The sequence below is a fragment of the Phyllobates terribilis genome, unplaced genomic scaffold (assembly GCF_046119375.1).
Source record: "Phyllobates terribilis strain yellow unplaced genomic scaffold, ASM4611937v1 Scaffold_1659__1_contigs__length_235482, whole genome shotgun sequence".
NCBI lineage: Eukaryota > Metazoa > Chordata > Amphibia > Anura > Dendrobatidae > Phyllobates > Phyllobates terribilis.
In genome coordinates, this window is record NW_027364419.1 from 162,344 (window position 1) to 234,432 (window position 72,089).

At 43.9% G+C, this 72,089-nt stretch overlaps 1 long non-coding RNA gene across 1 annotated transcript; it reads left to right on the plus strand.

The window, feature by feature from the left end:
- Nucleotides 1–39,380: 39,380 nt before the first annotated feature.
- LOC141245021 (uncharacterized) lies at nucleotides 39,381–46,944 on the plus strand. Its single transcript, XR_012308898.1, has 4 exons — nucleotides 39,381–39,543; nucleotides 39,947–40,017; nucleotides 43,786–43,885; nucleotides 46,759–46,944. It is a non-coding gene; the product is annotated as an uncharacterized lncRNA (long non-coding RNA).
- The last annotated feature ends 25,145 nt before the right edge of the window (nucleotides 46,945–72,089 follow it).

Below are 72,089 nucleotides of genomic sequence, written 5' to 3' on the forward strand. Positions count from 1 at the left end.
TAACTCCCGGATGCATGAATTACTCTGGCAAGTAGTGGTGCCACGAAGAGACGCAGCCATGGTGATGGAGGCATACCACGACGGAGCTGGACACTTTGGGTGGAAAAAGCTGGAGTTCCTGCTGCGCGAGCGGTTCCACTGGGTAGGCATGAGGGGAACCATCGAGAAGTGGTGCAGAGATTGTGGCCCGTGCAACCTGAGAAGGAAGGACCGAGCCAGCCAGAAGACTCCCCTGCAGTCCATCGTCACCCGGCAACCGTTGGAACTGGTAGCCTTGGATCATGTAAAACTGACCCCAAGCAGAAGTGGCTACGTCTACGCGTTAACCATCGTGGATCATTACTCCCGGTTCTTGGTTGTCGTCCCCGTCAAGGACTTAACGGCTCAAACAGCAGCTAGAGCCTTCCAGCAGCACTTCTGCCGTCCACACGGGTACCCGGACCAAGTGCTGACGGACCAGGGACCTGCCTTTGAAGCGGAGGTCTTTCAGGAATTCTGCAATCTGTATGGCTGCCGGAAGATAAGGACGACACCCTACCATCCGCAGACTAATGGACTTTGTGAAAAAATGAACCAGGTGGTAATGGATCTTCTAAAAACGTTGCCCCTGGAAGAACGCAGTCTGTGGCCTGAAAAGTTGCCCGATCTGGTGGACCTATACAACCACATCCCGGTAGGTTCCACCAACTGTACCCCGGCTTACCTAATGAGGGCAAGACCTGGTAAGTTACCTGTTGACCTGGAAATGGGAGTCCTGACCCCCGAGGACACTTCACCAGAAACAGACTGGGACACAGAGAGGCAGCAGCAGTACCGGAGAGTACAGGAGAGCGTGGAGCGAAGTCTCTGTCAGGCTAGGGAAAGACAAGAGAAAACTTACAACCAGTATGCTCCCGCTGTTCCCCTGGTACCCGGAGAGCAGGTCTTGAAGAGGAAGAGACGGCTCCACAAGTTGGACGACCAGTGGGAGAAGGACCCGTACACCGTACTGCCTTCAAGCCACGAGAACCCGAAAGTCTGTACCATCAGTAAAGACGGAGGGGAAACCACAGCCATTGTATCCCGGGACCACCTGAAGAAGTGTCCCGAACAACTGAGGAACCCTGAAGAGGAACAAGAAGACCATCGACCCGTGGAAGAAAGGGAAGATATGGTTAGTACCGTGCTCGGGGACTTCCCTCAGTCTTGGACTCAAGTCAATGGTGCAGTTGTGGTACCCGTACTCACCTTCCTCCAACCATCATCCCAAGAACCTACGGAGCAACGGGTAGAGCTGGAAGAACAGCCGGTCCAGGAGGCAGAAGACTCCACACAAGCAGAACAGGAGAATCAACCCTCTGCTTATAGTGAGCCTGCCGTACCCCTAGTGAGACAAAGAGCCGGTAGACAGCTGCCCAGTTTACCCTTGACAGCTCCTACACCCTGTAGTTCAGGGCCAGACAGTCAGCTCCGTAGGTCCACTCGGGCCACTAGAGGCCAGTTACCCGCACGCTGGAGAATTTAAAGTGTATAAATTGTTTTATTTATGTTTTTCTGTGTCTTGTTGCTTGTGTATAATTTTATGTTTCTAGTTATTTTTAGGAATCCTTGGTGGATTTACCGGGAATCCTTGTACATAGTTGGAGCGTAACCCAGGATGGACTAGAGACTGTTAAGGACTCGGGGTAGGACAGACCCCTACCTGGTTACGTCTCCCTGTGTTGGTGAAATGGACACCTTGCTCTCTTCAGAGACTGCACCCGGTTGCGGACACGCCGTAACCATCTTTATATGTTTTCTTATTGTATTATTAATGTTTTTGCCTTGTTATGTTTTTCTAAATGTGTTTAGTCCCGGAGTACTAAATTTCACTAGGGGGGAATGTGGCACCCCAGGGGTCTGGTTTTCCACAGTAATGTAATGTTATGTCTGAGAGCAGGTGGGAGGTCCTTTGGTCAGGGATCCTGTGCATGCCACACCTCCTGCCCAGTCTTGGGAGGGGAAGAACTTCCCCTGTATAAACCCGGGGCTGAGGCAGGGTGAGTCAGACAAGTGGAGTAGAGACGAGAAGCAGCATAGGAAACAGCAGAGTTACAAGGAGTCAGGGGCTGGCAGCCGCAGAGCTCGCCCTGACTAAGAATACTTCTTTCCGGACCCGGAGTCCGAGGCTGTGGGTACTAACTCCTACCCAGCAGCAGAATCCGTCAGGCAGGGGATTTCAGGTCCTCTGGCCCAGAAGCCCGAAGGCACGGTCACACGCGTGGGACCAGCACCGCCATCGTGGAGCGGAAGCCATTAGAAGGCCCCGAGTCACCGGCCATACGGGTGAGCACCACACGGTACACTCAGGGACGTGGGCTACTTACATCAGCTTCTAGCAAGGTAGCCAGAAGAGTACAGTCAGTTTGGGAGGCCTACAACTACGCCTGGCCAGGGGAGATCCCATCTGCTCAAGGACTGACCAGGCCCCGTTCGCTAGCAAGTACTCCGGGAGGGTCTATCATTGTCACCAGTAAAGACCCTGAACTACACCGTACCGTCTCTGAGTGGTTCCTGCTACCCCCATCATCCACGTCGGCTGCCCTGAGACCATACCCCTCCCGTTGGGGGTTATACTATCACGCTGCATAATCCTACCATCGGCCTCAGCGGTCTGCCCTGCAGCAGCAGCTCCCTGGCTGCACTCAACGGGTGGCGTAGTCATCAACTATTTACTACTAGTAGACTGCCGTCCAGTTTGACTCCCTGGGCACGGACCGGGTCACCGCCACGAGACTACAACCCTCCACGGATCCGGCTCCGGGTAAGCTCCCGCGTGCGCACCGCAGCGCGACACAGGCCCAGGGGCGCGTCATAATCAATAGAGGAAAATGTAGCACTCACCAACTTCCTTTAAAAACAGTCTTTTAATGCAAATAGCGGCACATGGGAGCTTCGTGCAGTGGGTGCGGGGGATCAGAGGACGACGGCCGTTTCGCTTCTTAGCCGACATTTCCTGAGGGATGATGTATAACTGCTTCCTTTTTAGGGCTGTGCAAGAGTACACTTCAATACATATACATTGTAAAAAAAATAAGTTAAAATTCAGTTATAAAGATTAAATCACAGAAACACTGATAGAATAGACCTAATGGGCCCTGTGCTGATGCATTTATGATCCACTTAGCCTCTCTCCTTAATAGATATTTGTTATGGTCCTCACCTTGCGGTGGATGTCTTACTTGTTCAAGACCTGCGAATCACAATATTTTGGGATTTGCTCTATGACATTCCTGTATATGTTTGATCAAAGTAAGGGAGCCTTTTGTAGCATACCTGGCGGCGTTCTTGCATGGTGTTCCATCTCTCATCATGCAAGATCGCAAACTTCATCTCCCGCCCAGCTTCCTGGTCTGGCTTCTTTCCTTGTGCTCTGCTCTGCTCCACTTTGGCTGCATAGGGCGACGCCCGCTGAACTTCCTGTTTCTTGTACCTGCTGTGGACACGCCCCTGTTGCACCTTCAGCCTATTGCTGTCCATCTTTGGGTATTTATACCACCTTCTTCCTCAAGATGGCGCCTGAGCATTGTTTCTTGTCAGTTGGCTTTTTGTCTCTGACATGCCAGGTCCTATCCTGTTTTCCTGCCTGTTTTCCAGTTCTGTGTCTGAACTGTGGTCTGTTCTTGTGAACACGCCTCTTGCCTGTTCTTTCGCCTTCTAGGGGCCGTATTCCTAGATCTGCCTGTCTGTGCCTTGCGGTATCTGTTCCCGTCTGAACAGAGTCCTGTTTGTGTCTCTGCCTTGCGGTATCTGTTCCCGTCTGAACAGAGTCCTGTTTGTGTCCCTGCCTTGCGGTATCTGTTCCCGTCTGAACAGAGTCCTGTTTGTGTTCCTGCCTTGCGGTATCTGTTCCCGTCTGAACAGAGTCCTGTTTGTGTTCCTGCCTTGCTGTCTCTTTTCCCGTTCCTCTGTTCCCTGTTGTCTGTGCCTCGTTTCTACTTTAACCTTGTCTCCCTTTTCCCTCTATGTCTGTTTTCTGCGTCTTTCTGCAGAGTCTGAACCCGCTCCTAAATTCCTTCTCGTCGTCTCTGTACCTCTGTTGTGAATTTAGTGTACGCTCGCTACTTCTATGTAAGTACTGTGCGTGCTTCTGGTTCTGCCTTTCCTTCTCCGTCTGTTCTTTGTGAACAGAGTCCTATCCCCTTGCCTTGTTTACCGCTCTGCGGTGTCCGCTCTGCTCCTGCTTAGCTTGCCGCTCTTGCGGTTTCTGCTCTGCTCCTGCCTTGTTTACCGCTCTGCGGTGTCCGCTCTGCTCCTGCTTAGCTTGCCGCTCTTGCGGTTTCTGCTCTGCTCCTGCCTTGTTTACCGCTCTGCGGTGTCCGCTCTGCTCCTGCTTAGCTTGCCGCTCTTGCGGTTTCTGCTCTGCTCCTGCCTTGTTTACCGCTCTGCGGTGTCCGCTCTGCTCCTGCTTAGCTTGCCGCTCTTGCAGTTTCTGCTCTGCTCCTGCCTTGTTTACCGCTCTGCGGTGTCCGCTCTGCTCCTGCTTAGCTTGCCGCTCTTGCGGTTTCTACTCTGCTCCTGCCTTGTTTACCGCTCTGCGGTGTTCGCTCTGCTCCTGCTTAGCTTGCCGCTCTTGCGGTTTCTGCTCTGCTCCTGCCTTGTTTACCGCTCTGCGGTGTCCGCTCTGCTCCTGCTTAGCTTGCCGCTCTTGCGGTTTTCACTCTGCTCTTGCCTTGCTTGCCGCTCCTGCGGTTTCTGCTCTGCTCTTATCTTGCTTACTGCTTCTGCGGTTTCCGCCCTGCCCTGCTTCTGCCCGCTGCTCCGGCAGTCCTGTCCTGCCCTGCTTGTGCTCGCTGCTCCTGCAGCCCCGCCCTGCTCTGTTCTTGCCCACCGCTTCGGGCGTTCCCTCTCTGCTGTGGTTGTCTACCGCATCTGCGGTTCTGTGACCCAGTCTGTACTGGGTCTTAACCTCTCTGTGCTCCAGCCCGTCCTTTCGGCCAGTACCTCCCTGCCTGCATACTCGCCTGTATCCACCCATCTGCATACCTGCCGTGTTTGCTTACATCCACCAGTCTGTGCCAGCCTAACCTGCCTGTTCCAGTAATCCTAGTGTGGGTCAACCCCCGTGTCCGGAGTTTGACCTGGAGTAGCACCTGGTCCCTCTGCCCGGTTTCTCCCTGGTGCACTGGCGTCGTATGCCGTCGTGCCACCTTGGTCGGATCGGCCAGATACTTAGTCACGCCCCTCCAGGCACTCTCCGGTCCATGGTCCAGTGGAACCACAACACCCGCACACGCCAGTCAGTCCGGGCGTGTGCATAACACCTTTATTAGTATATATACAGTAAAGTGAAAATGTTCACGGATGCAGATAAACAAGCGTCGAATGGTTTTATCAATATAATAATGACAGGGACAGAAAATTACATAAATCACATTACTTTGCCAAATGTGGCAAAGAACAATGGCCACATTTAACATTGCCTCTTAAATTGTGCCTATCTAACCAGTTGCTATTATTTGCGGACATCCTATCTCTAACTAAAATGTCACCCAAATTATGACATCTCCTATAGTCATTTTTTTATTGCTATCCCCTTTAAATCCTTATCCGTTTCTATTATATGCCAATTCCTTTTGATTGCGGTGTGTATAATGTCATCCATAGAAGCGGGTTTAAATGTGAATACAAATCTGCGATTCTCTGTGTTAGGAGTTTTGAATTTGGGTTTTTTCCCTTGGAGTAATTCCTGTTCAGTGATGACATTCATTTTGTTAAGAGCTGAATTCACAGCTACAGAAGGATACTCTCTTCTTATAAATCGGTGTGTGAGCTCTTTAGCTTGTTTTTTAAAATTCCTTTGGTCATTATTTATCTTCCGCAGACGTAAATATTGGCTATATGGTAACCCTAATTTGGTGTGCTGTGGATGTATACTGTATGGTGTAACAGGGTATTTGTAGGTTTTTTATATGCATGTGCAGATTTTTTTTACTTGTAATTTTACGTTGAGGAATTCCAAAGAATCCCCGCCATACATTGATGTAAAACGCACGTTCTCAGAATTAGTGTCATTTAAGTAATCAACACAAGATAAAAAATCTTCTTTTTTACCAGCCAATACTATTAAAATATCATCCACATATCTTAAATACGTTTTTATGTATTACAATCGGGTTTACGATTGTGGTTATTTATTTGCTCTCATAATGGGCTAAAAATAAATTTGCAAAAATGTATGTTGTAGGCGTGCCCATCGCTGTACCTGTTTTTTGAACATACCATTTTTCCATCAACTTAAATGCATGACGTCAAGAGTTTCTGATATAAAATTAATATAGGTTTGGTTCGTATTGGTATTTTGAAGAATATTTTGAATTTCCTCTATAATTTTTGTGGGATTCTTGTATGCAAACTTTCAACATCGATAGAGTGCCATTCAATATCATTAATGGCTCTCAAGAATTCCACTGTTCCCCAGGCTACCCATAGTGTTTGGGGTAGGGTTGATCACAGAACCCCTCTTCAAATATTTGGATTGGCTCTTAAAACCTCTCTTTACCAAATATACCATCGTATATAAAGGATACAGGGTAGGTCTTGAGAGCCATTAATGATGCTGAATGGCAGGAGGACTTCACCCTCAACTCTATCGATGTTAAAATTTGTATACAAATATCCTCCAAAAATTGGGTATAGAGGTAATTCAAAATATTCTTAAAAATATGAATAAGAGCCAAACCTTTATTTATTTTATATCAGAAGCTCTTGACCTCATGCTTTCACACAATGCATTTAAGTTTATGGAAAAATGGTATGTTCAAAAACCAGGTACAGCGATGGGCACGCCTTCAGCATGCATTTTTGCAAATTTATTTTTAGCCCATTATGAGAGCAAATACATAAGCACAATCGAAACCCCTATTTGAAATACATAAAGGCAATTTAAGATATGTGGATGACATTTTTAATAGTATTGGCAGGTACAAAAGAGGATTTTTAGGTTTGTGGATTACTTAAATGACATTAATTCTGAGAATATGCGTTTTACATCAATGTATGGTGGGGATTCTTTGGAATTCCTTGACGTAAAATTACAAGTAGAAAATGGGCAAATCTGCACAGGGGCATATAAAAAACCTACAAGTACCCTGTTACACTATAACAGTGCACATCAGTAGCACATCAAATTAGGGTTACCATATAGCCAATATTTGCAGAAGATAAATAATGACAAAGGGAATTTTTAAAAACAAGCTAAAGAGCTCACACACCGATTTATAAGAAGAGGATATCCTTCTGTAGCTCTGAATCTGCTCTTCACAAAGTGAATGCCATCACTGAACAAGAATTACTCCAAGGGAAAAAACAAATTCAAAACACCTAACACAGATAATCGCAGATTTATATTCCCATTTAAACAGGGTTTTATGGATGACATTATACATACCGCAATCAAAAGGAATTGGCATATAATAGAGGAGGATAAGGATTAAAAGGAGACGGCAATAAGAAAACCACTATTCTCCTATAGGAGATGTCATAATTTGGGTGATATTTTAGTTAGACATAGGATGTCCGCAAATAATAACAACTGGCTGGATAGGCAAAATTTAAGAGGCAAAGTTAAATGTGGCCATTGTTCTTTTTGTCAATATCATGTAACTGAAAATCCGCTGAGAATAGGACCTATTACCCATAAAGCCATAAAGTATCTGATTTTATTTCCTGTACAACAAACAATGTAATTTATGTAATTTTCTGTCCCTGTCATTTTTATAATAATGGTAAAACCATTCGACTCTTGCTTATCTGCATCCGTGAACATTTTCGTTCTATATATACTAATAAAGACTCTCCTAATTTGATCAAACATATATAAAGGAATGCCATGGAGCAGATCCCAAAATATTGCGATTCGCAGGTCTTGAACAAGTAAGATATTCACCGCAAGGTGGGAACCATAACAAATATCTATTAAGGAGAGAGGCTAAATGGATCATAAATGCATCAGCCCAGGGCCTATTAGGTCTAAACGATAGAATAGATCTATCAGTGTTTCTGTGATTTAAATTTTAGAACTGAATTTTAATGTATTTTTTTACATTGTGTATGTATTGACATGTACTGTTGCACAGCCCTAAAAAGGAAGAAGTTACACAACATCCCTCACTCTGGACCCGTGGAAGTGTCAGCTAAGACACGAAACGGCCGTCGTCCTCTGATCCCCCGCACCCACTGCACGCCGCTCCTATGTCCTGCTATTTGCATTAAAAGGCTGTTCTTAAGGAAGTTGGTGAGCGCTACATTTTCTTCTTTTCTGCATATTGGATACTCAATTACTTTATAAAGCACTGCACCGCCTGAATCCTATTGCTTAATGGTTAGGTGCTGAAGACCACTTCTTATTTGATTAATTAAACTTATCCTTTCCTACCTATGTATATCCTTTTCTATCTATTTTTATCCTTTTTTAATTAATTTATCCTTTTTTTACCTATGCTTATACTAGCTTACCTATACTTATACTTTTTATCTTATTTTTAAATTTTTTTTGAATAATATACTTATAATTTCTTACCTATATTTAACCTATACTTAGCCTTATCTCAACAGATTGTTTATGAAGGAGCCAATCCTGGCCCTTGCTGTTCTCATCATCCTTCTTGATGGAATGTAGGGCCAGGCGCAGCAGGTTGTTTCCTCCCCCTCCTCCTCCTCCTCTGTAATTGTGCTGCTTTCTCCTGAGACAGGTTCTTCCTCTACCGTCGTAGTGACGTCTTCTGGTGGAATATGCTCTGTCTCTTGCTCCTATGAACACAATAAAGATAATAAATAACTAATAATAATAAACTAAATGCCTTTTTGGTGTCAAGTATGTCAGAATGGTGAACAAGATTCATGAATTTGGTATAAAGTTAAAAATGGGTTTTCTCTTTGTCTTGAACTTTTTTTTGTCACTTTTGGCGCTAAAAGTTGCAAAAATTGCACTCAATACTGGCTTACTTAAAATACAACAATGGTTGGACTGAAGTAAAGTTGTAGCAAATTTTGAAAAGGTTTCAATTGATGAATCAGGATAAAACATCTGGAATTACCAGACTCTCGCCACAAAGCGGAAAACAAAAACAGAGAAGCACATAAAAAATAGACTTCAAAAAAGGCTCAAAGAAAATAACGAATAATATGCAAAATAAAAAAGAAGCTAAACACACAAAAGTAGTCAAAAAACAGGCGCAAAGGCAATGATGAATCAGGGCCTGTGACCTGGAGCCGTTCTGTATGTGTAATAATCCGAGGGGCTAAGAAGTGCATCAGCTGAGAGATGGGGGAGATACTGATATATAACCAGCTGTGTGTAGGTATAAATACTACGTGTAGTGATGGGGATCTGTATATAACTACTATAACCAAATATAAGGGCATTTCCAGTTTTTTTCCTCTACATGATGCTAATGTAAATCATGTCCTTTCAGTTCAGTATGAAGATACACGCTGTATAATCACTTACGTCTTCCTCTGGGATCCTGATGCCTTGATCCAGCTTCATGTAGATAGGCTGCAATACAACAGGTAAGAATTAGTTTGTTTGCATTTATTGTTTTATACTGTAAAGGGCTTGTGTAGCCTTGGTGGAATTTTCATAAAGCATTGTATCCTAACACACTGTCAGGATTCAGCTACGCGTGCCGGATCAAGCAGTTGTCATGTGTCCAAAACTATGTGATTTGCATATAATTGGTCATGTCAGTAGAACATTACATACTGTTCGGATTCTGCATTCTGCTGAAAATTACACCTGGGCTTAACAACCCCTTTAATTTCAACCATTTTATTAATTCCTGATATTATTGCATACTAGGAGGTATAGCTTAGAGATGCCTGCAGGGTCATAGGTAAGGAAGCACTTGTGTAGACTATGGTGCCAATGGGGCTCTTACCCCATCATCGTCGTCATATCCTTCCGCATCCTGATCCTTATAGAAGAAAAGAATAAAATTAGAAATTGTATTGGGTGAATGTTTGGGCGCTCTCAGATCTGCACTATGATATTATTGGTGTTTTTCTCTGTGTATTTGTGATTTTTTTTATATTCTAGCTTTGATGCAGTTGGTTTATGCTTCATGTACCATAAATTGTAGACACACAAATATATATATATATAATGTTGTGCCCTTTCCATCAATTGCCTAATATGTTGCAATTTAGATTTTTCAGAACATTACTTTTTGTACATAACACAGAGCGGAGTGACCTAGGTGAATAATCTTTGATGCGGGGTCTGGTGCTGAGCCCGCATCTTTTCAGGCATATGATCGCTGATTTGATCATCTGTCAAGTGCTCCTAACAGCCACGGGTGGGATTACGATCAAACCGCGGCTGTTAATATGTTAAATGCCACTGTCAATCGCTGACAGCGGCATTTAACATGCCCGTGCCATAAGCGCCCATCAGCTCCACCCATCAGAGCCTCTGTCATATGACCACGGGGCGCCAATGGGTTGGCATGACACCCGGGGTCTGCAGGAGACCCTTGTGGTTGGTCATTGCCAGTGTGCTATGAGCGCAGCTCAGTGGCCGGCGCTCATAGCAGATGATCATTTTTGCTACACATAGCAGGGCTGCAGCTCTATTATGTGTAGCACAAGCAATCAGATGATCGCAGCTTCAAGTCTCCTAGGGAGTTTATAAAAGCAAATGAAAAGTAAAAAAAATGGTTTTAGAAATATTAAAAAAGTTTAAAAAAAGATAAAAGTTCAAATCACCCCCTTTAGCCCCATTCAAAATAATACAATAAAAAAATCAAAAATACACATATTTGGCATAGGCAGATGAAAGATGAATTTGATACATCTTACTCCAGCACTGGATCACGACTGGTGCGTAAACCACTCATTTTGATACATTTTCCCCTGTGTACTTATATCTCTGCTGTACAGTTGGAATACACTTTAATGATATGATTTGCTCATATCACTTACGTGGTGTTCGGTGATCCGTAATCCATAGTGTCTTATCTGTTGCAATGAGGAAATAAAAGCATAAATTACTAATAATCTGTTTTCTAGTAACAGATCTAAAAGAACTCGACTCATGTGGTTTCTGTTACAAACATTTTTATTAATAGCCAAATCGGGTCTCATTCTTTATATGTATCTGCCCCCCCACTGCACATTATACATTATCATATACAGTGGGGAAATAAGTATTTGATGCACTGCCGAATTTGCAAGTTTTCCCACTTACAAAGAATGGAGAGGTCTGTAATTTTTATCGTAGGTACACTTCACCTGTGAGAGACAGAATCTAAAATTAAAAACCAGAAAATCACATTGTATGATTTTCAAAAAACTGAATTGTATTTTATTGCATGAAAATAAGTATTTAATCACCTACCAACCAGCAAGAATTCTGGCTCTCACAGACCTGTTAGTTTTTCTTTAAGAAGCCCTCCTACTCTGCACTCATTACCTGTATTAATTGAACATTTTTGAACTTGTTACGTGTATAAAAGACACCTGTCCACACAATCAATCACACCCCAACCTCTCCACCATGGCCATGACCAAAGAGCTGGCTAAGGACACCAGGGACAAAATTAAATTTTAGACCTGCACAAGGCTGGGACGGGCTATAAGACAATAGGCAAGCAGCTTGTTGAGAAGGCAACAACTGTTGGCACAATTATTAGAAAATGGAAGAAACACAAGATGACTGTCAATCTTCCTCGGTCTAGGGCTCAATGCAAGATTTCGCCTTGTGGGATAAAGATGATTCTGAAAAAGGTCAGAAATCAGCCCAGAACTACAGGGGAGGACCTGGTAAATAACCTGAAGAGAGCTGGGACCACAGTCTCAAACATTACCGTTAGTAACACACTACACCGTCATGGATTAAAATCCTGCAGGGCACACAAGGTCCTCCTGCTCACGCCAGCACTTGTCTAGACTTGTTTGAAGTTCACCAATGACCATCTAGATGATCCAGAGGAGGCATGGGAGAAGGTCATGTGGTCAGATGAGACCAAAATAAAACTTTTTGATATCAACTCCACGCGCCGCTCTTAGAGGAGGAAGTATGATTATAACCCCAATAACACTGTCCCAATCATGAAGAATGGTGGAGGAAACATCATACTTTGGGACAGTTTTGCAAAGGGGATAGGACGCCTGCACCATATTGATGATTGAAGGGAGGACGGATGGGGTCATGTATCGCAAAATTTTGGACCACAACCTCCTTCCCTCAGTAAGAGCATCGAAGATGGGTCATTCCTGGATCTTCCACCATGACAATGACATGAAATACACAGCCCAGGCAACTAAACAGTGGCTCCGTAAGAAGCATTTCAAGGTCCTGGAGTGGCCTAGCCAGTCTCCAGGCCTGAACCCAATAGAAAATCTTTGTAGGGAGCTGAAACTCAATGTTATTCAGCGACAGAGCTAAAACCTGAAAGATCTGGAGAAGATCTGTATGGAGGAGTGGGCCAAAATCCCTGCTGCAGTGTCTGCAAACTTGGTCAAGAACTACAGGAAACGTCTGACCTTTGTAATTGCAAACAAAGGTTTCTGTACCAAATATTAAGTTCTGTTTTTCTATTTCATAAAATACTTATTTCATGCAATAAAATGCAAATTAATTATGTAAAAATCATAGAACGTGATTTTCTGGATTTTTTAAGATTCTGTCTCTCACAGTTGAAGTGTACCTACAATAAAAATTACAGACCTCTCCATTCTTTGTAGGTGGGAAACCTTACAAAATCAGCAGTGTATCAAATACTTATTTTCCCCTCTGTATCTGTGCCAAATTCCTCATCAAATATTGGTGGGATCTGGAAAATTACTGCTTTTGTTACTGAGGTTAAGGATTTCTTCAGATCTGCATCGTTTCTGCCAGCAAAAATAGCAGAGCGCTGTGACAAAACAGCCACAGCCCCTGAACGTCAGGCCGAGTCCACACAACTTTATTATCGGTCTGAGTGCTGTCCATGAAAAAACTGACGTCACACGGACGGCACGAGGACCAATGTGATTCCACTAGTTCATAGGAGCGTTTATTTTGTTTCATTGTTTTTTTCATGGACTGAATCTCCACTTGTAAAACATCTCAGCGTCCATTTGTTTCTTCCATAGGTCGAATGAGACTCGCCTATTCAAGTCTATGGCTGTGCAAAAAAATTGGATCCCATATGGGTCATCCATATAGCGTAAGATTTTTATGGATACAAACAATTCTTTAACATAAGAAACTGGATTTCATCTTGTAAATTTTCAAAACTGAAGTATAAATATCGATGCCGCACGGAAGAAAATTGAGATAAAAAGTATCTGCTTTTCAGGATGAAAATCGGACGATATTTTTGCATATTCTTGTGTGAACTTAGTCTTGCAAAACTAATAGCATACAGACAGCACAAGGACCAGTTCAAGTCTACGAGGTTGTTGACTCGAACATTTTTACTCACGGACTGATGGTCCCAGCATGCACTACTGTGATTGCTATTCTGGATCAGCCTCACCCATTATAGGGCAATGAGTGTAACAGATCGATCACATACGAGTTATCATCCTTATGTCATGTGATTTCACAGATATGTTACAATAATAAAGATAGGAAACTGTATTTGATCTTTATTATGTATTAAATTCCGCTTATGTGTGTGAGAATGAACTTATGGATTGCATATGGATGTGAATAAAAATGGACATATAGATGACAATACAGATGAAAAATCATCATATTTTTTTGGGTGTAACCGGATGATTTGCATACACTTCTGTGCACCCGACCTCAGTGTGAGCTGATGTTTCCCTGCTCCTGTGAGGAATGTCTTATCATGTAGATGTGAGGCTCTTACCTCCTCCAGGGTGATCTCTGTCCTGAACAGGTTCCTGAAGAGCTAGAAAGATCAGACATCACTTAGATGACATGAGCAATATATGCTGGGGTAGGAGAGGGGGCACTTCCACTTATTCTGGAGGTAGGTGAGGGGGCACTTCCACTTATTCTGGAGGTAGGTGAGGGGGCACTTCCACTTATTCTGGAGGTAGGAGAGGGGGCACTTCCACTTATTCTGGGGGGAGGAGAGGGGGCACTTCCACTTATTCTGGGGGTAGGTGAGGGGGCACTTCCACTTATTCTGGGGGGAGGAGAGGGGACACTTCCACCTATTCTGGGGTTAGGTGAGGGGCACTTCCACTTATTCTGGGGGTAGGAGAGGGGGCACTTCCACTTATTCTGGAGGTAGGTGAGGGGGCACTTCCACTTATTCTGGGGGTAGGAGAGGGGGCACTTCCACTTATTCTGGGGGTAGGAGAGGGGGCACTTCCACTTATTCTGGGGGTAGGAGAGGGGGCACTTCCACTTATTCTGGGGGTAGGTGAGGGGGCACTTCCACTTATTCTGGGGGTAGGTGAGGGGGCACTTCCACTTATTCTGGGGGTAGGTGAGGGGGCACTTCCACTTATTCTGGGGGGAGGAGAGGGGACACTTCCACCTATTCTGGGGTTAGGTGAGGGGTACTTCCACTTATTCTGGGGGTAAGTGAGGGGGCACTTCCACTTATTCTGGGGGTAGATGAGGGGGAACTTCCACTTATTCTGGGGGTAGGTGAGGGGGCACTTCCACTTATTCGGGGGGTAGGTGAGGGGGTACTTCCACTTATTCTGGGGGTATGAGAGGGGGCACTATCACTTATTCTGGTGGTAGATGAGGGGGCACTTCCATTTATTCTGGGAGTAGGAGAGGGGGCACTTCCACTTATTCTGGGGGTAGGAGAGGGGGCACTTCCACTTATTCTGGGGGTAGGTGAGGGGGCACTTCCACTTATTCTGGGGGTAGGTGAGGGGGCACTTCCACTTATTCTGGGGGTAGGTGAGGGGGCACTTCCACTTATTCTGGGGGGAGGAGAGGGGACACTTCCACCTATTCTGGGGTCAGGCTGGGGTTCTGGTTCTATATATGTTTGGTTTTGGTTCTGTGTAGATTAGTGATAATGCCAAATAAACTGATGCATGTTTTGTGCCTGATAAATATGGGCGTCTGGATTCGTAGATACGTCACGGTGTGTTATCTGTTACTGTCACTTACACGGTCCTCAGCGGTCCTCAGGATACGCTCCATAGTGTGGAGTGGTGGAGGCTACAGTATAACAGGAGATACTCATATTTTAGGACATTTCATAAAGAAATCAAGTTTATACATTACACAGCCAATTTAATGGATGAAAGAGCCTGGCACTGACAGTATTCTTGTAGCAGTCCAGCAATGCTGACGCCATCATGGTGGTCACGTTACTCCATCCATCTTCCTGTGGCTGGAGGTCCATCTCTAAATGGAAGGAGGTGGATCCCAGGTTCCTGGGAAGAGATAAAAATATGTTTAAATGTGTAAGAATATGTCATATTCCAGAGCCACCAGTATAAAGTGAAAATGTGAGACCATAACATAAGGTTAGAAATGTGCTGAGTAAATGGATATAATAGAGAGAATACAATATCTGATGCCCGATCACATAAGTACAAGATAAAGGATGACTGTACAAATCTATATTCCCCTGCGCCATGAAGTCAGAGGTGCGGACTTAGTTCACTTTCTGAACATGAAGTATTTATTACTCTTCTGATCCCAGCATTTTACACCAGTTATGGCCTTTATTCAGTCCAGTGGGTTTTCTGTTTAATACTTTATGAACAGGGCGAATTTTCATTTTTGCAATTATGTGTTTTCCTCATTTTCTTCCAAGATCCAAAAGATTTCTTTATTTTTCCACTGACATGGCCATCTGAGGTTGTATTTTTTGCAGGATGAGTTGTACTTTTGAATGACAGCCTTCATTTTACCTTGGGATGTACTGGAAAATTCAGCAATAGTGTTTTGGGTTTCGTTTTTATGGCATCCATTGTGCAGTAAAATGTCCTAGCAGTATGATTCTCCTGGTCAGTGCGATTACAACAAAACCAAACTTACATATTTTTTTATTTAATGAAATGAAATTTGGAAGTTGGAAAAAAAATATCAGAAAATGGGGGATTTGGTTTGTTGGAAATAGCGCTGCCAAGGATTTTTAAAACGCAATACCACTAAGGTAATGACTTTTTAAAAGTTTATTATTTGCTATGCGTTTCAGAGTTGTTCTAGCCCCTTCTTCAGGCAAATATTAAAGATTTTTGCCATTTCCTGACTATATCCCTGGATTCCCAGAGGGATCCAGTGGGTGGAGGAGCGGCCAACTGGAGTATACATGCTACCTGGCTCAGTGTTGTGCCTGAGATGAACTCATTCTGGTGAGTAATACCACCATTGAGTCTTTACTTGTCCTGTTTGATCTGCACAAGGTGCGCTTCTCTTTCTTCTTATGTTAAAAAAAAAATGTGATATTGCCATTTTCCAAGAGCTGTTTAGTTTAATTTTTCAGCGAATGGAGCGGTGTAAGGGATTGTTTTTTGCCTGGCGAGCTGACGTGTTTATTGATATTATTTTGGGGTAGATATCATGTTCTGTTCACTTATCGCATTTTTTACGAAGTTGCTGCAGCTGAAAAATCACAAATGTTTTTCAATTTCTACATTTTTTTTATAATTCTTTAAAAAAATTTAAATTTTTTTTTTACTTTATTTTTTTTTCTTTTTGAGGGACTTGGGGTCTGATTGTCTAGTGTTAATACTGTAATACAACTGTAAAATCAAGAGTTTTCACAAGCCTCCTTGATGAGGAAATGTTTAGAAAAATCGTGGCCCATCATCTTGGCAGATTGTGCTCTATCCAAATACTCACCTAATAAATCTAGTATCACCTTTCAGAGGAGTAAAAACCTCCGTGATAGTGTTGTACATACAGTTATATGAAAAAGTTTGGGCACCCCTATTAATCTTAAGCTTAATGTTTTATAAAAATTGGTGTTTTTGCAACAGCTATTTCAGTTTGATATATGTAATAACTGTTGGACACAGTAATGTTTCTGCCTTGAAATGAGGTTTATTGTGGTAATTAGAATTAGCAACTGTGCGCCTGCAAGAGGAGATGAGTGGTGATACAGCCCTTGTGTCTGCTCCTCAGGGTCCCCGTGTGCCTGCAGCAGACACTGGGGTGAAGAAGCAGGTACACATGGGGACTCAGAGGAAGCGGCAAGGAGCTGCTGCTGCTGGGGGTGTTTGTTTTCACTTGGTCAGTTATTTGGAGAGATTAGGGGATGACATGGTTGCCTGCTTGGCAGAGCTACTGGGTTCTAGCACACCCAGTTTAGCTCTGCTTGTAACTTGGGAAATATGCAAAACCACCAAAGATATTTTTTATGATGTTTCTGCTGACAAATCCTGTGAAAAAATGTATGTATGTGTATATATACAGTGTATATATATATATATATATATATATATATAAATATATATATACAGTACAGACCAACAGTTTGGACACACCTTCTCATTTAAAGATTTTTCTGTATTTTCATGACTATGAAAATTGTACATTCACACTGAAGGCATCAAAACTATGAATTATCACATGTGGAATTACAGTGGTGGCCAAAAGTATTGGCACCCCTGCAATTCTGTCAGATAATACTCAGTTTCTTCCTGAAAATGACTGCAATCACAAATTCTTTGGTATTATTATCTTCATTTAATTTGCTTGCAAGGAAAAAACACAAAAGAGAATGAAGAAAAAATCAAATCATTGATCATTTCACACAAAACTCCAAAAATGGGCCAGACAAAAGTATTGGCACCCTCAGCTTAATACTTGGTTGCACAACCTTTAGCCAAAATAACTGCGAACAACCGCTTCCGATAACCATCAATGAGTTTCTTACAATGCTCTGCTGGAATTGTAGACCATTCTTCTTTGGCAAACTGCTCCAGGTCCCTGATATTTGAAGGGTGCCTTCTCCAAACTGCCATTTTGAGATCTCTCCACAGGTGTTCTATGGGATTCAGGTCTGGACTCATGGCTGGCCACCTTAGAAGTCTCCAGTGCTTTCTCTCAAACCATTTTATAGTGCTTTTGGAAGTGTGTTTTGGGTCATTGTCCTGCTGGAAGACCCATGACCTCTGAGGGAGTCCCAGCTTTCTCACACTGGGCCCTACATTATGCTGCAAAATTTGTTGGTAGTCTTCAGACTTCATAATGCCATGCACACGGTCAAGCAGTCCAGTGCCAGAGGCAGCAAAGCAACCCCAAAACATCAGGGAACTTCCGCCATGTTTGACTGTAGGGACCGTGTTCTTTTCTTTGAATGCCTCTTTTTTTTCCTGTACACTCTATGTTGATGCTTTTTCCCAAAAAGCTCTACTTTTGTCTCATCTGACCAGAGAACATTCTTCCAAAACGTTTTAGGCTTTCTCAGGTAAGTTTTGGCAAACTCCAGCCTGGCTTTTTTATGTCTCGGGGTAAGAAGTAGGGTCTTCCTGGGTATCCTACCATACAGTCCCTTTTCATTCAGACGCCGACGGATAGTACGGGTTGACACTGTTGTACCCTCGGACTGCAGGGCAGCTTGAACTTGTTTGGATGTTAGTCGAGGTTCTTTATCCACCATCCACACAATCTTGCGTTGAAATCTCTCGTCAATTTTTCTTTTCCGTCCACATCTAGGGAGGTTAGCCACAGTGCCATGGGCTTTAAACTTCTTGATGACACTGCGCACAGAAGACACAGAAACATTCAGGTCTTTGGAGATGGACTTGTAGCCTTGAGATTGCTCATGCTTCCTCACAATTTGGTTTCTCAAGTCCTCAGACAGTTCTTTGGTCTTCTTTCTTTTCTCCATGCTCAATGTGCTACACACAAGGACACAGGACAGAGGTTGAGTCAACTTTAATCCATGTTAACTGGCTGCAAGTGTGATTTAGTTATTGCCAACACCTGTTAGGTGCCACAGGTAAGTTACAGGTGCTGTTAATTACACGAATTAGAGAAGCATCACATGATTTTTCAAACAGTGCCAATACTTTTGTCCACCCCCTTTTTTAGGTTTGGTGTGGAATTATATCCAATTTGGCTTTAGGACAATTCTTTTTGTGTTTTTTCATTGAAGACAAATTAAATGAAGATAATAATACCAAAGAATTTGTGATTGCAATCATTTTCAGGAAGAAACTGAAGACAGGAAGACACGGTGGTTGGAACCAAAGATCTCAAATTTGAACTCATCAAACCAAAGCACAGATTTCCACAGGTCTAATGTCCATTCCTTGAGTTCTTTAGCCCAAACAAGTCTCTTATGTTTGTTGCCTGTCCTTAGCAGTGGTTTCCTAGCAGCTATTTTACCATGAAGGCCTGCTGCACAAAGTCTCCTCTTAACAGTTGTTGTAGAGATGTGTCTGCTGCTAGAACTCTGTGTGGCATTGACCTGGTCTCTAATCTGAGCTGCTGTTAACCTGCGATTTCTGAGGCTGGTGACTCGGATAAACTTATCCTCAGAAGCAGAGGTGACTCTTGGTCTTACTTTGCTGGGACGGTCCTCATGTGAGCCAGTTTCTTTGTAGCGCTTGATGGTTTTTGCAACTGCACTTGGGGACACTTTCAAAGTTTGACCAACTTTTCGCACTGACTGACCTTAATTTCTTAAAGTAATGATGGGCACTCGTTTTTCTTTACTTAGCTGCTTTTTTCTTGCCATAATACAAATTCTAACAGTCTATTCAGTAGGACTATCAGCTGTGAATCCACCAGACTTCTGCACAACACAACTGATGGTTCCAACCCCATTTATAAGGCAAGAAATCCCACTTATTAAACCTGAGAGGGCACTCCTGTGAAGTGAAAACCATTTCCGGTGACTACCACTTGATGCTCATCAAGAGAATGCCAAGAGTGTGCAAAGCAGTCATCAAAGAAAAAGGTGGCTACTTTGAAGAACCTAGAATATAAGACATATTTTCAGTTGTTTCACACTTTCTTGTTAAGTATATAATTCCACATGTGTTAATTCATAGTTTTGATGCCTTCAGTGTGAATGTACAATTTTCAAAGTAATGAAAATACAGAAAAATCTTTAAATGAGAAGGTGTGTCCAAACTTTTGGTCTGTACTCTACATATATATATATATTTTTTTTTCCCCATAGTTTATTAAAGGGGCTGTCCAGGCTTGAGGTTACTGTCATACTTTTGAATCCTCACAGCGCCCACACTGGTGTTGGGAGCGTTTGTGTACTCCCGGCCACATTCCAACTAGACGTGTCCAGTCTCGCTCAATACAATTGCAATGAGTGAGGCAGCACTCATCCATTCAGCATGTGCCTGCTTGCATGCAAATCACATACTTGTGGTCACATGGGCGTCCGCTACTGGCACTGGAGAATCTTCACAGGGCGCAATGCAGGCGCTGTGAGGATTCAAAAGTCTGATATTAACCTCAAGCCTGGACAACCCCTTCTTGATCTAAATGTTTGGCACTGATAAAATAAGAAAGCTTCTACTTGCCTCCTGTGCTTGGGGTTCTCGTGCGGTTGTTGTGACACATTACCCCGGCACCCAATCAGCGTTGGCGTCTCTGTCTCAGCCTTCGTACAGACTGAACATGAAGAGGAAGGGAGCAAACAGCCGCAGCCCTGGCCTCCTCTTCGTGTTCAATTTGTATGAAGGTGGGGACAGTGACACCAGCGATGATTGGGTGCCAGGGTCACGTGTCACAGCAACAGCATGGGACCTCCAACACCGCTGGAACGGTGCCAGCACGGGAGGCAAGTATAAGCTTTTAAAAAAATACATTTTATTATATATTAAAGGGATTGTCACTATTTTGGCAACCCCTTTTTAAAATAAAGTAGTCCACCTTGTAAAATAAAAATACAGTTCCAGTGACGTCGGCGCTAGGTTTCTTGGGGCTCACAAGGCATAACGCCAATCAGTGGCTGCTATCACGCTGCTGCACTCTCACTATTTCAATTTATCCAAGGTTCAGGCAAAGAAAGTGAGAGTGCAGCGGTCTAATAGCAGACGCTGATTGACTGCAAGGCTCACGTGGCATAACGTCACATGACACCTGGCGCCAACAATGCCAGCACTGGAAGGGAGTACGGATTGCTTTTATTTTACAAGGTGGAATATAGTAATTAAGAAGGTTTGTCTGAGTACTGGACAATTCCTTTAGCTCTACTGCCAGTATTCAGTTGTGTCTCCACACCCAATGTCATATCAGACAGTAGAGTGTACCTCAACATTAGGGCTGCGTTCACACATGCGTATGTTCTCTCATGCGAGAGAATCAAGCTGATTATGCTATTGACACTGAGATCAAATTCTGATCCTAGTGTTATTGCAGCACAGGTACAGAGAATATACAGTAATTTCTCCATCTTCTCATTGCCAGCGTCCACGGCAATAAGACTGCACTCGGGTGACATCCAAGTGCAGTCTGATGTTTCACTTGAACCCATAGACTTGTGTGGCTGCTCATGATCCGAATATCGGAGCCACCTGCAGCATGCCCTGAATCACCATGAGAAAAAAATTGCAGACCTGCACCGACCCAAAGTATAACATTGGGCAGAGTGCTATCTGATAAAACATTGCATAGCAGTCGGCCATGTTATCCGCCAGTGTGAGCGAGCCCTTATATTTATAAAAAGGCTTGCTTGTTTTGTGCTTGGTTAGACACTTTGTGCTCTGTCCAGCCTCAGCTTCGGCAGCGTCCACCTTTCTGAGGAGGACACAAGTGCTATCGACCATGCTTTTGTGCACGCCTCAGTAAGATGGACACTGTTAAAAGTGAGGTCAGGTAAAGCACAAAGTGACCCCGTCTGCTTCATTAAGGTCAACAGCCCCCTCACGAGTTGTGCTATTATCCTGTATTTCAGGGATTCAGACAGAAGCCCAGATGGAGCAACAGACGAGCGGCAAAAGCACAATATGAACACAGCCCTAACATGACAGGTCCACGCTCCTTGAAGGCCAAAATCGCACAGATAATAATTATGTGCTGTTGATTAATTGGGGCAATGAAAGGGGTTATCCAGGACTTTTGTATATTTTTTCTTAAGGGGCTAAGAATTTGCAGGCAGGAAGTTGCTAACTACCTGCCTGTTCTGCCCAGCACCGATCTCTGCCGACAGAGTGGTCATGGACGCTCCTGCCGGTGATTCTGCGGCTTCATTTGACCTCACTGTTAAGAGAGGTGAGGGGAACGCTTCTCAAGAGTTCAGCAGACATGCAGAACAATAAGTTGACTGTATTCTCTAATTGCTCCTATTAACCAAAAGCACAATATTTTGACCTATCATGTAATGTGCAGCTTTTATATTTTATTCATTATTTTTTGGAAATATTTTTTTTTCTGTTTTTAATTGTGTAGAAAACAATCTGATCGGAAATGCTGAATGGGTGTGGTTGGGGCGTGGATATGGGTGTAGTTAAGGGCATGGTTTAGAAATTGCCATGGTGCACTGTGTGCGTCGCAAATTTTGTCTCTCTTTCTCTTCTTTAAAAGTTGGGAGGTATGGCTGTATGGGAGGTATGGCTGTATGGGAGGTATGGCTGTATGGGAGGTATGGCGGTATGGGAGGTATGGCTGTATGGGAGGTATGGCTGTATGGGAGGTATGGCTGTATGGGAGGTATGGCTGTAAGGGAGGTATGGCTGTATGGGAGGTATGGCTGTACGGGAGGTATGGCTGTAAGGGAGGTATGGCTGTATGGGAGGTATGGCTGTATGGGAGGTATGGCTGTATGGGAGGTATGGCTGTATGGGAGGTATGGCTGTATGGGAGGTATGGCTGTATGGGAGGTATGGCTGTATGGGAGGTATGGCGGTATGGGAGGTATGGCTGTATGGGAGGTATGGCTGTATGGGAGGTATGGCTGTATGGGAGGTATGGCTGTATGGGAGGTATGGCTGTATGGGTGGTATGGCTGTAAGGGAGGTATGGCTGTACGGGAGGTATGGCTGTATAGGAGGTATGGCTGTATGGGAGGTATGGCTGTATGGGAGGTATGGCTGTATGGGAGGTATGGCTGTATGGGAGGTATGGCTGTAAGGGAGGTATGGCTGTATAGGAGGTATGGCTGTATGGGAGGTATGGCTGTATGGGAGGTATGGCTGTATGGGAGGTATGGCTGTAAGGGAGGTATGGCTGTATGGGAGGTATGGCTGTATGGGAGGTATGGCTGTATGGGAGGTATGGCTGTATAGGAGGTATGGCTGTATGGGAGGTATGGCTGTATGGGAGGTATGGCTGTATGGGAGGTATGGCTGTATGGGAGGTATGGCTGTATGGGAGGTATGGCTGTAAGGGAGGTATGGCTGTATAGGAGGTATGGCTGTATGGGAGGTATGGCTGTATGGGAGGTATGGCTGTATGGGAGGTATGGCGGTATGGGAGGTATGGCTGTATGGGAGGTATGGCTGTAAGGGAGGTATGGCTGTATGGGAGGTATGGCTGTATGGGAGGTATGGCTGTAAGGGAGGTATGGCTCTATGGGTGGTATGGCGGTATGGGAGGTATGGCTGTATGGGAGGTATGGCTGTATGGGAGGTATGGCTGTATGGGAGGTATGGCTGTATGGGAGGTATGGCTGTAAGGGAGGTATGGCTGTATGGGAGGTATGGCTGTACGGGAGGTATGGCTGTAAGGGAGGTATGGCTGTATGGGAGGTATGGCTGTATGGGAGGTATGGCTGTATGGGAGGTATGGCTGTATGGGAGGTATGGCTGTATGGGAGGTATGGCGGTATGGGAGGTATGGCTGTATGGGAGGTATGGCTGTATGGGAGGTATGGCTGTATGGGAGGTATGGCTGTATGGGAGGTATGGCTGTATGGGTGGTATGGCTGTAAGGGAGGTATGGCTGTACGGGAGGTATGGCTGTATAGGAGGTATGGCTGTATGGGAGGTATGGCTGTATGGGAGGTATGGCTGTATGGGAGGTATGGCTGTATGGGAGGTATGGCTGTAAGGGAGGTATGGCTGTATAGGAGGTATGGCTGTATGGGAGGTATGGCTGTATGGGAGGTATGGCTGTATGGGAGGTATGGCTGTAAGGGAGGTATGGCTGTATGGGAGGTATGGCTGTATGGGAGGTATGGCTGTATGGGAGGTATGGCTGTATGGGAGGTATGGCTGTATGGGAGGTATGGCTGTATGGGAGGTATGGCTGTAAGGGAGGTATGGCTGTATAGGAGGTATGGCTGTATGGGAGGTATGGCTGTATGGGAGGTATGGCGGTATGGGAGGTATGGCGGTATGGGAGGTATGGCTGTATGGGAGGTATGGCTGTAAGGGAGGTATGGCTGTATGGGAGGTATGGCTGTATGGGAGGTATGGCTGTAAGGGAGGTATGGCTCTATGGGTGGTATGGCGGTATGGGAGGTATGGCTGTATGGGAGGTATGGCTGTATGGGAGGTATGGCTGTATGGGAGGTATGGCTGTAAGGGAGGTATGGCTGTATGGGAGGTATGGCTGTATGGGAGGTATGGCTGTATGGGAGGTATGGCTGTATGGGAGGTATGGTTGTATGAGAGGTATGGCTGTATGGGAGGTATGGCTGTATGGGAGGTATGGCTGTATGGGAGGTATGGCTGTAAGGGAGGTATGGCTGTAAGGGAGGTATGGCTGTATGGGAGGTATGGCTGTATGGGAGGTATGGCTGTATGGGAGGTATGGTTGTATGAGAGGTATGGCTGTATGGGAGGTATGGCTGTATGGGAGGTATGGCTGTATGGGAGGTATGGCTGTAAGGGAGGTATGTCTGTATGGGAGGTATGGCTGTATGGGAGGTATGGCTGTAAGGGAGGTATGGCTGTATGGGAGGTATGGCTGTATGGGAGGTATGGCTGTAAGGGAGGTATGGCTGTATGGGTGGTATGGCTGTATGGGAGGTATGGCTGTATGGCAGGTATGGCTGTATGGGAGGTATGGCTGTATGGGAGGTATGGCTGTAAGGGAGGTATGGCTGTATGGGAGGTATGGCTGTATGGGAGGTATGGCGGTATGGGAGGTATGGCTGTATGGGAGGTATGGCTGTATGAGAGGTATGGCTGTATGGGAGGTATGGCTGTATGGGAGGTATGGCTGTAAGGGAGGTATGGCTGTATGGGAGGTATGGCTGTATGGGAGGTATGGCTGTAAGGGAGGTATGGCTGTATGGGAGGTATGGCTGTATGGGAGGTATGGCTGTATGGGAGGTATGGCTGTATGGGAGGTATGGCTGTATGGGAGGTATGGCTGTACGGGAGGTATGGCTGTAAGGGAGGTATGGCTGTATGGGAGGTATGGCTGTATGGGAGGTATGGCTGTATGGGAGGTATGGCTGTATGGGAGGTATGGCTGTAAGGGAGGTATGGCTGTATGGGAAGTATGGCTGTATGGGGGGTATGGCTGTATGGGAGGTATGGCTGTATGGGAGGTATGGCTGTATGGGAGGTATGGCTGTATGGGAGGTATGGCTGTATGGGAGGTATGGCTGTATGGGAGGTATGGCTGTATGGGAGGTATGGCTGTATGGGAGGTATGGCTGTATAGGAGGTATGGCTGTATGGGAGGTATGGCTGTATGGGAAGTATGGCTGTATGGGAGGTATGGCTGTATAGGAGGTATGGCTGTATGGGAGGTATGGCTGTATAGAAGGTATGGCTGTATGGGAGGTATGGCGGTATGGCAGGTATGGCTGTATGGGAGGTATGGCGGTATGGGAGGTATGGCGGTATGGGAGGTATGGCGGTATGGGAGGTATGGCGGTATGGGAGGTGTGGCTGTATGGGAGGTGTGGCTGTATGGGAGGTGTGGCTGTATGGGAGGTATGGCTGTATGGGAGGTATGGCTGTAAGTATATCAGTGACTTCATGGATGGAGCATAATATAAAATATTTAACATCAAACCTATTTTCAACCAAACAGTAATCTGATTTCAGGAGACCCCTCAGGTTTACAAATAAAGCCACATTATCTGGTGAATACATTAGAGAATATAGCGGGCACTTTCCATTTCATTTCTTACGCAGAAGATCAAATGATTCTTAGGCTCCTCATGCTTCATCTCCTACACAAGATATAAAATATTTAAAGGGGTTGTCTGGTTCAAATCCATAAGTCTGTAGTCACTCTGTTTGACTGCTGACTTATGAATTCCCCCAGAGCCCGCACTGTGTGCTGTGAGGATCCGCTGGTTTCTGATCCGGGACCTGACGGTATATACAGTACAGACCAAAAGTTTGGACACACCTTCTCATTTAAAGATTTTTCTGTATTTTCATGACTATGAAAATTGTACATTCACACTGAAGGCATCAAAACTATGAATTAACACATGTAGAATTATATACTTAACAAAAAAGTGTGAAAAAACTGAAAATATGTCTTATATTCTAGGTTCTTCAAAGTAGCCACATTTTGCTTTGATGACTGCTTTGCACACTCTTGGCATTCTCTTGATGAGCTTCAAGAGGTAGTCACCGGAAATGGTTTTCACTTCCCAGGTCTGCCCTGTCAGGTTTAATAAGTGGGATTTCTTCCCTTATAAATGGGGTTGGGACCATCAGTTGTGTTGTGCAGAAGTCTGGTGGATACACAGCTGATAGTCCTACTGAATAGACTGTTAGAAATTGTATTATGGCAAGAAAAAAGCAGCGAAGTAAAGAAAAATGAGTGGCCATCATTACTTTAAGAAATGAAGGTCAGTCAGTCTGAAAAATTGAGCAAACTTTGAAATTGTCCCCAAGTGCAGTTGCAAAAACCATCAAGCGCTACAAAGAAACTGGCTCACATGAGGACCGCCCCAGGAAAGGAAGACCAAGAGTCACCTCTGCTTCTAAGGATAAGTTTATCCGAGTCACCAGCCTCAGAAATCGCAGGTTAACAGCAGCTCAGATTAGAGACCAGGTCAATGCCACACAGAGTTCTAGCAGCAGACACATCTCTACAACAACTGTTAAGAGGAGACTTTGTGCAGCAGGCCTTCATGGTAAAATAGCTGCTAGGAAACCACTGCTAAGGACAGGCAACAAGCAGAAGAGACTTGTTTGGGCTAAAGAACAAAAGGAATGTACATTAGACCAGTGGAAATCTGAGCTTTGGTTTGATGAGTCCAAATTTGAGATCTTTGGTTCCAACCACCATGTCTTTGTGCGACGCAGAAAAGGTGAACGGATGGACTCTACATGCCTGGTTCCCACCGTGAAGCATGGAGGAGGAGGTGTGATGGTGTGGGGGTGCTTTGCTGGTGACACTGTTGGGGATTTATTCAAAATTGAAGGCATACTGAACCAGCATGGCTACCACAGCATCTTGCAACGGCATGCTATTCCATCAGGTTTGCGTTTAGTTGGACCATCATTTATTTTTTAACAGGACAATGACCCCAAACACACCTCTAGGCTGTGTAAGGGCTATTTGACCAAGAGGGAGAGTGATGGGGTGCTACGCCAAATGATCTGGCCTTTACAGTCACCAGACCTGAACCCAATCGAGACGGTTTGGGGTGAGCTGGACCGCAGAGTGAAGGCAAAAGGGCCAACAAGTGCTAAGCATCTCTGGGAACTCCTTCAAGATTGTTGGAAGACCATTTCCGGTGACTACCTCTTGAAGCTCATCAAGAGAATGCCAAGAGTGTGGAAAGCAGTCATCAAAGCAAAAGGTGGCTATTTTGAAGAACCTAGAATATAAGACATATTTTCAGTTGTTTCACACTTTTTTGTTAAGTATATAATTCTACATGTGTTAATTCATAGTTTTGATGCCTTCAGTGTGAATGTACAATTTTCATAGTCATGAAAATACAGAAAAATCTTTAAATGAGAAGGTGTGTCCAAACTTTTTTGTCTGTACTGTATGTGTAATACATACTCCTGGCCAGGGTCCATCTTGTGGGCATCACCTCGCTCCATACACTTGCATAGAGCAAGGCCGTGCTATGACAGAGGTTGTGGTCATCTAGAGGGTGTGGCCTCGCTCCATACACTTGCATAGAGCAAGGCCGTGCTACGACAGTGGTTGTGGTCATCTAGAGGGTGTGGCCTCGCTCCATACACTTGCATAGAGCAAGGCCATGCTACGACAGTGGTTGTGGTCATCTAGAGCAGGGGTCCTAAAACTACGGCCCGCGGGCCACATGCGGCCCGCGGAGGACTTTTATCCGGCCCGCCGGGCTATGGGCGGAGGAGAGGGGAGCCGTGTCAGCGCCCACCCTTCTCCCCCGCTTGCTCAGGGCCCCGGCAGGCGGATACTTACCTGTCCCCATGCCTCTGCAGATCTGCTGTCTTCCTGCTCTGCGCTTCCTGTGACGTCTCAGGTCAGAGGGTGCGGTGACGTCTTTACACCGCGCCCTCCCGAGTGTCGTCACAGGCAGCGCAGAGCGGGCCGCCGCCGCCGCGACGCTGGAGTCCAGACCAGAGTAGAGCAGCGGTAGCAAGTGAGAAGTGAGGTGAGTATTGGATTTTTTTTTTTTATGTATGGAGGCATAGGTCATTATATGGAGGGGTGACATCCTGCAAGGGGTATAATATGGGGGGGGTGACATCCTGCATGGGGCATCATATGGGGGGTGATATCCTGCATGGGGCATTATATGGGGGGGGGGTGACATGCTGCATGTGGCATTATATGGGGGGGTGACATGCTGCATGGGGCATTATATGGGGGGGTGACATGCTGCATGGTGCATTATATGGGGGGGTGACATGCTGCATGGGGCATTATATGGGGGGGTGACATGCTGCATGGGGCATTATATGGGGGGGTGACATGCTGCATGGGGCATTATATGGGGGGGTGACATGCTGCATGGGGCATTATATGGGGGGGTGACATGCTGCATGGGGCATTATACGGGGGTGTGTGACATGCTGCATGGGGCATTATAAAGACAGGGGAGTGATATCCTGCATGGGGCATTATATGGGGGGTGACATCCTGCATGGGGCATTATATGGGGGGTGACATCCTGCATGGGGCATTATATGGGGGGTGACATCCTGCATGGGGCATTATATGGGGGGTGACATCCTGCATGGGGCTTTATATGGGGGGGAAAGGGACATCCTGCATGGGGCATTATATGGGGGGAAAGGGACATCCTGCATGGGGCATAATATGGGGGGAAAGGGACATCCTGCATGGGGCATAATATGGGGGGAGGTGACATGCTGCATGGAGCATAATATGGGGGGGTGACATGCTGCATGGGGCATAATATGGGGGGGTGACATGCTGCATGGGGCATTATATGGGGGGGGTGACATGCTGCATGGGGCATTATATGGGGGGTGGCATCCAGCATGGGGCATTATAAGGGGGGAACAGCCTGCATGGGGCATTATAAGGGGTGGAACAGCCTGCATATTGCATTATAAGGGGGAAACAGCCTGCCTATTGGGAACATTTACCTGCCCATTGAGGACCTATGCTGCCTATTGGGGATATTTACCTGCCTATTGGGGATATTTACCTGCCTATTGGGGACATTTACCTGCCTATTGGGGACCTATGCTGCCTATTGGGTACATTTACCTGCCTATTGGGGACCTATGGTGTCTATTGGGTACATTTACCTGCCTATTGAGGACCTATGCTGCCTATTGGGGATATTTATCTGCCTATTGGGGATATTTACCTGCCTATTGAGGACCTATGCTGCCTATTGGGGATATTTACCTGCCTATTGGGGATATTTACCTGCCTATTGGGGATATTTACCTGCCTATTGAGGACTTATGCTGCCTATTGGGGATATTTACCTGCCTATTGGGGATATTTACCTGCCTATTGAGGACCTATGCTGCCTATTGGGGATATTTACCTGCCTATTGGGGATATTTACCTGCCTATTGGGGACCTATGCTGCCTATTGGGGATATTTACCTGCCTATTGAGGACATATGCTGCCTATTGGGTACAGTTACCTACCTATTGAAATACCGGTTGATTTAACTTTACTTGTTCTTCATTTTAAATATTGTATTTGTTCCTGTATTGTTTTTTTTACTACAATATAAGATATGTGCAGTGTGCATAGGAATGTGTTTATAGTTTTTTTTAAAAACAATATTCCGGCCCTCCAATGGTCTGAGGGACCGTGAACTGGCCCCCTGTTTAAAAGTTTGAGGACCCCTGATCTAGAGGGTGTGGCCTCGCTCCATACACTTGCATAGAGCAAGGCCGTGCTATGACAGTGGTTGTGGTCATCTAGAGGGTGTGGCCTCGCTCCATACACTTGCATAGAACAAGGCCGTGCTACGACAGTGGTTGTGGTCATCTAGAGGGTGTGGCCTCGCTCCATACACTTGCATAGAGCGAGTCCGTGCTACGACAGTGGTTGTGGTCATCTAGAGGGTGTGGCCTCGCTCCATACACTTGCATAGAGCAAGGCCGTGCTACGACAGTGGTTGTGGTCATCTAGAGGGTGTGGCCTCGCTCCATACACTTGCATAGAGCAAGGCCATGCTACGACAGTGGTTGTGGTCATCTAGAGGGCGTGGCCTCGCTCCATACAATTGTATGGAAGTGAGGCCACGCCCACTGGCCAGGCCATAGCCATGAGTATATATAACACATGCGTACCCTCCTTTGCTGCCATATAAGGTGTCACCATGACTTCAGGCAAAATTTATGTGTCCTGATATAGTGTAAAGGGTACACGTTGATTATAGAGGTTTTTTTTTCCCCCAGAGTAATTTAGGTGGCCCCCTTCTCTTGTTACCTATGACCTTTTGTGCTGGAAGGTGAAATAGTACCTATAGAAATAGTACCTACAGCATAGCACTTTAGTTGGGCTAAACTGTACAGCATAGTAATTTAATGGTGATAACATTGGGCATTAGTCCATTATTTTAAATTTGGCTGCTTGGAGTTGACCCTTCAAAGCTAAATAGGTAGTTTGTATTCTGTCTTTTTATGGGGTGTTATGTTTGTATGTTTTAAGACTTGTATCAATAAAATTATGCTTTTTTTACCCTCCGGTCGTGGCTCAGAAACCAGCGAATCCCCACAGCGCACAGTACGGACTATGGGGGGTGCATTATACTATATGGAGGACTATGAATAACAAAATAAAAAATGAATTTGGCACTCCAAGTATATGTGAAAATAATGTGTTTCTTATACAGGTTCCTCTGTGTGCATAAATTAACATTTCGACCTATATCTGGCCTTCTTCAGTACAGTCTGGAGTTCAGCAACATGTCTATGTGGGATGGAAACATATGACCAGGGAGACAAGATGCGCTGTATGCAGATGGTGTTAAAGGGCGCAGGAGTATCGATGGCGCTCACTGACATATTAATAGCAATAGATTCACTAGGTACATTTTAGGAAAAAATGCACCTGCACCATATTATGGCCCAAAAATGGGGGTGAATGTTTAATTCCACTCCAAATAATCAATGTATAGCAATCAGACAAATAGGAATTTTTGGCAAAAAAGTTAAACACTTTATTAGACGATCATATAAAATACACACACATGATTAATAAAGGATGACAACCACACACCCATAACTGAGTGACATATGCATGAAATATCATTAATGTAAACCATATACAGTGCTCAAAAGTTTACATCACTCGGCAGAATTTTTCCTTTCTTGGCCTTGTTTCAGAGAATATGAATGATAACAAAAAACTTTTTCTCTACTCATGATTATTGGTTGGGTGAAGCCATTTATTGTCAAACTACTGTGATTTTTCTTTTTAAATCTTAATGACAACCAAAAACATCCAAATGACCCTGATCAAAAGTTCACATACCCCAGTTCTTAATACCGTGTATTGCCCCCTCTAACATCAATGACAGCTTGAAGTCTTTTGTGGTAGTTGTTGATGAGGTTCTTTTTTTTCTCAGATGGTAAAAAGCCTCCAGTTCCTGTAAATTCCTGGGCTGTCTAACATGAACTGCACGCTTGAGATCTCCCCAGAGTGGCTCAATGATATTGAGGTCAGGAGACTGAGATGGCCACTCCAGAACCTTCACTTTGTTTTGCTGTAGACAATGACAGGTCGACTTGGCCTTGTGTTTTGGATCGTTGTCATGTTGGAATTTCCAAGTAGGTCCCATGCGCAGCTTCCAGGCTGATGAGTGCAAATTTGCCTCCAGCTTTTGCTGATAACGTGCTGCATTCATCTTTCCTTCAACTTTTACCAAGTTTCCTGTGCCTTTGTAGCTCACACATCCCCAAGACATCAGCGATCCACCTCTGTGCTTTATTGTAGGAATGGTGTTCTTTTCATCATAGGCCTTGTTGACCTCTCTCCAAATGTAACGTTTATGGTTGTGGCCAAAAAGTTCAATTTTGGTCTCATCACTCCAAATTACCTTGTTCCAGAAGTTTTGAGGCTTCTCGCTGTGCTGTTTGCCGTATTGTAGGCCAGATACTTTGTGGCATTTGCGCAGTAATGGCTTTCTCCTGGCAACTCGACCATGCAGCCTATTCTTCTTCAAGAACCTCCTTATTGTGCATTTTGAAACAGCCACACCGCTAGTTTTCAGAGAGTGCTGAATTTCAGTTGATGTTATTTGTGGGTTTTTCTTTGCATCCTGAACAATTTTCCTGGCAGTTGTGGCCGCAATTTTTGTTGGTCTACCTGACCGTCTACCTACGCTTTTACAGAGCCCCTGATTTTCCATTTGTTAATTAAAATTTGAACGCTGCTGACTGGCATTATCAATTCCTTGGATATCTTTTTGTATCCCTTTCCTGTGTTATACAGTTCAACTACCTTTTCCCGTAGATCCATTGACAATTCTTATGCTTTCCCCATGACTCCAGAAACGTCAGTGGCTGGATGAAAGATGCAAGGGTCTGTCTGGATCCCAGAAACTCACTCAGCTTTTATGCACACTCACTGATTATAAGCAAACAAGTCACATGTGAGGATGTTACCTTTAGTAGCCATTCAAACCCATTTGTGTCAAATTCTGTGCATGTTATCAGGCCAAAATCACCAGGGTATGTGAACTTATGATCAGCGTCATTTGGATGTTTTTGGTTGTCATTAAGATTTAGAAAGAGAAAACACAGTAGTCTAACAATAAATGGCTTCACCCAACCAATAACCATGAGTGAAGAAATAGTTTTTTGTTCTCATTCATATTCTCAGAAACAAGGCCAAGAAAGGAAAAATTCTGCCATGGTATGTAAACTTTTGAGCACAACTGTTGGTCTCAATGGAAGAAAGTACAACAATAATTCTGTGGCGGTGAAGATATGTAGTGGGTGTGATCTATAGCATAATTGTAGATATCACTATGGACATATAGATTCCACACCCAGGAACACCCTTAATTGTAGTTATCAATTAGTCATACCCCTAATATTGCACTCTTACCCATATAGAGCCATGTATATTTCTGTGTTTGTCACTATAGATATTATCATTAATATGCCATAAATAAGAAACAATCTTAATATCCTTCTAATATCGCATAATGTGGTCTCTCCACTGTGCTGTATACAGTTAATACAATGCTCCTGTGCACCATCTTGTGGCCTTTTTTGAGTATTACGCTCCCACTATGCACAGTGTTCATTTCTCTCAACTATGAATGCTAGACTACTTTTGCAGATCGACCCGGCAGCACGCATGCACATCTGGTTCTTCGTCTCAACCCAGTTTGTGACACGGCCGGTCACGTGACGCCAGTGTTGGCAAGCTCCTGGATGTCACCAGTTTGCGCATGCACCAATACACGCCGCGTCCCTCTCCTATTTGCTAGTGCTGCATTGTTATACTCCCTCTTCCTATAATGATGCCACCCCCTGATGAAGACATTGTCAAAATGCGTGTTCTGGTCAGCGCATCGCAAGGGAGCTCCTGCTGTGAACCAAGTATGTGCTAAACTAATTTTTTCCCATCCATCCTGAGTGTATGCTGACTATTTGACCATGCAATATATGGGAATATCTTTACCTTTTACTCCAATCTTGTATACTTGACCATTATTTAGTCACCATACACACTGTATCTTATGATTGCATCATTAATATTATATATGTATTTTTATACATATTTCCTTATATATATTTCTGATGATGGTTACGTTCAATATACTATATTTGTGATTTTCTACTAAGCACAGAGTCTCCTTTACATTTTCATATACACTATTTTTATTTATGATGTTTTCTGTTTTTTGTATGTCCACTACACCTTTCTACTTGATCAATACAGTTAATCTTTTATGACATTTATTTATGACTCGCTATATTGACTTAATTATTGTTTTTTTGTGTCCCTTCTATCCATTGCAAAAAATAGTATACAATTTATTAATTTTACTCACTTATATAGTGCCAGTAATTCCAAAGCGCTTTACAGATATTATCATCACTGTCCCCATTGGGGCTCACAATCTAAACTCTCTATTGGTCTGTCTTTGAAGTGTGGGAGGAAATCAAAGCACCCACGGGGAGAATATACAAACTGCTTGCAGATGTTGTCTTTTTAAGATATTTTACAATGCTATTAAGATATTTTATTTTTTAATTTATTAATAGTAATTTTATTTGTTATAAAATCGCTTTGTAGAAACATGTACATTTTACAACACTTGTGTATCATTTTTCCAGCCCACCCTCAATAAACAGGAAAAGGTGGAGAAAGAAAGCAGAAAAGGGAATGGGTTAAAAAAAAACTAGGGAGGGGAGAGGGCAGGAAGATTTGATGACTTTAATAGACTTATTATATACCAGTCAGGCGCATCCTTTTAGCATAAAAACATAAATAATGTGTACGTTAACAAATGTCTATATATGATGTGAACATTGTCTTACTGGTCAGGTCCCATAGAAACATCAAACATGAGGGGTATACCTGCCATAGAAGGAGCCTGTCTGCAGACAGACGGCATTAGCCTGCAGGCAGAGGAGTCATTTGTAGATAAATACTATATTAAACATGTGCAGCAATCTAATTGGAAGAGCGGCTGCAGGGAGAAAATAAAGTTACACTCTCCCTGCAGCCGCTCCCTTCCAGTCATCAGGGCTCGGACAGTGAAGAGTCAGTGATCTCTACACACTGAGTGCTCTGTAATCACATCCACCGCTCCGACATCCATAGAGCAGGATGTCAATGAGAAAGAAGGGGGAGATTACAGCTCGCTCACAGTGTAGTGATCGCTGACTGCTCACTGCCCGGTGCTGCCCAAGAACAGGAAACAAGCGGCTGCAGGGAGAATACAACTTCATTATTCCCCACTTCCAATTAGATGACCCACATTGTATAAAACAGCTTTTATCTGCAGATTTATATTTTTGCAGAGAGGTTTCTTTTAAGACTCTAAAGTTATAAATCTGTTATACAGCTCGTCCCAATCATATAATGTGAGCAGTTCTGTTCCCATCTCTGTGTATACACTGTGTAATGTGAATGTATTGTGCTCTGTGAACTGTATATGGGGCACAGAGAATGATACTTGCCACACGATGACCAGTAACGGATGATGTAATCCAGTCAATCCAGGAAAAATGAATAAAGGGGCAATGGGGGAGGGTACAAATGGGAAGGAAAGGGAAAAATATGACAAAACACTGCGCTTCTAAGGCTGAAAACTCTGCGGATGCTCCTTGTAGACAAGTCGCTGCGTCGCTCTCTCCCAACTGTCACCTGAGATACAAATGATAACATTACAGATGTCAGGAGCGACCAGTAACTGCCAATCACCTGCAGTCACATGACCTCCTCACTGCAGCCAGCACATTCCTCTTACATGGGAAACCTTCCAGTAAAGATTTAGCCGCGATTCACCAAGACCGGCCGTTCTCATGTCGGAACGTGCTGGTTTCTGGCCCTTAGTCTGACATTTATTGGTTAGACATTGTGCCTGCATGAGCTCCTGAGTCTGTTTTGGGCATTTGCAGTAACTGGGGCTAATACTGAGGTGATGGAGGTTTCCCTTTTGTCAAAGAATTATAGCAGAGTCTGGAGATTCATTAAATACAAACACTGTGGCCCGATTCATCATTTGTGATTTATTCAAGTCACTTTTCTTTTTTGTTTTGTGGCATTTACTAGTGTTTTTTTCATAAAATTCTTCAATATGGCATACGCGGTCAAGCACTGTCAGGAGGGGGGCTTATTGCAGAAGGGTCAGCAATTATAGACAGGGGCATAACTACAATAGGTGCAGGGGTTGCAATCACATCTGGACTCTAGAGCCTAGAGGGCCCAAAACGTCCCTTTGGTCTGTATGAAAAGACCAATACTATTAAAGACTTGCAATAATTGGGGGCCCTGTTGGAGCTTTTACATTGGGGCCCATGAGCTTCAAGTTACTCCACTGATTATAGGAAGTATTGAGAAAGTGCAAGTTCAGCGAAGGTTCCTGAGTGAGTTAAAAAAAGGCCGAGCCTTGAGGATCAGTCAGATTGTTTGCAGAGGTAACAGCTCTTATCTAGTGAGAAAGCAGGCGGCAGGGAAGCTCTTAAAGGAAATCTGTGAGGTTGAAGAACACTATTGACCTGCAGATAGATGGTTGATCTGTTTTTGGATTGCTTTACTAATGAATCAGAATTTTTTCTGAAACTCTGAGTGCCGGATTTTTTCTTCTTTGAGTACATGGAGTGTTATCATATTCTGGCACCATATTTTTATAAAGAGTGACGTACATCCTACTTACATATTATAGGTTTCAGGTATATGATGATGACATTGATCACGTTACTGTACTTGGACCGCATGACCCCTCACATGGGGGGGTTACACAATCTGAACTGCCCGGGCCCTGGCCACCCTTAATCCACCCCTGGTAGCTGTGTCTTTCATATAGAAATGTACTGAGTTTTGGCTAAACTTACAGTTAGTTTCTTGCAGTGTGTTGCCAGCACTGTGACCTTGGAGATTGGACGCACCATTCGCTAGTGATGAGCAGCTTTTTTCTTATGCACAATAAAATTGCATTAATTTTATTTATTTATTATACCTTGCTGATATAGCGCCATCATATTCCACAGCACTTTACATACATTATCATCGATGTCAGTTTATCTTTGGAGTGTGGGAGGAAACCGGAGAACCCGGAGGAAACCCACGCAAACCCGGGGAGAACATACAAACTCCTTGCAGATGCTGTCCTTGGTGGGATTTGCATGGCCAGTATAGCTCTGAATCGGCGTACACGACAGAGTGTTCAAGTTCCTGCCAATATCCAGCAACTTTGCACAGTCATTGATGAGAGGACCAACATTTCACAACCAACAACCTGATCAACTCTAAGCGAAGGAGATGTGTTTGCACCGCGTGAGGCAAATGGTGGTCACACCAGATACTGATTGGTTTTCTGAGATAATGACTTTTGTGTTTCCATTGGCTGTAAGCCATAATCATCAACATTAACAGAAATCAACACTTGAAATAGATCATTCTGTAATGACTCTATATAATGAGTTTCACTTTTTGTATTGAAGAACTGAAATGAATTAACTTTTTGATGATATTCTAATTTTGTGAAATGCACCTGTATATAAGAAGGAAGGATCCTGCTATAATTGAACTTTTGATATATTTTTTTGTCATTTTACATACAGTTTAAATAATTTAATATTTTGATAAACTAGACTTTTTTTGGACACGACAATACTAAGTAAATGTTTTTTTTATTTCAACTTTGTATTTTCTTAATTTTTAAATAGGGAAAAGAGGCATCTAAATGGTTGACGACAACGATCGGAGCTAGCTCCAGCCAAAGCTGTCAGAGAAAGATGCCGGCTCTGTATCGCATACTGGGCATCTGCCGCTTATGAAGGGCTCTCAGCTCCTCACCATTGCAGCCTATGGCTATGTGCCCACGATGCAGATTTTGTGCGTTTTTTGTGTGGTTTTTTTTTCCGTGTGGAAATGTAGCAGAAGCGCATTGCACATCTCAGGATTTTTTCTGCTCGGATTTTAGGTGTGGAAAAAAACGCAGCATGTCCATTCTTTATGCGTTTCAGCATGCGGATTTGCCTATACAATGCATTTGAAAAACGCATGGCAAATCCGCAAGTAAAAATGCTTCAAAAGCGCGTGTAAAATCAGCATGCGTTTTTACTGCCAAGGACATGCAGAAATGCTGCGGAAAATTTCTGCTTCATTTCTGCACTGTGGGCACATAGCCTATCACTGGGCTCTGAGGTTTAGTTGGTGCAGAAAGGGGCAGCAGCAGAAACCCACAATAACAAACATCAAGAGCAGCGGCAGAGAGTCACCACTGGACCTGTGGAGGGTGAGTAGAGCGCATTTTGCTTGTTTTTTAAATAAACTGCAGCTGGGGAACAGAGGTCTTCCAAATCTGGAATACCCATTTAACCTCTGGAAGCCTCGGGGGTAAACAAATAATTCTCAGAAAATCCTTTTCACCAAAAGTCCTGGCAGCACCCCAGGCAAAAACTATAGTACCCCATTATAATAGTCCGCCCGGCACCACTGGGCTCTGTCCTGCGTCGGATCTCTCAGGCTTTGGCTATAAACAGAAATGACAAAACTATGTCTTTTTTGGAAGCGGAAAATCCAATGAGATTTTCAGGAGGAATTTGCGTTGCTTTTTCTGTTTGTTTTGGGGTTCTTTTCTTGAAGCGTTATTGAAGTATTTTCTCCTTATGGTCTTTTGCAGCCTGTGACAGTGTCGAGTTTGGAGAAGATTCCATGAGAATCCGCCTCACAGAAGTGACGTTAATTATTATTATTTTTTATTTTGTGCAGTGAGGTTTTTAATGTTTAGTCAGAAAAACTCTCAAAATAATTCACAATATGAACAGCCGTGTGGATATTCCACAGCAATGAATATGAGGAGTAGTCAGAGTATCTGAAGCAGTTTTTTACGTGGATTTTGAAGCGGATCTGACACAATATCCATGTAGAAAACTGTGTGTGAACTTCGCTCAAGGTAGATAATAAAGAGGTTGTCTCCACGTTGATCTTCAGCACCCCGATCCCCATCCTCCCGACTTCTGGTTGCCCGGTTGCCGATGCTGTCCTGCTTGATTGACAGGTCAGACATGTGGCAATGTAGCATCGCTGAACCCAAATGGTGCACCCTCCGATGCTGACACATGAGGCATCTTTACCGCTGCAGCCCCGGAGAGTGCAGGGTACTAAATCCCGGCAGCCTCAAATCAGTGTGTACAAGCTCTATAGAAAACAGCTTGTAAGCGCTGCACTCCTAGCACAGCAGTGGCCGGTAACCTAGGCAACGAGCAGTAAACAAAACTAAAATTCCTCCTCTCCTTGAGAATGAAAAGGATTTTTTAAAAACAAGTAAATCACAAAGCTGCTGCTTTTTATAAACAATTCTTCCCATTGATGAGGTCACTTTTATTGGGCTGCTACTACTAGAGAACAAATGGCGTTTCCACCTGTCATTGACTCCCTTTACATGTGGTAATTAAGCACCAGCAATAACCCCGCGGGTACAGCACATTACGGCCATATACGGAGATGACACGGCCTCTCTGCTCGCTGCCTTGTTACGGTGCACCCCTCCGCTATGCGCTTGGTATGGTCCCGGGTATAAATGCGCACTGCCCCGCCCCCTGGACGCTGTAGTGGCAGCTGTCGGCTGTGAGGTGCAGCAGTCATGGCTTCTTGGAGGTTTCTCAGCTCCTCCGTCGTGCTGTGTCCCGGAGTGCAGGGACCGTGTGCCGCAGCAGACCATGCGTCAGAGCAATGAGCGCTGGAGGTGGGTATGACAGCCATGGTGGACAGTGGCCGCCTCCTGTGTGTGGTGTGAGGACTGCTGTGTATTACTAGGTGTGAGGCTGGAGTGTGCGGTGTCCCCTGTGAAGGGCATAGGACGGGACAGTGTACGTGACTTTGCAGCAGTGTAGTAATGTGCGCCGCCCATCAGCACGTACTCACTGCTCCAGTGACAGCAGGTGACACCCAGGACTGTGACCGTGTGCACGGGGTCTGCCAAGCCCCTGCACAGGTTACACTTCCACTACTGTACCCTCTGTACAGACTGAATTGTCACACAGCTCTGCTGGCTATTGTCCTCTGTTATCAGCCACTTTCAGGTCACTTTGTTTTTTCTTTGTAGTATTCTTGCTATGATCTGTCCTTTTTGTGTCTTTTCTGTTTAGGTATCCCCACTGATGAGGAGTAGGCGACGGGCCTGGAGAGGAAGGTCCTGAACGCTTTGAAGAAGGGAGAGGTATATGACCTAATGAAGATAATTAAGACTGAAATGTACAACTGGGGACGCTAGAGTGCTACTCCCCTCCATTAGAGTGCTACTCCCCTCCATTAGAGTGCTACTCCCCTCCATTAGAGTGCTACTCCCCTCCATTAGAGTGCTACTCCCCTCCATTAGAGTGCTACTCCCCTCCATTAGAGTGCTACTCCCCTCCATTAGAGTGCTACTCCCCTCCATTAGAGTGCTACTCCCCTCCATTAGAGTGCTACTCCCCTCCATTAGAGTAGGTCTAGGACCAGGCTGAGCCATGTTCACACACTTATATCTTACTCCTTGTGTTTACTGTTTGTTTTTGTTTTTTTTTACAATTTTCTTGTATTGTGCCAAGTAGTGGACAAACCCTCCTTACTATATCCCTCAGTGTAAAATGGAAACAAACTCCCCTCCTGTGCGGGTGCCATTCTAGCAATGTGAGTGCTGGGTCTCCCTGGTCTCCCATGATATTTGTATACCGTGTGAGTGCTGCAGCCAGTCTGCTGCTAATGGGCCACTGTTCTCACACTTTCCTCTGATGTCCAAAGTTCATCTCCAGGAAGTGTGAGCGAAGCAGCCTGTTAGCGGCTGCTGATTATTCCATATGGGACCGGGAGACCTATTGCTGACACTGTTGGAACGACGCTGGTGTGAAACTGGAGTTTGTTTTATACCGGGTAATACAGCCTTTAAGAAAGGGGTTGTCAAGTCTTGGACAAACCTTTTAATATCCTTGTGTGTTTAGAGGAACAAACATTGGCTTTGCCCACTTCTCAAAGTTGTCTAAGCTGGCTGGGACACACATGTGTCAAGAAACTATTTGCTTTCAGCAACAAAAAGTTGTGCAAAAATGTAGCGAGATTCCAGGTTTTACAGTAGAAACCTGGTGACACTTGATGAGTCTGGGACAAAGTGAAACTGGCTGAAGAGGGGTCCCCGTCTTCAGATGCATCTGTAGGTCTTGTGCTTGTGATGTAAAGTTTGGGTCCTGGTGACATCCCCTATACTTTATTGGTGTAGCTGCTAGTCACACCCCGGTGTATATGGGGCATTATTAGTGACCTGCTAGACAGTCTAGCCACAGGGAACACACATCTGGTCACTTCTGTGTTCTGTAGTCATGCTTCCCAGGTCCTATTTCTTCGCGCTTTTTTATTTAATCCCTTATATAGCGCCTTTAATTCCGAAGCACTTTACCGACATTATCACTGACCCCATTGGGGCTCATAATCTAAATTCTCTATCAGTATGTCTTTGAAGTTTGGGAGTAAATTAGATGAAACCCACGCAAACACAGGGAGAACATACAAACTCCTTGCAGATGTTGTCCTTGGTGGGATTTGAAGCCAGGACCCTATTACAGAGTGGGGAACTAGGAGAAACTGGATACTTTTTCCAGCGTATAAAACAGGATGGGATATGTAGTCTAGGAATGATGGCCGTATCCACAAATAGGCATGAGAAGAATTTTTTTATTATTATTATTTATTTATTTTACTATGACCTAAAAACTAACAGGCAGGTAGTTGCTAACTGTCTGTCTGTGCCTGGTGTCTGTCTCTGCCAGCACAGAGCGGTCAGACTGCTCCTGCTGGCGATTCAGCGGCTTCCACGGACGTCTTGTCAACAGAGCAGCTTCTTCTCTTCTGCTCTGTTGACAGCCAGCTTCCTTTTCCCAAAGTAAAAATAAAATGGCCCTGGACAACCCATTTAATGATACTTTGGCAGCATCGTTTAATAACGTTGTTCTACCTTGCTTCTCACTGTGAAGGACTCCAAACATCTGTCATGTGGCAACAACTCAAGGGGTAATGCCACCAGATTACTTTTTTTACGTTCTTTCTCATGCACCCTCTCCACAGGTCCTCAGTGCATATGGATGTCATAAAGCAGAATGGGGTGCTAACCATGTACCCATCACTTTAGACATCATAGTGGGGAGGAAGGGTTTCTCCTGCTGTTGACATACCTGGCCTCCATTACATTGATCACTGCTGGCAGGAGTATTATAATAAGTTTGTCCTACGACAGCTTCTTTCCAGACCTTATTATAAGATGGTGGTCTTGCTTCAACACACGGTAAATAGTGCAGGTCTGAGATTAGGCAATGTACTGTATAGCTGTGCATGGGATATATTGTGCTGATTTCAGTGGATCAACCATGTAAGTACAGCAGTGCCTATCATGAGTTTCAGGCCTTGTTCCAGTTATTCCTTTGTTTCCAGGAGAAGTAAAGCAAATGACCGACCTCTTATACAAATGTGGATTAAGGTCAAAGTCCATAATGAGTCCTTTGCAGGAATCTCTCAGTGTATCTGGATTCATGACAAGACATTGCTAAATTATTTTGTTCAGTGTCTTTAAATAAACGTTTGTGTTCTTTACATATACAGGTGCATCTCACAAAATTAGAATATCATCAAAAATTTAATTTATTTCAGTTCTTCAATACAAAAGCTGAAACTGATATTATAGTCATTACAAACATAGTGATCTATTTCAAGTGTTTATTTCTTTTAATGTTGATGATTATGGCTTACAGCCAATGAAAACACAAAACTCATTATCTCAGTAAAGTAGAATAATTAATAAAAAACACCTGCAAAAGCTTCCTAAGCGTTTAAAAGGGTCCCTTAGTCTGTTTCAGTAGGCTCCACAATCATGGGGAAGACAGCTGACTTGACAGATGTCCAGAAGGCAGTCACTGACACAATCCACAAGGAGGATAAGCCACGAAAGGTCATTGCTAAAGAAGCTGGCTGTTCAGAGTGCTGAATCCAAGCATATTAATGGAAAGTTGAGTGGAACAAAAAAGTGTGTAGAAAAAGGTGCACAAGCAATCTGGATAACCGCAGCCTTGAAAGGATTATTAACAAAAGACCGTTCAAAAATTTTGGGGAGACTCACAAGGAGTGGACGGCTGCTGGAGTCATTGCTTCAAGAGCCACCACACACAGACGTATCCAGGACATGGGCTACAAGTGTCGCATTCCTTGTGTCAAGCCACTCATGACCAATAGACAACGCCAGAAGCGTCTTACCTGGGCCAAGGAGAAAAAGACCTGGATTGTAGCTCAGTGGTCCAAGGTGGTGTTTTCAGATGAAAGTAAATTTTGCATTTCATTTGGAAATCAAGGTCCCAGAGTCTGGAGGAAGAGTGGAGAGGCCACAATCCAAGCTGCTTGAGGTCTAGTGTGGAGTTTCCACAATCAGTGATGGTTTGGGGAGCCATGTCATCTGTTCGTGTAGGGCCACTGTGTTTTATCAAGACCAAGGTCAGCGCAGCCGTCTACCAGGAAACTTTATTGCACTTCATGCTTCCCTCTGCTGATAAGATTTTTGGAGATGGAAATTTCATTCTCCTGCAGGACTTGGTACTTCTGGCAGTGTGGACAGGTGCCAATACCTGGTTTACAAACAGTATCACTATGCTTGATTGGCCCGCAAACTCGCCTGACCTTAACCCCATAGATTCTCTATGGGGTATTGTCAAGAGGAAACATTTTTCAAGCTGTTATAAAGTATTCTAATTTACTGAGATAATGACTTTTGTGATTTCTTTGGCTGTAAGCCATAATCATCAACATTAACAGAAATCAACACTTGAAATAGATCACTGTTTGTAATGACTCTATATAATGAGTTTCACTTTTTGTATTGAAGAACTGAAATAAATACATTTTTTGATATTCTAATTCAGTGAGATGCACCTGTAAGTGGTATAACACTTACAACTCATTTTGTCTTTTTAAGGATCCTTTTAATGTCCTCAAGCCAAAATCCTATGCAGGAACCAAAGAGAATCCACACATTGTGCCACCAGTCAATAAGCAGAGACTTGTGGGCTGCATATGTAAGTTTCTTTGCTACACGTTTCATTTCAGTGTAAAACTTATAGAAAGGGTGATTAACCCCTGAAAGCTGTACAGATTTGTCATGAGCACATGTCACTTTGGGCTGTGTGCCAGATATGTACACCATGCCAATTAACCCATCAGATACCACAGTCAATCACAACAGCAGCATCTAAGTGGTTAAAAGGGAGAATACTCCCTCTTTAACACTATCTGCTCATCGCGATTGTAATCGTGGGTGCCAATAGTTTGCATTGCACCCTGAGGTCATCAGATGACCTCGGGGTACAGTGGCCTGTTGGACCCTCTTTATGGCAGTGTCTAACAGACTGAGTCAGTGAAAATCTAACAGGTCTCATGCACTGTATTGTGAGTACTACGTGAGTACTGCAGTGTATGGGACCAGGAATTGGTGAGAAATGTTCATGTTCCACAGTGGTACTAGGTTAAAGTAAAAGGATTAAATAAAGTATAATTACTCTTAACTTTCCCACAAAGAAAAATCCCCCACCTAGCTCTTGTGGTAAATAAGTTTCAGCTTCTAGAATATGGCAATGCAAAAACAAATTAATGTTTGTAAAATATTGTTTTTAGTGTGCAGAAGTAGCAAAGCATAAAGAGCTAAAACTGGTATCCTTATAATCATACTGAACCAAACAATAAATCATTCTTACTACTAATAGCTTTTACCACACAGTGAACCACATAAAAATATATAAAACCAATAACTGAATTGCTGTTCTTTGTTTTTTTGTTCATCCTGCATCTGTGTAAAAAGTGATCAAAAGAATGTTCTGTATCCCAAAATGGTACTTAAAAAAGGATCAAACTCCTCCTGCAAAAATAAGCTCTCGTACAGCTCTTGGCCAGATAAGTTGTTGCTCTCAGAATGTAGACCAAAATTTTTTTTTTTATAAATCTGACATCGCTGTAAATGTATTGAACAGAATAATAAAGCAGTCTTATCACTTATACCACACGAAAATTGCGTAAAATTTAAAAACTATTTTACTGCTGTTTTTGTTCATTCTGATTCCCAATAATCTGAATAAGGCTCGGTTCACATTTATCCTGCGCTCTCCACTGAGCACTTGCGTCTGGGTTTCAGTGTAAATTCCCCAAAAAATGTGATTCAGATAGAACCCCCAACTGAACCACTCGCTATAATGAGGCAGGTGGTCACTTTGGACTCCATCTGGTCTGTGTTCCACCAAAGTCCCATCAGTTTAGGTGTCTTTTTAGCGCACAAGTGTGGGTGACCACTGTTCTGTGCATGTCTCAAGATGGATACCACCGGAACAGATGCCAAACTGAGTCCAAAGTGTCTCCACCTGCCTCATTATGGAGAGCGGTTGCATTGGGGGGTTTCATCTAAATCACATTTTTGTAGGATTTACACGGAAACTCCAGCGTAAGTGCTTAGTGTAGAACACAATAATATGATCCCAGCCTTCTATTGAAAACAAGGGATGTCCCCCAAAATATTACCAATAAAACACTAACTTAGACCTGAGTGGAGTTTTGTGCAGGATATCTGTCACTGGAAACATAGGGGGTCCCACATTACTGGTAGAACAAAGACTCTTGAAAAGCGACGGATCCCAACCCATCAAATAAAATCCAGTGAAATCTGTGCTTCCAAATTCCCCTCCTTCTGAGCCCCCCTATGCCTAAAACCACAGTAAGCGGCCACATGTTTGGCATTATTGTAGCTGGGAGAGTGCACTTAACAATTTACGGGGTGTATGTCTCCATAAGCTCAAGCTGGGCACAATATATGGGGCTACTACACTGTATGGGGGCACAATGTATGGGCATTTAAGTGGCAGATTTGCAATTCTCAAGGGGAAAAAAGCCTGGCGTGTATGTTGCAAAGCAAACTCCTGTGGGCCAAAATAGTTACTGCAGCTGTTGATGAATTCATTGAAAGGTACAATTTCTAAAATGGGGTCATTTTGTGCGTTTTTCTATTGACACCTTCGGGGTTTCGCAAATGTCACCTGCAAAATTTGTGCACCAAATAGCGCTCCTTCCTTCTCAGCCCTGACGTGTGGCCTAACAGTAACTTCTGATGACATATGGGGCATTGCTGCATTTGGGAGAAATTGCTCAATAAATTATGGGGTCCAGTTTCACCTAATAACCCTTGTGTAAATGACAAACTTTCAGCTAATAAAAAATGTACAGTTCTACCACTAAAATGTTAGTTCCATGTCCCCATATCGCAAAATTCTGTGAGGCACCTGTGGGTTCAAAATACTCACTACACCCCTAGATGAATTCCTTAGGCAGTGGAGTTTCCAATATGGAGTCACCGGGGGGTGGTGGGTGTTTCTGCTGTTCTGGCATTTCAAGGGCTTGGCTAATGGAGTCCACAATCTATTAAAACAAAGTCTGCGTTTTAAAAGCCAAGTAGCGCTCCTTCCCATCCGATCCCTCCGTGTGCTCAAATAGCAGTTTACACCCCCATATGGGGTACTACCACGTTTAGATATACTGGTCATACACACATCTAGAATAATGTACAAGACCATAAACTCACAGAAATCCGCTCAAAGGGATTGAATCTAGAAAACTGGTATAAAATACAAAAAAATATACTGTATAATTCCAATGGCCCTGCAATCACTCTTTACCTATTTATAGAAGTCCATATATTCCAGCCGCCTAAGCAATGCCTGTTCAGGTTCAGATAGTTGTGTATATTGTTGTTGAAAGTTCTCAGAGAAAATGCCATTATTTTTTAAAATGGTGGATATTGCAGCAGCATGATGAAGTCTGGCACCAATGTGAATTTTAAAGGACTCAGTTTGTAGTTGTACAATAAATTCAAGCACTGAAACATAACCTTTTATCATTTTCTTTCTTCCAGGTGAAGAAGATAATTCTCAAGTTATCTGGTTCTGGGCCCATGATGGGCAGGTAAATCGCTGCCCACAGTGTGGCTCTCACTACAAGGTTGTCCTTTGAGCTTCCACACTGAAGAGGACTTGTATTACTATTGACAGCCATATGTTAAAGTTAAAAAATCTTTTATTAAATACTTGATATATTGTAATGTGTTTTATTTTCATTAGCATTGGTCGTGCATACAGAACAATACTTAAAAAAGCTAACGTTCTCCCATCCTTTGAATTGGAGTTGACAAAGGTCTGTAAGAATTTGGCAGTTTGGATGGGCAAGATGCGTTCTGTGGTCTGGATCTCCACTCTGGCTTCCACTAGTGGCTTCTGCAGGATAAATTATAGGAGTGGTTCGAAACTAATAAGGATTTTAATCCTAAATGTCTTTCTATTGTACTAATCTAATCGCTCTTCTAATTGACTTTAAAGAGGGAACAGCAGTGACTTCTTAGTCTAATTTTTTTTTACCTACTTTGTTTTGATGACATTTTTTGAGAATCCCCAGAATCTCCTGGTTATCTGGGAGCCTTGGCTTGGTCACTGCCGCAGCCCCTGTCTCCACCCTGAAACACGGAGTCATCATTGACATCAGTTTCAGGGGTAGGGTTATTCCCTGCTGTACGGAGCATGTGACGGTTGTCCATTCTGACTCTGTATGAGCTTCCTTGTCACTGTGTAGTACTTTCAATGCACACAGTGTGCTCCCTCGCTAGCCCTAATGGGAAGAGACTAGCCGACAAGAGTGCACTTGGTGTGCATTGTAAGGTGAGGGGACATGCAGAGTACAGCAGGGACTGCCCACCCCCTGAAGCGGATGTTGCTGACTCTTCATTTCAGGGTGGAGATCAACTGTTAAAGGGAGTTTTTATTTAAAATTTTAGATATTCTATTAGAATCTTACTACATAAAGATCTTAATGTTGAGGTGAGTCCGAGAAAAGAATCAGCTGACGGTGGAGTCATGTTGTAGATGATAAAAGGGAGTGTTTTCCTATTGAATTTTTAAACGGCTTAACCCTGTCAGCCATGCCAAGTTGTTGCCTTATCCTTAAAGGGATCGAGCCACCATAAAGAATACAGTTAACCAACCAGAAAAGGTGGAAATAATTTTATTTAGTGATTCAAAATTATGCTTCATTCAAAAGATACCAAACTTTTTTATTTTTTTGAATTCTGCTTTCTGGCGCCCCCTGGTGGTGTTCCATTCCGTTTTGGTAGTGGGTGATCAGCTGGTCGCGTTTGCACAGTGCCTGTCATAAGAGCCCCCCCAAGTCCACACCCGCAGTGTGCACAATGTATTCTGTCACAAGTCTGACAGTCTGCTGTAAGCACAGTGTCTGTGATTCACCCCCCTCCCCCTGCACTCACAGCTCCCCTCCCGGTGAGATGGTTCTGGAGGGGTGAATCACACACTGTGCTTACAGCAGACTGTCAGACTTGTGACAGAATACATTGTGCACACTGCGGGTGTGGACTTGGGGGGGCTCTTATGACAGGCACTGTGCAAACGCGACCAGCTGATCACCCACTACCAGGACATATTGGAATAAAGTCAGGGGGCACCAGAGAGCAGAATTCAAAAAAATGAAAGCTTGGTATCTTTTGAATGGGGCATAATTTTGAATCACTATAAATTACAAAACAATTTATTTCTACCTTTTCTGGTTGGTTAACCAGTATTCTTTATGGTGGCAGAACCCCTTTACCCCCGAGGGTGGTTTGCACAATAATGACTAGGCAAATTTTTACAATTCTGACCACTGTCACTTTATGAGGTAATTACTCAAACGCTTCAACGGATCCCCCTGATTCTGAGAATGTTTATTTTTTTCGTGACATATTGTACTTCATCATAGTGGTAAAATTCCTTCGATATCACTTGCGTTTATTTGTGAAAAGCTCGGAAAATTTTGCAATTTTCAAAATTAATTTTTATGCCGTTACATCAGAGAGATGTCACACAAAATAGTTAATAAATAACATTGCCCACATGTCTACTTTACATCAGCACAATTTTGGAACCAACATTTTTTTTATTTTTTATTAGGGAGCTATAAGGGTTAAAAGTTGACCAGCGATTTCTAATTTTTAAAACAAAATTTGCAAAACCATTTTTTTTTTTAAGGGACCACATCACATTTGAAGCGACTATAAGGGGCTTTTATGACAGAAAATACCCAAAAATGACATAATTCTAAAAACTGCACCCCTCAAGATTCTCAAAACCACATTCAAGAAGTTTATTAACCCTTCAGGTGCTTCACAGGAATTTTTGGAATGGGGAAGAAAAAAATGAATATTTACCAGTACGTCCATCATAACAGCACGACATGAGTTAAGTCCTCTGTTCCTCTAGGGACAGGAAACACATGAGAGGTTAAAAGCCCCCCCCCCCATCACACCCTCAGTGTTTTTTCTGTCCCTAGCAGGAGAGGACACTATGGAGAGGTTCTCCGAAGATAGAAGTTAGGTGAGAGCCAGGGGGATTGGGGGGGTCTGAGAACTCTCCCCTTCCTTCGGTCCAGAGGCTCCATGCTGATACCCCTTTGCGGGGTCCCTCAGCCAGAAGACCGCCGCTTGCCGCTGTATCCCCCGGACAAGCTGAGCGTTGCGCTATCCCACCGGCTGAAAGGCCGGCGTGCGCTCCACGGAGGAGCGCGGTGTATGGCTTCCGGCGGGAGGCGGAGTCATCAGGGCAAACATCCGCTTTGGAGCCGGCGTGCGTTCCAGGGTGGAGCGCACGCCGAGCGCGGTGCGAGACTTCTGGCCAGGAGGCGGAGTCAGAAGAGCGGACATCCGCTTTGGCCGGCGTGCGTTCCAGGGTGGAGCGCACGCCGGTTCTCCTTCCGGCATTGAGAAGAGGGGCTTCGGCACCCAGAACGCACAGGTGCCCGGAGGCAGTGGTGAGCCTCCAGGGCATTAAGAATAGCGATTATCATTGGGGGCGTGGCTACCACCTGGATCAGGTAAGACCCTATAAAAGGGTACACCTCAGCCACACACACACTGACACCATGGAAGCTAATCCTTCACGGTCAGAAGCCCCTTCAGAGTCCCTGGGCAGTGTGAGTACAGCCTTAGGCCCTTCTCTGGATAAATCAGAGTATTCTAGGACAGATTTTTATAGTAAATCTCCGGTGTCCTTTTATATTTTTTTATGGATTAGGAGAGGGGAACCCAGAGGTCTGGATCTTCTTCCAAAAAATCAAGACGATGTGTAGACTGTAACACGAAGCTTCAGGACTCGTATAAAAAGTGGCTGTGTAAAAAATGTATAGCCGAGGTCCTAAAGGAAGAAAAAACTTCCTTTTTGACGGATATAAGATCTATGATACGTGAGGAGGTCCAGAGTACAGTCTCGAGCCTCATGCCTTCCCGTACACAGCCGTCACACCAAATAGTTCAACCCTCTCCTCGCCAGAAAAGACCTTGGTGGGAGGTGGAAGATGTGTCTGAGGAAGGAGAATATTCAGATTCCGCATCAGAGCAGTCTAGAAGAGGATGAGGATCGCTTCTCTGTTACCCTCACGAGCGAAAGAAATATGTCTTCTCTACGCAACATACGGATGAACTATTAAAGTCCGTCAGGCGTACTATGAACTTGGAGGACACTCAGGTCTCCCATTCCAAACAGGATGAAATGTTCGCAGGTCTGAGAACTCAGAGAAATAGAGTATTCCCTGTAAATGAGCATTTAAAATCAATGATTATGGAGGAATGGGAAGAAGTGGAGAAAAGACTCATTGTGCCAAGAGACTTTAAATCCCGTCTTCCTTTCAATCCGGAGGACATCAAACTTTGGGAGGAAATCCCTAAAGTAGATGTCCCAATAGCGAAAGTGGCTAAGAAAACATCCATCCCCTTTGAGGATTCGTCTTGCCTCAAGGACGCAATGGATAGGAAGGCAGAGAGCATGCTCAAGAGGAGTTGGGAGGCCTCAGCAGCCATAATTAAGTCAAATATCGCTGCCACTTCAGTGGCAAGATCCATGTGCCTTTTGGTTGGACGAGCTGTCAGATCAAATTAGGTCGGACTCCCCTGTAGAGATGCTATCAGACTCTCTTCCCATGTTAAAGCTGGCAACGCAATTCATGGCTGATGCCTCGGCCGAATCGGTCAGATTCGCAGCTAGATGTAGCGTATTATCTAATACAGCTAGATGGGCGATATGGCTAAACATGTGGTCGGGGGATAGCCACTCAAAGAATAAACTGTGCTCAATTCCCTTTTCGGGTGCTTGGGTCTTTGGTCCAGTGTTGGACGAGATCCTAGAAAGAGCATCAGACAAGAAAAAAGCATTTCCCGAGGATAGGGTTAAAAGATACCGGCCCTTTCGTGGACCCCGTCGATCCCCTAAACGTGATTACAGGGGTAAGGGTAAGACGGGGAGATGGTCTTACAGGAAGGGAGGAAAGGACAGAGCAGATCAGGTTGCCTCTGGAGCCCCAGCTAGACCATGACGCCATTGGAGTAGAGGGCAGGCTTCTTTTCTTTTAGGACAAGTGGGTGTCCATTACAAAAAATCAATGGATCCTACGTTCCTTAGGGGAAGGTTTCAAAATAGACTTCTCCCATGCCCTCCCTCGTCGTTTCCAAATCACTCGTCCTCGCTCCCCCGTAGATCTCAAAAGTCTATGGCAGGATATATTAGTCCTTCAATCCCTACACGTGGTGAAACAGGTCCCCCCCTTCAGAGCAGGGTTTAGGCCATTATTCCTCCCTCTTCTCGGTATTAAAACCCTCGGGCAAACGCCGTACGGTTATAAACCTCAAGCCCTTAATCCAGTGGGTGGAATACAAAAGGTTCAAAATGGAAACTATAAAAACCAGCATTCCATTGATAGAGAAGGGATCGGTAATGTGCACCCTAGACCTCAAGGATGCATATTATCATGTTCCAATTCACTCAAATCACCAGCAATACCTAAGGTTCGCTCTAGAGCAGGAGGACACAGTACACCACTTTAAATTCACTTGCCTAACCTTCGGTCTGTCCTCGGCCCCCCGAATATTCACAAAGGTTATGACAGAAGTAGCGGCCTTCTTAAGAACACAAGGGGTTATAATCATCCCTTACCTGGACGATATATTGTTGGTGGCTGAGTCAGTCTCTTCTTCTCGGTCAACAAGAGCATACGATCAAAACCCTGGAATATTTGGGGTGGAACATCAATTGGGAAAAATCAAGCCTCCATCCAAGTACTACAAAAGTATTTCTAGGGGTACTCTTAGATTCCAGTCTTCAAAAGTCCTCCTTGCCCCAGGAGAAAAGAAAAAATAAAACTGGAAATTTACAACTTCGAGAAACTGAAGACCACCTCAATCAGATACGCCATGCGGATGTTGGGACTGATGACCTCAATCATTCAGAGCGTGAAATGGGCACAGGCCCGTTCACGGCCGTTACAGAAGTCGATCCTGTCAGTTTGGAACAGACGACCATCGGGGTTGGACAAGAAAATGAGACTGTCAAGAGAGCTAAAAAACTCCCTTTCCTGGTGGACAGACCCTTCAAACTTAGAAAATGCAGTAGACTGGATCCTTCTTCCTTCAATCCAGATCCATACGGAGCAAGCATAGGAAACGGATATCTACAAGGGATGTGGCCCAAAGAGATACAACACAGGTCGTCAAATTTCAGGGAGCTAAAGGCGTTCTGGGACACTCTTCAAAGATGTCAGCATTTGATCAGAGGAAATCATGTAAAAAATTTCTCAGACAACAGCACCACCATCGCTTTTCTTCGTCGACAAGGAGGTCCAAGAGGGAAAAGGTTACAATCCTTGGCGTCAAGAATTTTCTACTGGGCGGAGAGAAATGTCCTTTCAATATCGGCTATTCATCTAAGGGGGTCCGAAAATGTGGTAGCAGACTTTCTCAGCAGAGCAAAAGTTGGTCCCTCAGAGTGGGAGCTGAATCCGGATGTGTTTCATCAAATCATTCAACGATGGGGCACCCCGTTCATAGACCTGTTCGCAACAAGAAAAAACAGGAAGCTGCAGCCCTTTTTTTCCTTGGACCCAGCCGACAGCCCAGAAGGAATAGATGCCCTTTCTCAATCATGGGGGACAAAACTGGTGTACGCCTTTCCTCCAGTCCCTCTCATCTCAAGAGTACTAAGGAAAATCCAACAGGAGAGGGGAGCTCTTATTCTGATAGCGCCCTACTGGCCCAAAAAGAGCTGGTTCCCTCTGCTACACCGGATGGCGGTGGATCTCCCATTCAGACTCCCAGCCAGGAGAGATCTTCTATTGCAGGGTCCCTTGTTACATCCGAACATCCAATTCCTCCAATTGACAGCTTGGAACCTGAGAGGCGGATCCTAGCCTCTAGGGGCCTTTCCCATCGGGTAATTACAACTCTACAAGCCTGTAGGAAACCAGTAACGTCAGCCATCTATACTAGGATTTGGAAACAGTTCTGTAGCTTTGCAGGTCAGTCTGTGGGAAATTCGTCTCACCCCAATATTCCAACGATATTGGATTTCCTCCAAGAGGGGTTTGATAAGGGTCTGAGGCCAAATACGTTAAAAGTTCATATCTCGGCCCTAAGTGCTTTTTTGGACTACTTCTTAATAGACGACCCATGGATATGAAGGTTCATAAAAGCAACTTCTCATTTAAAACCCACGATAAGGAGTCTAGTACCGCCGTGGGATCTGAACCTGGTGTTGAGGGCTTTATGTAAGTCTCCCTTTGAACCCCTAGAAGAAACATCAGTAGACCTGCTTTCTATGAAATCAGCCTTTCTTGTGGCAGTTACTACAGCGAAATGGGTAGGCGAGATCCAGGCCCTCTCAGTTCTGGACCCATACCTTAAGATTGTGGAGGACAGATTGGTTCTTAAACTGGATCCCTCCTTTCACCCTAAGGTGGTGTCCAGTTCAAACCTGAATCAAGAGATAATACTGCCGTCTTTCTGCCAGTCCTCCAAAAATAAAGGAAAAATCCTTCCATACCTTGGACGTCAGGAGGGCAATTGTTCGGTATATAGAAATCACAGCCCCCTGGAGGAGAGACTCAAACCTTTTTCTGCAATTTTCGGGTGTGAATAAGGGCAAGAAAGCTTCTAAGCCGACTCTAGCAAGGTGGTTGACAAGGACTATCGCCCTCGCATATGAATCTGAGGGGAAGGATCCACCAATTTCCCTTAAAGCTCATTCTACTCGGGCAATCTCCGCTTCTTGGGCAGAGAAAGCTGGAGCGTCAGTGGGCCAAATTTGCCAGGCAGCAACCTGGTCCAATATATCCACATTTAGTAAACATTATAAATTGGATGTATTGTCCAGTCAACAATTAGCCTATGGCCGTAAAGTCCTTCAGGCAGTAGTCCCGCCCTAAATGTTCCATTTCTTTTGATTTGGTATGTCTCCTGTCGTGCCGTTATGATGGACTCCTGGAAGCGTAATTAACGGTAGGAATAATTCCTATTTTTAACTTTTTTTCACAAAAATGTTACTTTAGACCCAATTTTTTTTTATATTTTTGCAGGGGTAACAGGAAAAAATGGCCCACAAAATTTGTTATGCAATTTCCCCTGAGCACGCAGATACCCCATACGTGGGGAAAAAAACACTGGGCGCACGGCAGGCTTCAGAAGGGAAGGAGCGCCATTTGACTTTTTGAATCTAAAATTTGCTTGAATAATTAGCGGACGCCATGTTGCGTTTACAGAGCCTCTGATGTGCCTAAACAAGGGACACCATTTTGGAAATTAGACCCCTCAGGGAACTTATCTAGATGTGTGGTGAGCACTTTGAACCCCCAGGTGCTTCACAGAAGTTTATAACCTGGAGCCGTGAAAATAAAATTTTTACATTTTTCCCACAAAAAATGTTTTCAGCCCCCAGTTTTGCATTTTCATAAGGGTAACAGGAGAAATTGCACCATGTAACTTGTTGTGAAATCTCTCCTGAGTAAGCTGATACCCCATATGTGGGGGAAAACCACTGCTTGGGCGTACGGCAGGCTTCAGAAGGGAAGAATAATTAGCGGATGTTCCCCTGATGTGCTTGAACAGTGGAAAAACCCCACAAGTGACAACATTTTAGAAACTAGGTCCCTCAGAGAACTTATCTAGATGTGTGGTGAGCACCCTGAACCCCCAGGTGCTTCATAGAAGTTTATAACATGGAGCCATAAAATTAAAAAAAATCAAACTTTTTCCACAGAAATGATCTTTTAGGTCCAACTTTTTTATTTTCACAAGGGTAAGAGGAGAAAATTGAACCTAAGAACTGTTGTGCAATTTGTCCTGAGTATGCCAATACCCCATATGTGGGGAAAATACACTGTTTGGGCGCATGTCAGGGTTCAGAAGGGAAGGAGCACTGTGACTTTATGAATGCAAAATTGGCTGGAATCAAGAACGAATGCCATGTCGTATTTCGGGAGCCCCTGATGTGCCTAAATAGTGGAAAACCCCCACAATTGACTCCATTTTGGAAACTACACCCCTCAAGGATTTTATCAAGGGGTAAAGTGAACATTTTGAACCCAGAGGTACAACAGAATTTGATAACATTAGGCCATTCAATTGAATAAGTTGTCATTAGTCTTGAGCGCAAGTGCTCAGTACTTGAGTTTGCATTGGGTACTCAGGTATGCACCATGTATCGCGGGTGCTCGAGTGACATGCTCGAGTCCCCGCCCTGCATGTTTTACGGTTGTTAGACACCCCCCAAAAAAAAGATACGGGTATCGCTCGTGCATGGCAGGTGATCCCAGCAACATTTTTTTTTGGGCCGTGAAGCATATGGGGCAGAGACTCGAGCATGTCACTTGAGCACCCGTGATACTCAGTGCATAACCGAGCACCCAATGCAAATTCAAGTAGCGAGCACTTGTGCTCAACACTGGTCTCCATATCGTCATCATTTTTTTTTTTTTGCCCGACCCTAACCCTAAAGTTTATTTTTTACGCCATTCCTTGTGTGGTCTAAGCGATTAGATGACTTTATTCTTCGGGTTGGTGCGATTACAGTACAGCGATACCAGATACATAACAAGTTTTTATGATTGACAGCTGTCACACACTAAAAGACGCTTTTTTTGCAGAGACTATTTTTTGCATCGCCCTATTTTGAGAGCTATAATTTTTCCATATTTTGGCCGACAGTCATGTGACGGCTTGTTTTTTGTGGGACAAGTTGACCTTTTTATTGGTACCATTTTCGGGCACGTGACATTTTTTGATCGCTTTCTATTCTGATTTTTGGAAGGCACAATAAACAAACCAGCAAATCCGGAATTGATTTTTTGTTTCTTTTATGCTGTTCAGCGTGTGGTAAAATTGATAAGGTAGCTTTGTTCTTCGGGTCAGTGTGTTTACAGCGGTACCGAATTTATATATTTTTTTTTATGTTTTGACGCTTTTACTCAACAAACTATTTTGTAGAAAAAATATTTTTTTTGCATCGCTTTATTCTGAGAGCTATAACTTTTTTTTTTTTTCCCGGATGATGGAGCTGTAAGGCGGCTTGTTTTTTGCGGGACAAGATGACTTTTTCAGCGGTACCATTTTTATTTACATTCGTCATTTTTATTGCGTGTTGTTCCATTTAAATTAGATAAAGCATTTGCTTGTTGTTTTTTTTTTTTTTTTTTACAGTGTTCACTAAAGGGGTTAACTAGCCAGTTTTATAGGTGAGGTCGTTCCGGACGCGGCGATACCAAATGTGTGCATTTATTTATTTATTTTTTCTTTTTCATAATTATTGATGGGTACATTATATTGTTTTTTGTTTTTTATATTTTTACAATTTATTTTTTTTACTTTTACATTTTGTCCCACTATGGGACGTTCACTTTTTGTAGCCTGATCGGCTGTACAACATAGAGAGCAGGAGCAGCTCCCTGTGTTATGCAGCCTGTCAGCACTGCACAGGGAGAAGTTGTTTTTGTTATGCACTGCGCATGACCAAAGCAACATCCTGCCTCCTGGAGACCCGAATGTTGTCATGACTACATCAGGTCGTCATGACGACATCCGGGACTGGACTTGGACACTGGGAGAGGGGGTGAGTATCGGCGCTTAACTCCGCAATGCTGTGATCGACTTCGATCGCAGCATTGCGGGGGTTAATGTGCCGGGAGCGGTGCGGGTGCGATTGTATCACGCGTAATAGTACTGATTACAGTCTCAACCCCAGAAAACATGCTTTTAATTCTTGTTTCTGCTAAACTGTTTGTTTAGTTTTGAGTAAGGGGCTTATTGTTTTCATGCAATTTTATGGAAAGCAACTGAGACATGGCCTATTTCAGTACTACAGTTTGTATCTAATATCCAATACTCATTTTAAGCCATCACACAACAGATCTACCATATTCTTAGTGAGCTTGCAATTCATGTCTAGAAGAACATCCAGAAAGACAAAATGGTGTAAGTTTATGGCTCTTGCTCTCCTGTAAATTCACAGGGCAGGGTTAAATCTCCTGCTCATGCAATCTAGCAGGGCCGTGTTGGGTCTTCATCTGTCAGACTCTGCCTGGGATCCAGGGGAGAAGACGGGAGCAGTTTATTACTGCTTCAGTCTTCTATTTCACTGACTAAATCGCATTGTGTGATGGGATTGCTGATGCTTCTGTAGGACCCGGCAATCACATGATCATGAGGTGTCTCAAGCATAGCAAAGCTCCTGGATCCTAGCAGACTTTGATGGCTCTGCCAGTGACATTTGTCATTGTAGTGTGCTATTTTATCTTGTAAATGGGGCTCCTATAAATGCCCCAGTTACAATGTAAGAAAATCAATAGTAATAAAAAACTGAGGATATTTTTCATATCTTTAATTATTGTTTAGGGGAACAAATTGTCTAGTGTTTATGTACACTACTCAAAAAAATAAAGGGAACACTCAAATAACACATCCTAGATCTGAATGAATGAAATATTCTCATTGAATACTTTGTTCTGTACAAAGTTGAATGTGATGACAACAAAATCACACAAAAATCATCAATGTAAATCAAATTTATTAACCAATGGAGGCCTGGATTTGGAGTCACCCTCAAAATTAAAGTGGAAAAACACACTACAGGCTGATCCAACTTTGATGTAATGTCCTTAAAACAAGTCAAAATGAGGCTCAGTATTGTGTGCGGCCTCCACGTGCCTGTATGACCTCCCTACAACGCCTGGGCATGATCCTGATGAGGTTGCGGATGGTCTTCTGTGGGATCTCTTCCCAGACCTGGATTAACCCCTTCGCAACCTTGGGTTTGTCGTTTTTACTTTTTCGTTTTTTACTTCCCTTGTTCCCAGAGCCATAGCGTTTTTATTTTTTGGACAATATGGTCGTGTGAGGGCTTATTTTTTGCGGGACAAGTTGTACTTTTCAACGCCATTACTGGTTTTACCATATCTTGTACGGGAAAACGGGAAAAAAATTCCAAGTGCGGTAAAATTGCAAAAAAAGTGCAATACCACAGTTGTTCGTTCTTTTTTTTTTTTACCACGTTCACTTAATGCTAAAACTGACCTGCTATTCTTATTCTCCAGGTCATTACGAGTTCGTAGACACCAAACATGTATAGGTTATTTTATATTTAAGTGGTGAAAAAAAATTCCAAAATTTGGTAAAAAAAACTAAGAAAAAAAAATAGCGCCATTTTCCGAGACCTGTAGCGTCTCCATTTTTCGTGATCCGGGGTTGGGTGAGGGCTTATTTTTTGCACGCCGGGCTGACTTTTTTATTGATAACATTTTGGGGTAGATCCAATGTTTTGATCGCCCGTTATTGCATTTTATTGCAATTTTGCGGCGACCAAAAAACGTAATTCTGGCATTTAGAATTTTTTTCTCGTTACACCGTTTACCGATCGGATTAATTCTTTTTTTATATTGATACATGGAGCGATTCTGAACGCGGCGATACCAAATATGTGTATGTGGGTTTTTTTTTTTTTATATTTTATTTTGAATGGGGCGAAAGGGGGGTGATTTAAACTTTTTTATATTTTTAAAAACATATTTTTTTTTCACTTACTGCATGCTTCAATAGTCTCCATAGGAGACTAGAAGCAGCAGTTGTCTGATAGGCTCTGCTACATACAGGGGACCAGCAGATCCCCTGCATATAGCAGAAATGGTCCTGTGCTATGAGCGCCGACCACTAGGTGGCGCTCATAGCGACGAGATCATGACAACCACAGGCGTCTGCTGCAGACCCTAGGTTGTCATGCCCACCCATCGGGGTCGCCGATGGGCGGGGCTTATGACGCGCAACCCGGAAGCACGCGTTAAATGCCGCTGTCAGAGATTGACAGCGGCATTTAACATGTTAACAGCCGCGGGTGGATCGCGATTCCACCCGCGGCTGTTGCGGGCACATGTCAGCTGTAAGAATCAGCTGATATGTGCTCGGTTCAGTGAGGGCTCAGCGCAGCAGCCCTCACTGAACCGGGGGTGCGCAAATGTGCGTACTAATACGGCAAGGGTTGGAAAGGGGTTAAAGCAACCACCAACTCCTGGACAGTCTGTGGTGCAACGTGTGATGTTGGTGGCTGGAGTGAGACATGATGTCCTAGATGTGCTCAATCAGACTCAGGTCTGGGGAACAGGCGGGCCAGTCCATAGCTTCAATGCCTTCATCTTGCAGGAACTGCTGACACACTCCAGCCACATGAGGTCTGGCATTGTCCTGCATTAGGAGGAACCCAGGGCCAACCACACCAGCATATGGTCTCCTAAGGGGTCTGAGGATGTCATCTTGGTACCTAATGGCAGTCAGGCTACCTCTGGCGAGCACATGGAGAGCTGTGCGGCCCTCCAAAGAAATGCCACCCCACACCATTACTGACCCACTGCCAAACTGATCATGCTGAAGGATGTTGCAGGCAGCAGATCGCTCTCCACGGCATCTCCAGACTCTGTCACGTCTGTCAAATGTGCTCAGTGTGAACCTGCTTTCATCTGTGAAGAGCACAGGGCGCCAATGGCGACTTTGCCAATCCTGGTGTTCTGTGGCAAATGCCAAGGGTCCTGCATGGTGTTGGGCTGTGAGCATAACCCCCATCTGTGGACGTTGGGCCCTCATACCACCCTCATGGAGTTGGTTTCTAACCGTTTGTGCAGACACATGCACATTTGTGGCCTACTGGAGGTCATTTTGCAGGGCTCTGGCAGTGCTCCTCCTGTTCCTCCTTGAACAAAGGCAAAGGTAGCGGTCCTGCTGCTGGGTTGTTGCCCTCCTAGGGCCCCCTCCACGTCTCCTGGTGTACTGGCCTGTCTCCTGGTAGCGTCTCCAGCCTCTGGACACTACACTGACAGACACCGCAAACCTTCTTGCCACAGCTCGCATTGATGTACCATCCTGGATGAGCAGCACTATCTGAGCAACTTCTGTGGGTTGTAGAGTCCGTCTCATGCTACCACGAGTGTGAAAGCACAACCAACATCCAAAACATAAGCCAGAAAGCATTGGTACTGAGATGTGCCCCCCCCCCCCCCCTGCAGAACCACTCCTTTCTTGAGGAAGTCTTGATAATTGCCAATAATTTCCATCTATTGTCTATTCCATTTGCACAACAGCATGTGAAATTGATTGTCAATCAGTGTTGCTTCCTAAGTGGACAGTTTGATTTCACAGAAGTTTGATTCACTTGGAGTTATATTCTGTTTGTGTTCCCTTTATGTTTTTGAGCAGTATATATAACTTAACTATTTTTGTTAAATTTATTTTTGCACATGAAAGTACCAACTGCAGACAAATGAAAAAACTACTTTTCCCATTAAGACATTTTTATTACAAATGTAGCACCCTGAGGATTCGGCTGCTACAGGGGTATTACACCTCAAGCCAGAGGTGTGGTATTCCACTCCCGGGTAAGGATGGAGTGTGGAACTGAGCTCAGTTAGCTGCATGCACTACACACATCCCATTTCCGGGGAACAGACCGATGGTACTCCCACTAGAGAAATGTGCAGGTACGACAGTGTCTGTTCCTGGCTGGAGTGGGAGGGGGGTGGAACATCCCAGTAGTGTAGGGGCAGATAGGGGGAGCAGTCTGGGTAATGCTAGGAGCTCATTGGGTGCTGGTCACCTGAGCTCACACATAGAGGGAGTATATAAGGTGGGAACCATCTTAGATCAGGGTCAGTCTGTCAGAGTTTAGTCAGAGGAGCAGAGCAGAGAAGCTCAGCCAGAAGGGCTGACAGGGAGTTGTGGTTCCGGCTGGGCCCAGCTCCAAGGCCAAGAGAGAGAGAGGAGTCAGAAGGACCCAGAGAAAACAAGCAGGAACCCCAAGACCCCAGAATACAAACAACAGGGTGAAGGGTTGGCACCTAGGGTACCGGATCCCAAGCTGGCAGAGAGAAAAGCACACCTTAGCCAGAGACCGGAGGTCGTGGGCAGGATCTGCCACGACCCTCACCAAATCCACCAGGAAGGCAGACCAAGTATAGGGTCAGGGAGCCCAGAGGAGGCTTGACCACCAAGAGACCCGAGGGAGCCGGACATAGGTGGATCCCTGGTGAGAACGGCCAGAAGAGAGGGAAAGTCAGACAGGAGCTCAGGACCACGCTCCAGAACTGCCTGGGGGTTAGCCGAGTCCAGGACCTGGTGGACGCAGCACGGCTCGGGTGGTCGCTTCAGGCCAGAGTGACCATAAGAACACCCGTAAGTAAAAACCCCTGAACTGCACAGCCCGACTCTGAGTCTTCTTGCTGATTCATCCTGCACCTTCACAACCACCATCCTCTACATCTGACCCCCTGAGGCTATACCCCTCCCGTTGGGGGTTATACTACCAAAGCTGCACACATACCAACAGCCTCAGCGGACCCTGCTGCAGCGGCGGCCTTTTGACCGCAAATCAACGGGTGGCGTAGTCGACACTAAAGAACACCAATAACATCTATCAAGACTGCCACACACTGAGTTTGACACCCTGGGCACGGACCGGGTCACCGCCACAAGGACTACTACCCCCATACAGATCCGGCTCCGGGTATCCCCTTGAACATGGCCCAGGGGGCGCGTCACATACATGTAAAGAAAAAAACCCTACACATTACATATCTACATAACCTGGAATATTCTCAAGTGGCTCTTCGGTGTGAAATTTGAACAGTATAAAAAATATAGTAAACTGAAAATGGCTTGTTCTTAAAGATTTGCATCACAAAAAAATTAAATTGTCTAGCAGGTAACATTTCTCCAGGTGGAGAGTGGCAAGTTGCATAGGACATCATTGGTGCAACCTGTGCAGATGTAAGGGAGGGGGGCATTTCTACATCCAAACCAGGTGGAATTGTACATTATGAGGAGCTACTGGAGTGCAAAGGGCTCATATACTTTTCTTGCACTGGGCCTCTTCTGTCTGTCACTGGCGACTTCTAGGCCATGCAATGCTCCAGAAGCTGTTAAGAGAAGAGGAACCCTAGTGTCACCTCTTGGAAGTAGTAATCTAGTAATCCTAAAGGTCAATTTCGTTCCTTATTAAAGAGTCTTGCAACGTGACTTTTTTTTCCTCCTTATGCTTGCTTGGCACTCTTCAGTGAGAAACTTTACCCCTTTGAGCCTCTGCTTTGCACTTATGAGGGGCAAACACCGCAATTGTGTCTGCAGATGGAGTTTCTGGTTTGGCTTTTTATCTGAAGTCACGTGGCATGGCTCTTCAAAAGCTGTGTTTACATGTCTAGTAGTCATCTGTTAGAACAGATCCAGCAGCAATCCGGTGGCAAAAAAAGTTGTAAAGAGACAGCTTTTGTCGTGTTTTTTTTTTTTTTTTTTAAAAAAAACAAAACAAACTAATATCGGCTTGAGCTGTTTTTTTAACATTGACGTCTATGGACAATGGATCTGTTAATTAGCCATCTGTTATCTTCTATTTGACACTGGTCCTGTAAGTATAAAATGGATGGCTATTTAAAGGATCCATTGTTCATAGACTTCAATATTAAAGCTCCCCTCCAGCGTTGTTTTATTTTATTGCTGTAGTGGTGCTACTGGCGGTTTGGCGGTTTGTGACGGCTGCTCAAGTGTTTGCTGGAACGAGCCAAAGGTCACACTTCAATGCAAGTCTATGGGAGCCTCGTTTTTTTCAGGTTGTGATGTAACTTCTGATCCATCAGAAGTTCCCAGGCATTTAAAGCATCTTTTGATCTGTTTAATAGCAGCATGGGTATCTATGATGTAAATTTGGTTTGATAGATCCATGTTTGTCAGTTCATATATGATGATATAGACTCTCAAGACTCTTCAGACCTACAGATCACTACCCATTCCTGCTAATACATGTGGGGACAAATGACACCGCAAGAAAGGACCTGGAAACCATCTGCAGTGACTTTGAAGACTTAGGCAAGAAAGTGAAAGAATTGGGAGCGCAGGTGGTCTTCTCATCCATCCTCCCAGTGGATGGCCATGGAACAATGAGGTGGAATAAGATTCTACGGGTGAACAACTGGCTACGTCGATGGTGCCGTCAACAAGGATTTGGATTTCTGGATCACGGAATGAATTACCTATACGATGGACTACTTGCTAGAGATGGGGTGCACCTTACAAAGACTGGAAAACATGTATTTGGAAGTCGCCTTGCTACACTCATCAGGAGAGCTTTAAACTAGAACAATGTGGGAAGGGAAGCAAAAGGCCAGAAAAAGCCATACAGCTGACAAATACTATTGAGATCTCTGCTACTGGAAGTGGAAAGGAAGAACAAAGACAAAACCATTTAAATAATAAAAATATGGGAGGAAGAGAAACCAATCACAAACTAAAATGTTTTTATACAAATGCACAAAGCATGGGCAACAAACAAGGAGAATTAGAACTACTAACGCAGGAAAAGAAATATGATGTCATTGGAATCACTGAAACTTGGTGGGACGATACACATGATTGGAATAAAAGGCTAAAAGGATACAACTTATTTGCAAGAAACAGACTTGATAAACGAGGAGGAGGTGTCGCATTGTATGTTAGAAAAGCGTATATCTGCACAGAGATTGAAGCTTCAGAGACTGGGAGTTCTGTGGAAACTGTTTGGGTAAGAATACAAGGAGAGAACAACGGAAAGGACACCATTGTAGGCATTTACTACAGGCCACCTGGGCAAGCTGAAGATATGGATGAACTCTTTATGTATCAAATGACCAAGTTCTCAAAAAAATATGACGTAGTGGTCATGGGAGATTTCAACTATCCAGACATTTGTTGGGAATCTCTCTCAAGTAAAACTAACAGGTCAAGCAAATTCTTATCCTCTCTTGCTGACAACTTTATCTTCCAAAAGGTAGGGGAGAAAACAAGGGGATCTGCTACTTTGGATCTAATCCTTATAAACAAGGAGGAAATGGTTGAGGAGGTAAAAGTGGCTGGGACCCTAGGAGGCAGCGATCATGCTATTATAGAATTTTGGATAACTAGAGGAGGAAGACATGTGAAGACTCAAACTTCAAGGTTAGATTTTAGAAAGGCAGATTTTAAGAGACTCAGAAAGAGAATAGGAGGGATCCAATGGCTGGATGTCCTTAAGGACAAAAATGTCCAGGAAGGATGGGAAATTTTTAAAAATGAGATTCTCAAAGCACAATCGTTAACAATCCCGAAAAGTAGGAAGAATGGGAAGCATTTAAGGAAACCAGGATGGATGAACACAGAACTTAAACACATGCTAAAAAGAAAGAAAGAAATGTTTATTAAATGGAAAGAGGGAGGCATATCTAAAGAAGATTATAATGCAGTCTGCAGATCCTGCAGGGCATGTATCAGGTTAGCTAAAGCTGACAATGAATTAAGGCTTGCAAGAGATGTCAAAAGCAATAAAAAAGGATTTTGGGGGTATGTCAAAAGTAAAAGAAAAGTCAAAGATGCTATAGGATTTTTACAGGCTGAAAATGGAGAAATGGTAAGAGAGGATGTTGAGAAGGCCAAACTTTTTAATTCCTATTTTGCATCTGTTTTCTCTCAGAAAGAAAATGTAACATCAACTGATCTTCATTGTCCTTTTAAAGGAATATAAGAATCCAAGTTATCTGTAAACAGAAAGATTGTGAGGGAATATTTAGCTAACATAAATGAGTTCAAGTCTCCAGGTCCAGATGAATTACACCCCAGAGTACTGAAGGAGATCGTAGAAGAAATTTTAGAACCACTCTCCATAATCTTTGAAAATTCTTGGAGAACAGGAGAAGTCCCAGAAGACTGGAGAAGAGCAAATGTTGTTCCTATCTTCAAAAAGGGGAAGAAGGTGGACCCAGGGAACTATAGGCCGGTGAGTCTGACTTCTATACCAGGAAAGATCTTTGAAAAAATTATTAAACAACATGTATGTAAGTACCTGGATAAGAATGAAGTGATTAACCAGAGTCAGCATGGGTTTATAACTAACAAGTCATGTCAGACTAACTTAATTTCCTTCTATGACAGAATCACTGACTGGGTGGATCAGGGAAATGCTGTAGATATAGTATATCTTGACTTCAGCAAAGCATTTGACAAAGTATCTCACACCATCCTTATTGAAAAAATGACCAAGTATGCAATGGACCAGGCAACTGTTAGGTGGATTCATAACTGGCTTAGTGATCGGACTCAAAGGGTGATTGTAAATGGCTTCACATCCAGCTGGATGAATGTCTCAAGTGGGGTACCACAGGGCTCCGTCCTGGGACCTGTATTGTTCAACATCTTTATCAATGATTTAGATGAAGGAATTGAGGGTAAACTGATTAAATTTGCTGATGACACAAAGCTAGGAGGGATAGCTAATACTAGAGAAGAGAGAGAGAGGATTCAAAAAGACCTAAATAAACTGGAGCAGTGGGCAGCAACCAACAGAATGGTTTTTAACAGGGAAAAATGCAAAGTACTACATCTGGGCAATAAAAATGAAAAAAGCATATACAGAATGGGAGGAATAGAGCTAAGCAACAGTACATGTGAAAAAGACTTAGGTATACTAATAGATCATAGACTGAACATGAGTCAACAGTGTGATGCAGCAGCAAAAAAGGCAAATACAATTCTGGGATGTATTAACAGAAGCATACAGTCTAGATCACGTGAAGTCATTATTGGTCTTTACTCCTCTTTGGTCAGACCTCATCTGGAATACTGTGTACAGTTTTGGGCACCACATTTTAAAAAAGACATAGACAAACTGGAGCAAGTTCAGAGAAGAGCGACCAGAATGGTGACTGGTCTGCAAACCATGTCCTATGAGGAACGGTTGCAGGATTTGGGAATGTTTAGCTTGCAAAAAAGAAGACTGAGAGGAGACTTAATAGCTGTCTACAAATATGTCAAGGGCTGTCACATTGTAGAAGGATCATCTTTATTCTCATTTGCACAAGGAAAGACTAGAAGCAATGGGATGAAACTAAATGGGAGGAGACACAGATTAGATATTAGAAAAAACTTTTTGACAGTTAGGGTGATTAATGAGTGGAACAGGCTGCCACGAGAGGTGGTGAGTTCCCCTTCAATGGACGTCTTCAAACAGAGACTGGACAGACATCTGTCTGAGATGATTTAGTGAATCCTGCTTTGAGCAGGGGGTTGGACCAGATGACCCAGGAGGTCCCTTCCAACTCTACCATTCTATGATTCTATGATTCTATGATATTTAAAGTCTTTATTAGCATGGATTCACAGGTGTCCAAATTTTCTCACAAATACATTGACTTATATATTTTTTGAGAGAAAAGGGGTGGCTTAAAGAAGTTGTCCACTACTTTTATATTGATGCCCTATCCATAGCAATATTATTATTATAACAATATTTCCTTTTTGTAATGTGTACTGTAAATGTTTATATCTTAGTATTTCTTGTTCAATAAATCATTCAATCTATTTTGCTGTGCCTGTTAACATTAACCCTGGAACTGCCTTTTCTCACAAAAAACATGTATTGACATGTTTTTTCTTACATACGGCGCTTACACTTTAACCTATAACATTGGGGGTGAAGGGTATGATCGTCTTCTAGCAATTCGGTTTACACAAAGCTAATGGGGAATGTGCCCAGCTTACACATTAATCTGCAACCTTACAGAGAATCGAGCCGCTGTTAATAGGGAATGTGCCCAGCTTACACATTATCCTACAACCTTACAGAGACACTGTCGCCGAGCGCATGGTTAACTTTGTAAATATTAGCATTGAAATGTATTGTAACCTATAGATTTGCTTGTATAATGTTGTATTTTTAGATCTATTTACACCTTTTTCCATTTCTTGATTTGTGTATACCTCTAAGTGAATCTACAATAAATGTATATTTTTTTAAACACTTTTATTACGTCATTATTATGAACACTACAGAATGCTACCATTAACCCTAGGGATCCTGGGGCTGCCTTTTCTCACAAAAACATGTCTTGACATGTTTTTCTTACATATGGCGCTTACACTTTAATCTACAACCTTGTGTGAAGGGCATGTGGGCTGTCATGGGGGACGTAACAGAGGCTGAACATGGGCTGCTTCCGGGGCAGGAACGGTACTGACGTAACAGATATTGACACACCTAGGGGCGGTAAGGGTTGGCTTCCGGGGGCGGGGACGGAACTGACGGAACAGGTATTGACACACACAGGGGCGGAGAATGGAGAGGGGAGGGGTTTAGACCAGAAGTGGAGGCGGAACAGATGCCAAAAAGGGGTGGGCACCTGTCAAAAACCAGAAGTGGGCGTGTTGACGAGAGGTGGGTGCTCTTACTACTCCTGTCAGGTATATATTATTGGAGGCAGCAGAATCTATGGGCTCCTGTCAGGTATATAGTATTGGAGGCAGGAGAATGTATGGGTTCATACCAGATACATATTATTGGAGCCAGGAGAATGTATGGGCTCCTGTGAGGTATATATTATTGGAGGCAGGAGAATGTATGGGCTCCTGTGAGGTATATATTTGCTATTTATCATTTTTGGATGTGCTCTCCTGTGACCCCTGCTGCATATACATTGTTCATATATTGGGGCTATTTGGGTTCTCTGTCTTTTTAACCTCTTTTATTTTTTAATTACGTTCTGATTTTCTTCTTTTTTGTGATTTATTCTTAAAGGACCTTATTGGATTTCTTTCCTGATGTCCAGATATCAGATGCATCTGAACTCTTCTAACAACGATAAATTAAATATATATATCTCTTGGAGGAGTGATTTGCAACAATATATCTGTCTGTGCATCATAGTGTTTGTTATTTGTCTTTGTTTCATGTGTCTTATTTATGTGTATTTATTGTACCATTTTCTTTCTTTGCCCCCTCTTCACTTTTTTATTCCCCTTCTCGTATGTTTATATATATATATATATTTCTGCTATTATTATTTCTTATTTCTTGTCCCCAATTATCCTGCTGTACTCCTGTCTATATTCCCCTATATTTTTACACTGCATAACAGCCCCTATCAGTACGGAGCTGTATCTCTTTGCAGCGTCATATAGGGAACCGTCCTTGGAGTTCTACTGTGCTCTACTGTGCTCATGCGCTGGGCGACTCGCTCCCCCTGCTCTCGCGTCGCCCATCTCCATGGCGCCGGCGCGTTAACCGGATGTCCTCCTGACGCTTCCAGGTCGCGCAAGCGTCATGATGGGCGGGGCGGGACTCCGGGGGGCGCTGACTCTCCCAGTGTATGCGCCGCCTGTACCTCTCCGCTGATGGCCATCCTGAATCATCACATGACCCTACACGTGATGCCTATAGGGGGCGGAGCTATACATTTAAAAAGGTCCTTGTACCCTTGCCATTCACGCCTCTTGAAAAAGCACCCGCGAAACGCGCGTCGAGGCTGCCCTCTCTGACAGACACCGGCCCTCACTTGTCCCTAGCCACGTGTGATACTCTGGGGTGAGTTACCTATACCATGTACATGATATGCACTTAGCAATGGAGTTATTGTACAGGACTACGGTATATATGATATCCCCATATATTAAGTGTCACATTCTTTCTTACTCTGCTCTATTCTACTGTTATTTCCATTCTTTTTGATTATCTGGATTATTATTTTTTTGATCTGTTTGTCTGCATCTTACTGTTTTACCATCTATCTATGAATTTTTTAACATGAAATTATAATAAGCTTTTGTACGCCAAGATACTTGCCTTTTCTCCTGTTTTATTATATTTCGTTCAAGTTGGCTACATAATATGGGGTGTGAGTGGTTATTTATCCACACCACCCTATTTTGAATCTCTAAATGTGGGCTATTGTGTTTCTCATATATTATTGGAGGCAGGAGAATGTATGGGCTCCTGTCAGGTATATATTATTGGAGGCAGCAGAATCTATGGGCTCCTGTCAGGTATATATTATTGGAGGCAGCAGAATCTATGGGGTCCTGTCAGGTATATATTATTGGAGGCTGCAGAATGTATGGGCTCCTGTCAGGTATATAGTAATGGAGGCAGCAGAATGTATGGGCTCCAGTCAGGTATATAGTATTGGAGGCAGCAGAATCTATGGGCTCCTGTCAGGTATATAGTATTGGAGGCAGCAGAATCTATGGGCTCCTGTCAGGTATATAGTATTGGAGGCAGCAGAATGTATGGACTCCTGGCAGGTATATATTATTGGAGGCAGCAGAATGTATGGTCTCCTGTCAGGTATATAGTATTGGAGGCAGCAGAATGTATGGGCTCCTGTCAGGTATATAGTATTGGAGGCAGCAAAATCTATGGGCTCCTGTCAGGTATATAGTATTGGAGGCAGCAGTATGTATGGGCTCCTGTCAGGTATATATTATTGGAGGCAGCAGAATCTATGAGCTACTGTCAGGTATATATTATTGGAGGCAGGAGAATGTATGGGCTCCTGTCAGGTATATATTATTGGAGGCAGCAGAATCTATGGGCTCCTGTCAGGTATATATTATTGGAGGCAGCAGAATCTATGGGCTCCTGTCAGGTATATAGTATTGGAGGCAGCAGAATGTATGGACTCCTGTCAGGTATATATTATTGGAGGCAGCAGAATGTATGGGCTCCTGTCAGGTATATATTATTGGAGGCAGCAGAATCTATGGGCTCCTGTCAGGTATATATTATTGGAGGCAGCAGAATCTATGGGCTCCTGTCAGGTATATATTATTGGAGGCAGCAAAATCTATGGGCTCCTGTCAGGTATACATTATTGGAGGCAGCAGAATGTATGGGATCCTGTCAGGTATATATTATTGGAGGCAGGAGAATGTATGGGCTCCTGTCAGGTATATAGTATTGGAGGCAGCAGAATCTATGGGCTCCTGTCAGGTATATATTATTGGAGCCAGCAGAATGTATGGGCTCCTGTCAGGTATATATTATTGGAGGCAGCAGAATCTATGGGCTCCTGTCAGGTATATAGTAATGGAGGCAGCAGAATGTATGGGCTCCAGTCAGGTATATAGTATTGGAGGCAGCAGAATCTATGGGCTCCTGTCAGGTATATAGTAATGGAGGCAGCAGAATCTATGGGCTCCTGTCAGGTATATAGTATTGGAGGCAGAAGAATGTATGGGCTCCTGTCAGGTATATAGTATTGGAGGCAGAAGAATGTATGGGCTCCTGTCAGGTATATAGTATTGGAGCCAGCAGAATATATGGGCTCCTGTCAGGTATATAGTATTGGAGGCAGAAGAATGTATGGGCTCCTGTCAGGTATATAGTATTGGAGCCAGCAGAATCTATGGGCTCCTGTCAGGTATATAGTATTGGAGCCAGCAGAATCTATGGGCTCCTGTCAGGTATATAGTATTGGAGGCAGCAGAATGTATGGGCTCCTGTCAGGTATATATTATTGGAGGCAGGAGAATGTATGGGCTCCTGTCAGGTATATAGTATTGGAGGCAGGAGAATGTATGGGCTCCTGTCGGGTATATAGTATTGGAGGTTGCAGAATGTATGGGCTCCTGTGAGGTATATATTTGCTATTTATCATTTTTGGATGTGCTCTCCTGTGACCCCTGCTGCATATACATTGTTCATATATTGGGGCTATTTGGGTTCTCTGTCTTTTTAACCTCTTTTATTTTTTAATTACGTTCTGATTTTCTTCTTTTTTGTGATTTATTCTTAAAGGACCTTATTGGATTTCTTTCCTGATGTCCAGATATCAGATGCATCTGAACTCTTCTAACAACGATAAATTAAATATATATATCTCTTGGAGGAGTGATTTGCAACAATATATCTGTCTGTGCATCATGGTGTTTGTTATTTGTCTTTGTTTCATGTGTCTTATTTATGTGTATTTATTGTACCATTTTCTTTCTTTGCCCCCTCTTCACTTTTTTATTCCCCTTCTCGTATGTTTATATATATATATATATATTTCTGCTATTATTATTTCTTATTTCTTGTCCCCAATTATCCTGCTGTACTCCTGTCTATATTCCCCTATATTTTTACACTGCATAACAGCCCCTATCAGTACGGAGCTGTATCTCTTTGCAGCGTCATATAGGGAACCGTCCTTGGAGTTCTACTGTGCTCTACTGTGCTCATGCGCTGGGCGACTCGCTCCCCCTGCTCTCGCGTCGCCCATCTCCATGGCGCCGGCGCGTTAACCGGATGTCCTCCTGACGCTTCCAGGTCGCGCAAGCGTCATGATGGGCGGGGCGGGACTCCGGGGGGCGCTGACTCTCCCAGTGTATGCGCCGCCTGTACCTCTCCGCTGATGGCCATCCTGAATCATCACATGACCCTACACGTGATGCCTATAGGGGGCGGAGCTATACATTTAAAAAGGTCCTTGTACCCTTGCCATTCACGCCTCTTGAAAAAGCACCCGCGAAACGCGCGTCGAGGCTGCCCTCTCTGACAGACACCGGCCCTCACTTGTCCCTAGCCACGTGTGATACTCTGGGGTGAGTTACCTATACCATGTACATGATATGCACTTAGCAATGGAGTTATTGTACAGGACTACGGTATATATGATATCCCCATATATTAAGTGTCACATTCTTTCTTACTCTGCTCTATTCTACTGTTATTTCCATTCTTTTTGATTATCTGGATTATTATTTTTTTGATCTGTTTGTCTGCATCTTACTGTTTTACCATCTATCTATGAATTTTTTAACATGAAATTATAATAAGCTTTTGTACGCCAAGATACTTGCCTTTTCTCCTGTTTTATTATATTTCGTTCAAGTTGGCTACATAATATGGGGTGTGAGTGGTTATTTATCCACACCACCCTATTTTGAATCTCTAAATGTGGGCTATTGTGTTTCTCATATATTATTGGAGGCAGGAGAATGTATGGGCTCCTGTCAGGTATATATTATTGGAGGCAGCAGAATCTATGGGCTCCTGTCAGGTATATATTATTGGAGGCAGCAGAATCTATGGGGTCCTGTCAGGT